The sequence below is a fragment of the Mus caroli genome, unplaced genomic scaffold (genome assembly GCF_978045245.1).
Source record: "Mus caroli unplaced genomic scaffold, Mus_caroli_1 scaffold_7, whole genome shotgun sequence".
Classification (NCBI taxonomy): domain Eukaryota; kingdom Metazoa; phylum Chordata; class Mammalia; order Rodentia; family Muridae; genus Mus; species Mus caroli.
In genome coordinates, this window is record NW_028227262.1 from 115,383,944 (window position 1) to 115,454,279 (window position 70,336).

At 44.5% G+C, this 70,336-nt stretch overlaps 1 protein-coding gene across 1 annotated transcript; it reads left to right on the top strand.

The window, feature by feature from the left end:
- The first annotated feature begins 27,804 nt into the window (after positions 1 to 27,804).
- On the top strand, positions 27,805 to 49,455 carry Slc35b4 (solute carrier family 35 member B4). Its single transcript, XM_021165617.3, has 10 exons — positions 27,805 to 28,090; positions 34,328 to 34,441; positions 37,456 to 37,558; positions 38,746 to 38,795; positions 41,497 to 41,578; positions 41,775 to 41,835; positions 43,434 to 43,543; positions 44,671 to 44,746; positions 45,729 to 45,804; positions 46,570 to 49,455. The coding sequence occupies exons 1-10, from the start codon at positions 28,014 to 28,016 to the stop codon at positions 46,814 to 46,816; spliced, it is 996 nt and encodes a 331-aa protein (XP_021021276.1). The 5' UTR covers positions 27,805 to 28,013; the 3' UTR covers positions 46,817 to 49,455.
- Positions 49,456 to 70,336: the final 20,881 nt, after the last annotated feature.

Consider the following 70,336-nt stretch of genomic DNA (forward strand, 5'->3'; position numbering starts at 1 on the left):
GTATTAAAGTAGGTTGGACCCTGTGTGCTTCAGAAAACATAAAGCAATGCCATCCTCCATTTGTACCATGCCTGGGAGTGGGCAGCAGACCAAACAAAGCCAGGCCCTGGCTCTTTACATGAAGAGTGCCCATTACCTTCGCACTAAATATTATTTCTTTCAAAGGCTTTCGCTAAATTACAGCCACTTTACAGCCCCAACACGCCCTGTTGTAGTGTGTGTATTATACTTAGCCTTAAAATGTTTTGAGGTTTCTAGGTTTGGGAATAGGTATAAAATCACAGTCTATTATTATCATAAATTTCTTTTCATCACTCTGCGATATTTCTTAGTGTTAGAAATAACTCTTAGTCTGCTGACTGTTTGCAGCCTTCAGACACAAGATGGTCCCCAAGTTCCAGCTCATCATCTTTTGCTGAGCTCTACCTATTCAGCTCTTTTAATCTCTCTCCATAAATCAAGTTGTCTTCCTCCATCACTCTTGCTGCTGTTCCCCAAACACCCAGCCCATTTGTCTGTACCTGGCTGGTAATTAGGAGCTCTGAGCTGAGCGCAGCCTTCCAGGTGGAGTCTCGGCAGAGTCATCTGTTGCTTGAGTGTTGCTGAGAAGACCCATTTCTGTTTCCTCCTGGGTCCCACATTTCACTCCAGACAGAGCCGAACTGCAGACAGCACGGCAGAGAACAACGGAGATTACTGAGGCCAACAAATGGATCTGGGAGGAAGAGACAAAGCCAAGCTGCGTGTTATTTAGATGCCAGAGGAGTTGCAGGGAAACGTGGCATACAGGGGGAAGGGATTAATCCTCTCCTCCATCTTCAGTGACAAGCCGCACACACGACTGTAATTTTATTTATCTCACGTAATGGCATAGATTATGTACCTGGATGATCGAGTATAATCTTTCTAACAAATTGGTCTAAGGGCACACATACCTAATGCACAGAGGAGACACTGTGTGTTCAGTGTTATGTGTTGGGGGCTCGGCTTCATAATGTTTCTCTCCTTATAGAAGTAACTAGAAGTCTCCTTCATGGCAAGGTAATAGAAACAATATAGAGAAATGGCTCAGCAGGTTAAGGTACTTGCAGCTAAGCTTGTTAACCTGGGTTCAATTCCCAGAAGCCACATGATAGAAGGTCTGACTTCTACAGATTGTCCTTTGACCTCAACGTGCAAGCCATGGCACTAGTGTGTGCATGCACACACACACACACACACACACACATGCCCACATGCGCACATACATGTATAATTTAAAAAACAAAACAATGAGATAATAATCAGAGCGGAGCATCTCATTTTACTGAGGTCGCAACCAGCAGCTGTGTTCTCTCTGTGTCTCTATCTCTCTTTGCTCATTTGTTTTTGACACAGTCTTGCTATGTTGCCCATGCTGGTTTCAAGCTCAGCCTTTGAATGCTGGGCTTTCAAAAACTGCTCTTTCTTACCTGCATTTCCTCCAAACCACACATGCTCCTTGTTCCTGTCCCTCTTCCTCTCTCCCTTTCCCTCTCCTTCTCTTCCTCCCCCTCCCCCTCTCCCTCTTTATTTCCACAGAAAGGGGAACTTTCCTAGCTCCACAGAGACATGGAACTAATTCTCTCTCTCTCTCTCTCTCTCTCTCTCTTTATCAGCAGTTTTATGCAGGGAGAACTCTACACCAAGCAGATAGTTTGAATGCTCCAATCAGTCTCGACTCTCTGGCAATTTTTCTAGTTCAGGGTTTACCTGTCTTGGTTATTTTTCTATTGCTGTAATGGGACACCATAACAAAGGCAACATAAAGAAGAAAGCATTTAATGGGAGCTTACCATTTCAATGGACGAGGCCATGACCATCCTGGTGGGGTCCATGGCAGCAGGCAGGCAGATGTGATGCTGGAGCAAGAGGCAGAGAGAGGTGTATTGGTCCTTGGCATGGGCATCTGAAACCTCCAAGGCCACTCCCAATACCACATCTCCTCCAACAAGCCTACACATCCTAGTCCTTCCCAAACAGTTCCACCAAGTGGGAACCAACTACTCAACTATTTAATCTTATGGGAGCCATTCTCAAACTACCACACTGCTCTTATTAAACACCCACTCCAGCCTTTTTGCACATCTTGTTGAAGATGAAATACATTCAGGAGGAAGCCCCCAAACAGTGCTTCCGAACCCAAAAGCCCTGGGCCTGTCACCTGTGACCCATGTGATTTGATGAGTTCCTTAACCACCCTTGCCTCTGTTCCCCTCATCTAAGTCTTGCTGAGGACAGGTGAGAGGGCATAAGCAAACTTCTGACTTACAGCAGGCATTTAGGCATTGCTGGTTTTCTTCCCTGCCAGGAGAATTCACTCTGACAACAGACTCTGGTAGACCTTGCAATCTCCCAGGCTCGCACACTTCCCGTAATCATCCCTACACAGAGAGTTAGCATATGGGGAAAATTCAAAGAATGCTATTAGTCTAATCCATTAGCAAGACAGCATAGAAGTTCATAACCTAGCTTTGATCTGCAATTGGGAGGAAAAAATTTCCAAATACTTATGGGATCATTTCTCCCCCTTGATGTGATATTGGAGTTTAACTCCCATTAACCATAACAGGCATAATGAGTCGGCAGCCAGGGGCAACGTACCCTCTAGTGCCTAATGAACACAAAATAAAACATTTCCTTTTATCTTCAACATCTACCAGAGTGATTTGAATAATGATATTCATATTCGTGATGCATAAGACCCCTCCATCAGCCCCGTCACTCAGGCTCCTATGGAATGCCAATAAGTACGCACAGAGATCTTTCTGTGCTGGTGTGGTCATCGGACGAGACTGCTGTGGACGAAGGTCTAGGAGCCAGGTCAGTGAGACACACAGAAGGTCATTTTACCCCACTCCTTGCTCCTCAGGCCAATGGTACTGGGTGACTTAAAGTAATAAGCTTGAAACAGGGCACAAGTCACCTCTGGCAGAGCAGGGCACTACCCCCTGGCTGGATGACAGTGGGCCTGTGGTAATAATGAAGGGCATTTGCTCAGACGAAGTTTCCGCCATGGGCCCAGCTGGGACTCACAGATATTTTGAGGTGTTAGTGAAGGAGAAGAGGGTGAGTGAGTGAAGTTCAAGCTATTTCATAACCCCAAACCAAGGATGAGAAAAATCTCAATAGGTGCAAGTAGTTTTCTCATTGCTAAGACAGAGTATCAGACAAGCAGCTCTTAAGTGTTGGGGAGATGGCTGTTGTTGTGCAATTGTGAGAACTGCAGCTCATTTCCCCAGCTTCTGTACATTTCCCCATGGCAGCTCACCTGTAATCTCTGTGCTTGAAAGCAGAAACAGGGTCCCTGGAGCAAGCCGGCCAACTAAACTAGCTTACTTGGCAAGCTCTAGGTCCAGCAAGAGAAAATGAAAAGCATTCAGTGAAGAGACAGAACAGACATCGTCCTCTAGCCTACACACACACACACACACACACACAGACACACATGCACTCCTGTAATCCCAACAATTCGTAGTGGAGACAGGGCATCCTCAACTACATTGTAAATTAGAGGCTAGCCCTGGCTACAAGGGATTCGGTCTCAAGCAAAACAAGAAAACTAAAACATCAACAAAGAGCTGAGTTTGGTTCCAAGAGTTCCAAAATCTGGCTTGATGTCTCCCAGTAAAAGTCAGAGCTGAGATTTGAACTAGGCTCTATCTGGCACCATAGCTTCTGACCTGATGCCTGATAACACATTTACTTAACCACACTGGCATTGGGCAGGGCGTTGCTTGGGCAAAGGTGATGTGACTTTTATACATATCTGTGAACAAGCAGCACTGGGGTTAGGGAGTGAGCTTAGGTAAAGAGTACAGGCTCCATTGCCACAGAAGGTTTGCTGGAGATAGGACCTTTCATAGTCCAGCTGTGCATGGCCCAAGGACCTAAGACCCTGGACCCTTGAGGTCATCAATGATTAATATGGGGCAGTGGCTCCAAGTTTCATTGTCTCATTGCAATGAAATTAAAAATGGGGATTCTCGTGGGAATATTCAAAGTGGAAGCAGGTTTTATTAAGAGTTACTATAGAAAAAAATTTTTAAAAATAGAAAAAGGAGAAAGAGTGAACAAAACTCCTGATTTAGAGTGGGACGGGGTTCTTCCAAAAGGACATACTAGTTTCCTGTGACTGTGGATTTGACAGAATTTCGGCAGAAACTGAACAAAAGCTGAGTGATCTCTATGGAGGTCAGTTAATTCTCTGGGCTATCCTGCACTAAGCTAAGGGATGGCCACATGATCTATGCATGACATCCTTGCCCATTCAGAGAAATGATCTTGTACTGTGTGTGAAGACATTGTAGCCTCCGCCTGTCCACCTCTGACTGCAGCCTTGACTGTTGGCTGGATGTTAGTCTCTTGGTGAAGGTTACTGCCTGTCTTAGTCAGGGTTTCTATTCCTGCACAAACATCATGACCAAGAAGCAAGTTGGGGAGGAAAGGGTTTATTCGGCTTACACTTCCATGCTGCTGTTCATCACCAAAGGAAGTCAGGACTGGAACTCAGACAGGTCAGGGAGCAGGAGCTGATACAGAGGCCATGGAGGGATGTTCTTTACTGGCTTGCCTCCCCTGGCTTGCTCAGCCTACTCTCTTATAGAACCCAAGACTACCAGCCCAGGGATGGTCCCACCCACAAGGGGCCTTTCCCCCTTGATCACTAATTGAGAAAATGCCTTACAGTTGGATCTCATGGAGGCATTTCCTCAACTGAAGCTCCTTTCTCGGTGATAACTCCAGCTGTGTCAAGTTGACACACAAAACCAGCCAGTACAATTGACCCCTTGTCAACTTGACACACAAACACATCACTAGTAAGCCTCAACCCTTACATTCTTATTCATCCCCAAGATCTAAATAACTTTAAAAGTCCCACAGTCTTTACATATTCTTAAAATTTCAATCTCTTTAAAATATCCATCTCTTTTAAAATCCAAAGTCTTTTTACAATTAAAAGTCTCTTAACTGTGGGCTCCACTAAAACAGTTTCTTCCTTCAAGAGGGAAAATATCAGGGCACAGTCACAATCAAAGCAAAAATCAATCTCCAACCGTCCAACGTCTGGGATCCAACTCACGATCTTCTGGGCTCCTCCAAGGGCTTGGGTCACTTCTCCAGCCATGCCCTTTGTAGCACACACGTCGTCCTCTGGGCTCCAGATGCCTGTACTCCACTGCTGCTGCTGCTGCTCTTGGTGGTCATCTCGTGGTACTGGCATCTCCAAAACACTGCATGACCCCTTCAGTCCTGGGCCTTCAATTACAACTGGGGCTGCACCTTCGCCAATGGCCTTCCATGGCCTCTCACAGTGCCGAGCCTGAGCTGCTGTGTGACCCCTTCATGCCTTCAAAACCAGTACCACCTGGGTGACCCTTACACATTACCAAGTCCCACTGCAGAAGGAGTACAACCTTGCCTATCTCTGGAACACAGCCTCTTTGTGCTTTCAGAAAACACTTCCCAGAAGATGTCACCTCAACGATGCTGGTCTCTTCTTAATCACTGCTAATTTCTTAGCTCCAGCTAACCAGCATCAATAGTCCCAGTAATGCAAAGTTTTTGCTTTAGTAGTTCTGGTATCTTGTTAATCACAGCTGATTCTTCAGCCCCAGCTAACCAGAACTACAAAATCTTCACAATAAAAACAGCAATGGCCCTGAAGAGAGTCTTTAATTTTCCCCCTGAAATTTCACAAACCAGGCCTCCATCTTCTGCACTGTTCTCAGCATTATCTTCCAAGCTCCTACACAACATCTGACAGAGCTCTTAACAACGAATGGATCTTCAAGCCCAAAGTTCCAAAGTCCTTCCACAGTCCTCCCCAAAACATGGTCAGGTTGTCACAGGAATACCCCACTCTGCTGGTACCAATTTGTCTTAGTCAGGGTTTCTATTCCTGCACAAACATCATGACCAAGAAGCAAGTTGGGGAGGAAAGGGTTTATTCGGCTTACACTTCCATGCTGCTGTTCATCACCAAAGGAAGTCAGGACTGGAACTCAGACAGGTCAGGGAGCAGGAGCTGATACAGAGGCCATGGAGGGATGTTCTTTACTGGCTTGCCTCCCCTGGCTTGCTCAGCCTACTCTCTTATAGAACCCAAGACTACCAGCCCAGGGATGGTCCCACCCACAAGGGGCCTTTCCCCCTTGATCACTAATTGAGAAAATGCCTTACAGTTGGATCTCATGGAGGCATTTCCTCAACTGAAGCTCCTTTCTCGGTGATAACTCCAGCTGTGTCAAGTTGACACACAAAACCAGCCAGTACACTGCCCTCCGGTTTTGCAGGTGTCTGAAAGGCTTGAACCACACCAAGCATTCTCCATTCTTACATTTACATGACCAGCTTGCTGCTTTCCGATGGGAGAGAGTTAAATCTAGAGAGCTCGAGGTTGGGTGTGGTTGTGTTGTATTTGTGTTGGTCTTGCTGCTGCTGCTGCTGCTTTTAGCTTCTTGCCTATGGGAGCATCCGTAATCTCTGCCCTAAAGCAGGTGCAGGCTCTGGAGAAGCCATTCTTAGTTACAGTTTAATTTGTCTCCATTAGCTGTGTTAGCAAGAGTATATGATAACAGTACCTCGAATATGTTCCTTCTAAGCTATCACTGACCCAGAGGCCTGTCCCTCTTCCTCCTACCTAACTTGGTTATCACTCCCACCTCCTGGTTTATCACCCCTGGTGGTCTTCCCCTCCTCCTGTTAACCCACACATTGCCTTTTAGCCCTGACATCTAGTTCCCTGTGCGAACAACTTGTAGCTTTCACCCTGGGCCCCTTTCCTTTCTTACCTACAGGGGTCGGATGACTGTGTTAACAGTGTCATTTCGAAGACCTCTAAGAAAAGGTGTGCAGAGGTAAGGAATCCATTTAAAAAGAATGAAACCTTGGGAGACAGGCAACGGTAGAGAGCAGTTCCCAACTCTGGGCCCAAAGGGACAAAAACAAAGGGAAAGAACAGAATGTTGCCATGATTGGTATTAGTTGAAGAGCGGCCTTCTAACAGGAACTATGCTTGGGGCATAGATGGATGGCAGCGGTTGCCAGAACTGGGGCTCAGTTCAGGGAGCAGGGAATAAAGACTCTAAGCTCTCTCTCTCTCTGCCCTCTAATGTCTAGATTCATCCCTTCTAAATACCAACCTTACCCAGAAGCCAGAAAGCTAGCGAGTCTGGTGATGTGCCAGTGCTCAAAACAGGACAGAGACGATGAGCTGTAGATCTGGGGACAGTGAGTGACCCCTGCAGTTGTCTATTAGCAAGCGAAGCATCTGCAGCCCCAGCAGCTGTGGTTTTTATTACTTGGCTCTGGGGTACTTCTAAACCTTCTACCTGCTTTGGGAGTTGGGACAAAGAACTAGAGAAGAGCCATGTTCCGGACCAACTGCCAGCAGTCCTGCATGGCCACTCTTTTCAGAAATGGTCTCTGTCGAATGTTGTTGGAAAAGTTACCTCAGACTCAGCTGCCTGGTCCCATTGCTGAGTGGGATGAGTGGCTGTGAAAGCCGGGTCACAACTGAACAACAAATACCCACAGAGCAATAACAATGTATCAGACCACAGAGTGATAACACTGTATCAGACCACAGAGTGATAACAATGTATCCTCTCCTAGTAATGGGACAATGGGTGTTTTTCATTTCATCTTGGTACTTCCGATATTATTATTTTTATTCTATGACAAAGAAAAGAAGAAAACATCTAAAAACAACTAAACAAACAAAAATAATCAATTAGAAGAAGAAAAAGGAAAAACATCAGTTCTGATAACACACTTACAGTTCAAGTCACAGCCTGTGGATCACAACCCCTTTGGTTGGTGGCAGGGGGTGTGGGGGGGTGTCATTTCACGTGTGCTGCCTAAGACCATCAGAAATACCAGATGTTTGCAAACCATAATGGTAGCAAAATTACAGTTATGAAGTAGCAGCAAAAATAATTTTGCGGTTGCATGGGATTACAACAGGAGGAACTAACTAACCTTGTGGACAGCAAGCCAGAGCATTAGAAAGAATGAGAACTTCTGGTTTCAAGGTTTGGCACTCAGGCTCTCCCATGCCTATGTTACTACAGGTCTACACAGGGTCATTCATTCATTCATTCATTCAGTTTATATTGAGTCTCTGATAAATCAGTTATTATGCTAGGCCCTGAGGGAGCCGTACAGGACTCTTACCCTGGAGTTGTCCTCAGTTTATCCAAAAGGGTACGAACTATGAGCAAGGCAGCCAGGAGAAGCTCCAAGGACACCCAGAGACACAGCATGGGAGCTTAATGGGGAGGATCCTAGAAGAAAGGAAGCCTGATGGGCACTGGAAGAGAGGTGGGCATGGAAAGAACAGCCCAGGCAGAGGGACCAGCCACCGAGGAGCAGTGTGCATGGAGGTCCAGGAGCAGGCAGTGAGCAGTGGGTCTGGAAACTGGGTAAAGGGCAGGGAAGGACACTTGGGGTTTTCTTTCCTATCAGCGCATAAGAGCTCAACGAAGGCTTTTAAACAGAGAGAAAGGGATTTCTCTGTACCCGACCTTGGCTTAACCATCAGTCTCTCTGAGCTTCTCATTCTGTGACAACTGTGACTTTTGAATAATGACTTCCCTGGTGGGTCTCTGCAAGTGCCTCCAGGTTTCCTGCACTGGCATGACTGCACTGAACTAGTTCATTCCGTTTTGGGTCCTCCTGACTGTTCTGTTAAAACTTGGCTCTTTGGGGGTGTCTCCCTTTCCCCAGGTGACGCATTCACTGACTGCTTTCCAAAAACCAAAGCGGCCCAAGTAACACCTCCCACCCTGCTTCATGAAACTGTGGGTGTTTGGGGCAAGGAAGAAACTAGGAACGAATTTAGAGAAACTGAAGGGTTTGCTAGTGAATAGATGCCAAAACGTTTCTTTGTGTGTGGGGGAAATATGTATATATTTTTTTATTTTTAACTGACAGGTCATCGTGTTTATTTATAGGGTAAAATGTGAGAGCTTCATGCGTACATTACAGAGTCAATCAAGCTAATTAGCATATCCATCAGCTCTTCAACTCACTGGCTTCCCAGGTTTTTATTTATTTTGTATTTAATGAGCTGTAACCATTGCTCATATTTATGGGGACAGTGTGATTCTTTTGTATATGTGTACATACCTAGCACATCAGAGTGGATTGTGTATCTATTATCTAAAGCCTTTATCACCTCTTTAGGATGAGACTATTATAATTTTATTCTTTTGGCAAATTTGAAATACATAATAAATTCAGAATTATTAACAGGCATTACAACAGGCCACTAAAAGTTATTATTTTTTTTAATTCTAGCTGAAACTTTGTACTCTTTGATCAACATCTTCCCTTCTCCTCCCCTTCCCCTTCTCCCCAGCCTCTGGGAGGCTTTCTAGTCTCTGCAAATTTTCATTTTTAATAAAAATCCCAACCACCACATTGATGCCTTGTGGGAGTTGGAGTCGATATTAATTCTGAGTTCTTTTCATTTGCGGTGAACTGCTTCCCTCTACCCTCCCTCAAAGAAGGAGAGAAGGGGAGGGCAAGGTGGGTTTGTGGAGTGCCTGCTGGCTTCCCTGCCTCATGAACAGATTCTACCAAGGCTTGGGGACACTGATACCTGCCCAGAGCACCCTGATGTCACCCACAGCTAGCAAACAGCTCAAGGATGGCAGTTACAAACGCTACATGTGAAAACCAAAAAACCTGATGGCACATCAGCAAAAATCTGTGGGAGGCTTTCCCATGACCGGAAAGTGGGCTTTCGCAGTCGCCGTTTCGCACCCCAAGTTACTTATTCCTGACAAGCCATCTGTCAGAGTAAGAGATCTGAAGGGCCCCGAATAAAACCTTCGGGTTATGTAATCGCCTGGCCTGGCCCTTAGGAGGTCGAGCTGAAAAGCCCCACATCCAGTTTTGTCACTGTCTGTAATAACTTATCAAAATGCCATCAGTGCAAAAAAAGAGGAGACAATATTTGCCACAAAGAACTCAGAAGACTCAGAGAGCTCTGTAGGAAAAATCAAGTCAGGGAGCAAGATGGGCTATGTGGTTCAGACTCTGCTCAGCCTCTCATACTGGGGGCGGGGGAAGAATGTTCCTTAGCTTTGTTTTATACATAAATATGTATATGTATATAATGTATTTGTATATAAAATAAAATATATAATATACATAGTATATGAGGTATATATTGTATATATAATGTAATGTTATATATACGTATATGTATATATATACACACACATATATCCTATATATACCATATATCCAATATATCTCATATGGCCCTGGCAGACTAATAAATGCGACCACAGTGCAAAATATCTGGCATGGTCCAAGCATGGGAGTGCTGTTCAGCACATGTCGGCTTAAAGAATTTTGACATATAATAAAGGAATGTGCTAGCACAGGGAGATACTGGGTGTGGTGTGCCAGGCACAGGTCTGGGCATAAGAAGTGCACCCCAAATCACTGGTATTTAGTACCAAATGGGAGAGACTATCCATAAGAACTAAATATGTTTTTAAAAGAATTAGGTTGGGCCTGGAGAAACAACTTGTTGGTTAACATCATCTGTGGCTCTAGCAGAGGTCCAGGTTCTGTTCCCAGCACCCACACAACAGCTCACAATTGCCTCCCATTTCAATCCCAGGAGATCTGCTGCCCTCTTCTGGCCTATATGAGCACTGCATGGTACACTTACATGCAGAGAAACTCATGTATATTTAAAATAAAAATGAATAAAGTTTTTTTTTTAAGACTATCAATGTCATTTTTAAGAAATCAGAGCAGGCTAACTTCAGGTGCTCAGGAAAGACCTTCCCTGAGGAAGGAACATAGTAATCACAGAATTAAAAGAAAAAAGAAGCCCAGTATTCCCAGCCAAGATGGTGCTGTCACAAAAGGAACCCAGCATAGCTTGAGAGCAATTTGTCCAAGAAAGAGTGGGAGGTGGGGACAGCCCACAAGCTGGAGTGCATTGAGGAGTCTTGCCAGATTCCTGGGTGACAATCTCAGCCCTGATGAGGCCAGGAGCCACTTGGGCCAGCAGTTAGAACTGTCATGAATGTAGCCACTGGAATCAAACAGATCTGGGTTTTCGCAAGTTTCACAACCTGCTGCCAGGTTTGGAAAGCTGCTGATCCCTGTAAGCCTCACCATCCCCATCCATAAACTCGATACTGCATGAACAATCCCTCCCGAGGGAGTGTAAGCTGTGCAGAAGGCCAGAACAAGGGCTTACACCTCTGCCAGCATTACTAAAGGCAATGGTGGCATGCTCTGGGCCATTCTTATGCCTTGCAATAAATGTGCATTAAGCTCTTATACTGTAATGTACATCCCTCTATTTCCTATGCTTGGGCTGGCCACATAGCCAGACTTTTCATGAGATTTGCAGACATCCAAAATAGCAGTAACTTTTTCACCAGACTTACAACTCAATTCAGAAGGCAGGAGCTGAAAGGGAAACAAAATATGCCTTTGAATTTCCAGCCTGCCTGTCAAGAAAGATTATCACTAAAGCTATAGACACACGCCATGGAGACCTCTGCCCCTCACTTATTTTGAAGTTCTGTCTTACGTGCTCAGGCTGCAGAGAGATAGAAAGGATGATGGCCAGAGGCCAAGACGATAAACATAATAAACACGGCAATAGCGTGAGACAAGACAAAAATAAAAGGTACAGAGAGGGTTAGAAGAACTTAATGATGGAACCTAGGAATCTATCCATTCCCTGCGTTTGCTTGGTTAGAGGTGTTTATGTGTGAGCATCTCAGTTAGGCATTATGATGGGAGCTGGGCACACACAGGGGCAGACAGAATGTCATCCTTGCCCTCCTGGAGCGAGCATTAGCTGTGCTGAGAAAACTGGTAAATTCTAGGCTGGGATTGCATACCAGACACTAGAGGGCAATGGTGGAGCATGAATGGGTCACCATCCAGCAGTGCAGGCTTCCGGGAAGAATGGGGGCCTGTGGTCTGGGGTGCTTGGTTGAATAGCTTAGTAAGGACCAGCCCACTAATAACAGATGCCCAAAACTGTCCGAGGTGAGTACGCAACGTACTCAGCTGTGCTCAGTGTACAGAATATTCGCTCAAACAGGTGAGGGTGTGGGTGTTTTCACTCAGGGTGATTTCAGTACAATGAATTTCAGTTCTAAGATAGATTTATGATCAGGAAACTCTTCCTCAGTTAGCATGAGCTCGTTGCTAGTGGCATTCAATCTTTAAAGAATCGTTTTGCTGGTATATAGTCACAGTTTTATGGTATATAATGTGTTATATTTTGTTGTGCATAAGCATTAAACTATTGCTTTGTTGTTGTTTTTTATATTTTCTAAAGATTTATTTTATTATATTGTATATATGGGTGGTTTTCCAGAAATCACAGAGCTGGGCCTTGAACCTGGGTCCTCTGCAAGAACAGTAAGAGCTCTTACTCACTGAGCCAACTCTCCAGCTCCAAGACTAATTTTTTTTTTCCTTTTTGAAATAGGCTTTCTCTACGTGGCTCAGGCTGTCTTCAGACTCAAAGAGATCCTCCTGCCTCTGCCTGCTGAGTGTTGGGGTCAAAGGTAGCTGCCACCACTCCTGTCTCGGGTAAAGTATCTACTCCCTTACACTTGGCCTTGAGAGGCTTTGAAAGTTATTGCTGGCCTGGGAAAATGGCTCTGTGGGCAGAGTGTTTACCATGCCTGTATGACGACCTGAGTTACAATGTCTAGAACCCGTGGGAAAAATCAGACAAGGTAGCACACACTCCCAGCATCCCCCTACTGAGGGATGAGAGACAGAGTGAGACTCCACCAAAGCTCAGGCCAGCTAGCCAGGCCTGCAGAGCTGGAACAAGAGATTGTGTTTCAAGCAAGGTGGAATCCAGGCACCTGGAGCTGGCCACTGACCTCCACAAGTATGCCATGGTACATGTGTGCACTCACACACATCATATACCCACACATGTATACACAAAGACACACACACATGGGGGGGGGAGGGAGAGGAAGAAGGGGAGGGAGAGAGGAGAGAGAATTAATGCTATTAACACTTGTGAGGAACACAAACATAGGTGAGGTGATTAACTTCGCTTAGCTTTATCACTAACAAATGTCTTGCTGTCTCCCTGTTGTAATAAAAAATGGGATCTATCTCTAGGTGGAGGAGTGACCTTTTCTCCAGTTAATCTAACAAGGCAGAAACGCCCCCTAGGTGGGAGGGTTCCTCTTAGGATAACATAGATTTTCTTCCCAGAATTTTTGCCACACTAGGGGCAACCCTATGAGCCCCCGTGAGGTTCCTGTGGGACTGCACCCCACTCCCATCCCCACCTCCCCCACCCCACCCCCTTCTCATCTGTCTTTTTCTTTCGGATGCTGGTCAGAGCCCACTGTGGTCTCCTCGATACTCTGGGCTTCCTTACTCTTTCTCTAAAGCTCCCCTCCGACCATGTGACTGACCTCTGTTCCCCTCTTTTCAAACAATATGGTTGATGTTGTTTTCCTTCTCTTCTCCATACTATGCCTCTGTTCCCCTCCCTCCCCCCACCTCCAGGCCACTGTGAGATTGATAGTTTACCTGCTCTGGGCGTTTCCTTTTAGACTCTAATAAATTGGGCTCAATCTTCCATTAGAGTCTTCTTAAACTCTGTTACTAATGAGTCTAAGAACCTCAAAAAGGGACCCTCGCTTTCCTGGTTTCATTTGGAGGCAAGTTGGGATTCTCCAAATTTTCTGGTGACACACCCATTTAGTTTGTTTAAGAATACAGTGCTATTCAACATATTGGCATTCATTACGGCAAGAGACTGGGGAGCCTAAGCATCCAAGAGAATAGACGTTGGACGTGGCTGAATAGAAGATGCCACGTCCATGAACAGAACACTTTCAGATGTTAAGAAGAGAAACAGGGAACCTGGTGCGGTGGCTCACATCCGTTATCCCAGCACACAGGGGACAGAGGTCAGAGGCTTGCCAGAAGAATTGCTGCAATTCAAGCCTAGTCTGGTTTACACAGCAGGTTCCAGCTAAGACTACATGGTAAGATGATGATGTCTAGAAAGCCAAAGGAGACTGCGGTGGCACCATCACCAGGCTAATATGGAACAGTTTCCAAGACAGATTAAGGAAAATTATTTGTGTTTGAAAATGTATCTCTGCCTATTAGCTAATGAGAGAAATGCACAAAACTCAGTAACAGCAGAAGTATGTAAGGAAGGTAGTGGAGTTGTTGAGTTTCAAGGGAAGGGCTTACAATTTTAACCTTGCCACGGTTTGAATATGCTTGGCCCAGGGAGTGGCACTATTTGGAGATGTGTTGGAGTAGGTGTGTTTCTGGGGCATGGGCTTTAAGATCCCCAATCCTAGCTGCCTGGAAGCCAGTCTTCTCCTAGCAGCCTTCAGATGAAGATGTAGAACTCAGGTCTGCCTACACCATGCTTGCCTGGATGCTGCCATGCTTGCACCATGATGATGATGGCTTGAACCTCTGAACCTGTAAGCCAGCCTCACTTAAATGTTGTCCTCTATAAGACTTGCCTTGGTCATGGTGTCTGCTCCCAGCAGTAAAACCCTAAGACAAACCTATTACATTTTTATGTCTTTTTGATTTGTACTGTTGAATTATGAGCAAATTTATGATTTTTTTTTAGCAAAGAAAAAATAAGAAGATTCATCAACATAAAAGGTTAACACGCTAGGGCAAGGTGTCAAGTGAAGGGTGTTCTGAGACGGCCTCCTGCTCCTTTTAGTTCTGCTGCTTAGAGACTAATCAGAGTTCAGACACCGTCAGCCTAAAGAAGAATTTGTTCTTTACTGTGCTTCTAAATGTAAAGTCAAAGAACAATTTGAACAGATATTTCTGTATGTGACCAATATTTGATTCATAAGTAAATGAACAGATGTTTAATATTCCTAATCATTAAATAAATTTCAACCAAAATCTGAATGCACCTCATATGCTGTTCAACCTTCCTGTAGTTTTTTTTACTGTTATGAATCATAAGTAAGTATCTTATATGCAAAATATAGACTATACAATCCCCAAAGGGGTCATGTTCCACAGGTTGAGAACCTCTGCCTTAGGATAACTACCCAAAGATATGGTCGTGCAGACTGTTTCAAGTCTATTTTACACAAGTTAGAGTCATCTTGGAAGAGGGAAGCTCAACTGAGAAAGTGTTCCCACCAGACTGGCCCGTGGACAAGCCTGTGTTGCTTTCTTTTGGTTGATGACTATAGTGTGGTCTCTGTCAGCTCATATGTGTCCATCCTTGACCCTGTAAGACCTGAAGAGCCTTACATCTGGGATGTCCCACTCACAGAAACACAGAGGTGGAGATCAATGAAACAAGCAAGAGGTTTATTGATCCAGCAAGCTGGGGCTGTCCTGCAATGGGGCAGAGGTGCCCCTGAATCTCCTAAGCACACACTTTTTATACAGTTTAAGGGTAGGCCTTGTTAACAACACAAGTTGGTTTAAGCCCACGGGTGGCAGAGCTGAGCTTTTCATTCCCCCCTTTAGAAATGGTAATTAGCCTCTCCCTTCCTGAGAGGCAAGTGTTTCAAGACCTTCCACAAGCAGCATTGATGACCCTGGATGAGATGATGTCTTAGTCACCAGAAGACGGAACTGAAACATTCTTGTTATTATCTGCACCTGCCTTACAGTCTGGGCTTTCTTGTAAACCTTGTTTTGCTGGGTCATTCTGGGAAGGGAGTGTTAGTCACAACCTTCTAGAGGAAGATCCCCAGCATGCTATTCTAGCAAGGTCTTTCAGTGGCCATCTTATGTTCTCTAAGGTCACACATTCCCACAGCCCCTCATTGGTGAAACCGATTGGGAAGAGTTATAAGGTGTGGCCTTGTTGGAGGAGGTGTTCAAGGCTTCAGAAACCTCCAGACATCCTCAATGCACTTCCTGTCTCTTGCTTGTAGATCAAGATGTGGGCTCTCCGCAGTCTCTGCCAGCTGAGCCTTTGTGCCACCATCATGGATTCTAACCATCTAAAACCATAAGCTCAATTAAACACTGTTTTACAGGTTGCCTTGGTTACGGTGTTTTATCACATCAATAGAAAAGTATCGAATGTAACAGGTACCAGGAAGGGGGCTGTTGCTGCAACAGACCCAACCATGCAGTTCTTTTAGAGGAATGTGGAAGATCTGGAGATTTTTGAACGTCATAGGTGGGGCTTAACAGGCTATCCTAGTAGGAGCTTGAAAGACAGGTCAAAGACAGAGAGAGATCAGTATGGACCATGGAGGCAGAACAATATTAGCAACTAGGATACAGACCATTGTGATAATTGGGTAAAAGATAAAAATAAAAATAAATAAAATCATCTGCTTTCTAGCCTTCTCTTCAGAACTTGCCTGGGGCTAAATTGAAAAAACAGTGGACTAATTTCTTTAGCAGAGATTTCAAGGCAGTCTAGTACTGACTCTGACATGGTTATCTCATCGCCACTTTTGTGCAGTTCTACAGTGAAAAATGGGGAGGGGACAGATGCAAAATAGACAGCTTGAAGAGAAAGTTAATGTGGGAGCCAAGGCCTGTGCTGAAAAGGAGGCTGAGGAGAGGCCCGACTGGATCTGGGAGAAAGGGAAGAGTGTCCTCAGGGCAAGATCCCACCTGGATAAGGTCCCAACTTGTGAAAGGAGAGCTCAAAGGGATTTTCTTTTCTTTCTTTCTTTCTTTCTTTCTTTCTTTCTTTCTTTCTTTCTTTCTTTTTTTTTTTTTTTAGGTTTTTTGAGACAGGGCTTCTCTGTGTAGCCCTGGCTGTCCAGGGCTGTTCCAACTCACTCTGTAGACCAGGCTGGCCTCCAACTCAGAAATCTGCCTGCCTCTGCCTTCCGAGTGCTGGGATTAAAGGTATGCGCCACCATGCCTGGCTCAAAGGAATTTTCAACTCCTATAAATCATTAACAAGGAAAGCTGCTGCAGATGGGACTCAGAGGGGCCAGGCTTTGTCCCAGGCAGGGAGCCACATTTGGCAGGGTCATCCACATGGCTCTAGCTTTAAAGTCATGAAGGTCACGTGAGTTAAAGAGGCTGTGGAATCTTTCTCCATGGTTAAGGATCACCAATGAGGCTAGGAGTCGAGGATGGGGGATGGGGGTGGGAGATGGGAGATGGGGGAGGGCTGTTTCTGCATAAAGGCCCTGAAAGGCCGCACTCGCACTCACAGAGTGCAGCTGTGAAAGAGAAGCCTGGATTGTGTTGGACTCCAAGATGTTAGAGATGCCAGAGCTGTGGGATACTTGCCAAGAGCGCTGCAGACAGGGAGTGGAAGCATCCCAAGAGAGAGGAGGGTGTTGCAATTAGAAAAGCTGGAAAGGCAGGGCCGGCTAAGCCCTTTGACATCAGATATGGAGCTAAAGGACTTGGAGTTTGCCCTGCTGGGTTTTGGTCTTGCTTTGGTCCAGTTATTTCCTCACTATGGCCTGATTCCTTCCCTTTGGAAGGGAATATATATCTTTCTAGTATTGTATGCTTGAAGTATATAATTTGTTTTTGATTTTTACATGGGGTTATAACTAAGAGATTTCCTTGAATCTTAAGAGATTTACAAGTTTAGACTTTTAAATTGTGTTGAAACTGTGAGAGACTATGGGGGGGGGGAGGCTTTTGAAGTGGAACTGAACACATTTTGCATGATAATAAGGCCCCAAGCCTGTGGGGGTCAGAGAGTGGAATGTGGTGGTTTAAATAAGAAGGGTCCCTAGAGGCTCTTATGTTTGAATGGCTTGGTCCCCAGTGGGAAGGATGAGAAGGTCTGGTCTTCTTGGAGGAAGGGTGTCATCAGGAGTGAGCACTGACATTAAATACTCATGCTGTTCTCAGGGCAACGTGCCTGCAACTCTCTGCTGTGTAATCCAGCCATGATCGGCGCTCCACCCTCTAGACCCTTAAGCTAAATAAATTCTTCTTTCTATGGGTTGCCTCGGTCACCACGCCTCAGCCCTGCAATAGCAAAGCAGCTAAGACACTGATTGGTGTAGGAGGGCCCAACCCACTGTGACTGACGCTACTCTTGGGTCTTGAGAGTGCTATGGGCCTGGGGTGCTTCAGAGATTCACCAACCATGAATGCATTTTAGAAAAAAGAAGAGCTTTATTTAGAGACTGTTACCAGGCCTACACCCTAAATTCAGGATTCCCAAGATGTTGCCCCAAATTCTTCACAAGAAGAAGAATATGACCTTGGATAAAAGTATTAATCACCTTCAAGATATAATCAGCTCTGAAGGCCCCATCCTCTCTCCCCATCATTACACCGGGGACCACACTCCCAGCAACTGACCCTTTGGGAATCCATCCAAAACAGCAATGGATGAATGGATAAAATACATGAAGTGGGGGTCGGGGTGGGGCTGCAGAGATGGCTCAATAGTTAAGAGTACTGGGTGCTCTTCCAGAAGTCTTGAGTTCAATTCCCAGCGACCACATGGTGGCTCACAACTATCTGTAGTGGGATCTGAAGACAGCGGCAGTGTGCTCATATAAATAAAAATAAATAAATAAATCTTAAAAAAAAACCACACACACACAGAGAAAGAAAATACATAAAATGGAATATTATTCAGCCTTAAAAGGGATGGGGATTCTGGTTCATCCTACAACATGAACAAACCTCAAGAGGACATCATAATGAGTGAAATAAGCCAGACACAGAAATGTGAACAGGGTGCAATCCATTTGCGCGAGACACTTACAGTAACCAACGTCACAGAGGAGAAAGTAAAACAGAGCTTGCCAGGCTGCAGTAAGGCAAACTCCAGCCTGGGACCTGGTTTCATTTCCTCTTAAGACAAGGTCTCAGTGTGTAGTTCTGGCTGGCCTGGAGCCCACTATGGTGCCCAGACTGGCCTTGAACTCACAAACCCATCTGCCTCTGTCTTCTGAGTTCTGGGAGATAAGGCATACACCGCCACACCTGACAAGAAGCCACCCTTCTTGGCCAAGTCTCTGTTCCTTGTCTGTAGTAATTTGAAAAGAAAACTCCACAGTTGAATAATGCCTTTGAAGAAATGAAAGTGAAGAGTCACCAGGACATCAGGGCATTGCTTGAATATGGCTTATGGAACACGTAACGAGATGATTTCAACTTTATAAAATAAAACCTGAGTGATATTTATAGCGTGCCTCTCCTGTGCACAGCTCAAGGACCCCAAGATTTATGTTAGGTAGAGATGAGAAAAGCATCCTCATGTGATAGATATGGAAAACATGTTCTAAAAAAAAAATTGAAATGACAGATCTCCGTAGGGTTGTCAACTTGAGGCTTATCAAGCCGCATCCCTTAGGACTCATATTACTTAATTCTTTGTCAACAACTTGGTTAAGTGGATTTTATAAATGATTCAAAATATATCTGAGTGGCTGGAACGAGAAGTGAAAACGTTCTTTTTTTTTTTTTTTTTTTTTTAACAGCCTTGACAGTTCTCCCTGGTGACATCACCAAGGCAAAGATGCTGAGCACTCCCACAGTGCTGGGTCTTTTCCTTACAAGGTGGGGACGGGAGGTGGAGCTCAAGCCCATTGAGTCTTCTTGCTTCTCAGAAATCACAATTCATTCAGAGATGTTAGAAAGTTGAACTCAAGAGAAAGAGAAGGAAAAAAAGAAAAGGAAAGAATGAAGCACACACCAGTGTCCATCCATCACTAGGGGAGCAAATAAATACGTTTTGCTATGTTATACAAAAACATGTTATACAGCAATTAGGAATCATACTATGAACTGGGCACTTTAAAACCTATAATATAGCCGGGCGTGGTGGCACATGCCTTTAATCCCAGCACTTGGGAGGCAGAGGCAGGTGGATTTCTGAATTTGAGGCCAGCCTGGTCTACAGAGTGAGTTCCAGGACAGCCAGGGCTATACAGAGAAATCCTGTCTCGAAAAGCCAAAAAAACCAACCAAACAAAACAAAAACAAAAAACCCAAAAACAAACAAACAAACAAAAAACCTATAATATATGTAATTTGGTGTATAAATATACATATATAGTTTAAATTTTAAAAAATCTCCTCTTCTGGGCTAGCAATGCTCCTTCTAAGAGCCATAGACCATCTAACAAAAACCTCAAGAGCTGGCCTGAGACTGCTTTGGAGTTGTTGGTCATGGCTGTCCAAGAGACTCTTAAAACATTATAGGCTGTTGCTATGCTCTTGGTTGCTTCCCAGAGGTGGACAAAGTCTTTATTGCTGAAGACCCCATTCACCTGACACAGGGCCAAGAAGTCCCTGAGCTGAAACTTACCTGAAAGTCTCCTCTATTCAAGCTTCCAAAGGGGGGAAACAACAACAGTCCTACCCAGCTATAACGCCTGTGAACCACAGAAGCAACCGGCATGGCACCATAACCTTAAGGGTTGTAGCAGCTTGCATACCTTAGCCATAACCAACAGATCTCTAAGCGGACCTAATTCCCTCTCAACAAGAAGGAAATCATGTCTGGTACTGGGAACCTAGTACCAAGGATTACCGAAGTCACAGATCTTCAAAATGGACCTACAACAGCCACTTTATTAAGCCAGCATGATCCCTAACTACACTCTACATTTTTGTCCTTATAACCACAGATAAGTGTAGCCTTCATCACTCTTCATCAAGGACACTTCCCTTTGCAATAGACAGTGACCACTACAGAAAACCACAACCAATCAAAGCGCAGAGCTGTGGAGTGCAGTCCCAGTGGATTCCTCTACAAAACACTCCCATACTTTAAGGCTCAGGGAACATTGTGGGAAAGGGAGGGCAGACAGATGGCAGGAACCAGGGGAACAGGAAATTTGCTATGCGATAGTGTCTCCTAGGAATGTCAGAGACCACACCCCCCAAATCTCACCAACATGACTTCCTAAACAAGAGCTGAACAAGGATGACACCATGCGAACCCAAATGGATTGGGGGAAGCTCACAAAGCCTCCGTCCTACCCAGAGAACTACAGGCAGCCAAGGAATGCTGCGAGGGGAAGAACTTGCCTTTCTCAGGAAGAGCACACCAACTGGTTATTCAGTACTACAGTGTGGGCCTGAAAACATATATACAAGTAACTTTACATAGACTTAGCAGGCTATACTCGCATATTTAGGAATATAAACACACACGTGTGTATGTAACAACAATTAACAAACAAACAAAAAAAGGGTCCATGAATTTGAAAGGCAGCAAGGAGGGGCATGTGGGAGGGTTTGAAAGGGAGGAAAGGGAAGGGAGAAGTGATGCAGTCATGTTATAATCACCCCAAATCATTTAACACGATAAGCAACGCACGCACACACACACACACACACACACACACACACACACACAATTTAAAGGGAGGAATTGTTTATTTGGGCTCCCAGTTTCCGGGTTTCCAATCTGTGGTTAGGTGACATTAATTTGGGCCTAAGGTGAGGCTGAATATCACAGCTGCAGAGTATGTGGGGGAGGAGTTTGTTTACCTCAGAACAGATAGGAAGCAGAGAGAGAGAGAGAGAGAGAGAGAGAGAGAGAGAGAGAGAGAGAGAGAGAGAGAGAGAGAGAGAGAGAGAAGAGAGAGAGAAGAGAAGAGAGAGGAGAGAGAGAAGAGAGAGAGGAGAGAGGACAGCTTCTTTCAAGACTGAAGCAAGCTCTTCAAACAGACATTCTCATTCTTTTTCAAGAACTGAGAAATGGGGCCCAGCAAGGGTGGTCAGACGACAGCAAGACCTAAACCGGGCAGGGACACACCAAATGCTGGAGTTCCACGTCTGGCATCTAGAGCTCACGATGGAATCATCTGGGCTTCCCTAGCCTTGGGTAGCCTGCTTCTCCATCTCTGCCACTGGTAGTGTGTATTGCTTCTCTCGTTGGTCAGCTCCATTCCAGGGCTGAAGCTTCTCTTGGTAGATATCCTACTGTCCTAGCACCTTCAACATCCTGAGAGCTCCACTTTGATTTGTTCTTCATCTTGCCAGCATCCTGCAATGATCTTTGGAATTTGGAATTTTCATAAATTGGAGGCTTCAGTGGGTGGGGCCCTACCCTCAAGGCATATTTCTCGTCCCAGTGGAGAATACTAGGCTTCTTGTTTGGTTAATTCCTTTATTAGTCATACCTATGTCTCCCATCTTGTCGCACACATGCGTGCACACATACTCACACACACACACACATGCACACGCACATGCACAAGGTAGGTGACATGTCAGTCTATCCCTTTTTAATTTAGCCACACTCCAAGTACAAGAATAAGGGCAGAATGCCACCAGATTCCTTGACAGAATGGATTTTAGCCCAGTTCCTGATAGTATTTTTGTTCCTTTCTGAATCCCTCTACTCCCTCCTTCTTTCCACCGGAAAGCCCCGCCTGACTACAGGAGATGGCCACTTCTGGCTCATATTCCCCACTGCCAGGAGTCTCAACTAGGGTCACCCCCATAGGCTCTCAGGAGGCTCCCCTGTCCCAGTTTCTTGCTTGTTCCAGAGATGCCCCCACCCCCGACACTGAATTTCATTCTCTCCCAGCTTTGCCTCACACACACACACACACACCTGATCCCCATCTCCATGAATTGTAGTGCACTGTGAGTCTTCAGTAGTCTCTTAGAATGCTTGTTCTAAGGGAAAGCAGCTGTCGCCTGAGAAACTCACTTACTGTGGGGCCATCATGATGTGGGAAAGAATAGATAAGAGACTCTGTGGAGACAGTTGTATCATCTAGCCAAGACAGCACGATTCAGGTCACAGCCAATATCTGGCTGCAGCTGTGTGAGACACCACAAAGAGAGCAGCCCAGCTGGATGCTGAGCAGGCATGCAAGATCAACACAGAGTAGTGCTGAGAGAGAGAAAAATGGATCCTTACTTGATTGGTTGTTGACTTTTGTTTTTACTTCCAAGCATTGGTGTCATTCATAGCTTGTTATTGAGTAACTAGAATAGAAATCCTGGAATAGCAGCCGACATGAAGATTTGGGGATTTGTTTTGGGGTTGCAGTCTGGAGACAGCATGGAGTGGGGCTTAAAGAAGGTAGAGGCTGAAGAAAGGAGCATGTTAGAGAGCTTTACAGGAGAAGTAGATGCCGGTGGGAGGCTAGACTCTAGAGATACTGTGAGGTGGAGCCTATGGGGTTAAACAGACAGAAGGACAGACAGACAGACAGACAGACAGACAGACAAAGGTGTGGTAGTGGGAAGGGAAGGAAGACTGAAAACCTTTCAGGGTTTTCCCAAAAGAGAAGGGGTGATAGGTACTGCCCTTCACAGAAAAGCCAGTGAGGCGGTAGATCATGTATGCACTGAAGTTGAGGGACTCGAGAAAAAAGTTAGGGGAAAGCTCAACTTGGAGTTGAAGCATGAGGGAGATGGTGGTGATAACCCCAGATACCCACCCATAGTCATATATGAAATGACAGAAGGCTTGATCACCAATGGTCCATGTTAAGGACACTAAGAGGAAGTGGCAGGTATGGAATTTTGAAAGAAATACTCAGTAGTCAGAGGAACTTTCTATTTTCACAAAGGAAAATCGAAAGAGCAGAATCTTGTAGAGGAATTTTAATCCAGCAGCACAGCTGCTCTGGCAAAGGGTCACATCCAAAGACGGCCTAGATCTGTGTGATCTGGACGGAAGGCAGATGTGCTCTGGATATCAGTATGATCTGGCTTTGCTATAGGCAAGCCCTTAGTACACACCTTTAATCCCTAACAATGAAGGTAAGGTTAGTTGGTAGAAGGAAGCAGCCATATGTTAAAGTGGCATCGAATTGAGTGGCATAGTGACAAATCAGAAAAAGACTTGACAGAATGAATCAGAGATAGGATACGCCCAACCCTCAGGAGAGCAGACAGGAAGAGGCTACTTTACAGCAGCACTGTGAGAGAAGGTGTGTGTGTGTGTGTGTGTGTGTGTGTGTGTGTCAGTTTTAGAGGGACAGTTTTACAAACACGAGTGGCAGGGGAAACAAGCTAGACACAGAGAATGAGAAGGATCCAGAAGATTAGAACAGATTGCCAGAGTTAGTATGAGGCCAGGAAGAGCAGTTCAGTCAGAAGACAAGAGAAACCAGATTGAACCAGTCACCTTGGAAGATTAGAATGTAGGGAGACTAGAAGTTTCCAGGCATAGGCCCAGGGATAGTCAGAAGAGAGAAAGAAATGTTCCGGGCTCAGCCCAGTCCATGTATCTGCATAGATTAGGTACAGCTCTCCTCTCATCCCTTCATCTGAGGAGCTAAAAGTGAAATTTATAGAAATAAATGGCCTTAGAAACAGGAGCAAGATGAAGTTAGAAGCAACTGAGAGACCAAGTCAGATGAGCTGGTGATGGAAATGCTTGATAAAGTCATTAGGGCTCTCTAGAGACTACTTTCCTTAATCGGGCTTTGATCTGAGGCATTTAAGAAGCTAATTGAAGGGTTTACAAAGCAGACTAAGAGACAGTGGCTAAACACTATAACTGGTCAAACTTCTGAAAGTCTGTGGAGTTCTCAGCCAAGAATGGGACATTTATAGCACACACACCCCCACCTACAAAGCTCAGGGAACATTATGGAAGAAGTGACAGAAAGATTGGGGAGGTCTGAGGAGAAACAGTGTCCTCTATACTTGACAGAATTATTGCTCTCCGGAACTCAAAGCAGCTGTGGTTCCCTGCAAAAACTGCACAGGATGAAGCCAGTCAACAGTCCAGCATTAGTGGACGAGGGGCACAAGAGCCTTCACCTCTAGCTGAGGCGCTACCATCTGTTGATGGCTGCTGGGAGAGGGGAAGTCAGTTTTTCTTGGGTGTGTTGTCCCTGGTATGTTGATCGTGCCTAATGGGTGGCCCCTGACCATTCATATGTAGACTGCATCAATGTGTTTCATATAAGAGTATACAAAGTTGGAAGGGGATCAAGTGTGCTGAGTGACATGCTCTGGACAAGGGACAGAGGTACATAATTTACACAGCAAAGCAGACCTGGCCTCCATGTTTTCCCAGCATCCCCCAGTCCCTACCGAGCACATCCCATCCCCAACCCTGGACTTTCCAGCCCAGGGGCTGGGCTGTCCTTCCCTAGGAGGTTTTTCTATTCATTATCCATTGGTCTCAGCTTTCCCCGCTCCCTTTTTCCTTCTCTCTACCAGCATGCTTTCTCTCTTTCTCTTCCCCTTCCCCTCCCTTCCCATGGCGACTTCCCTAGCCTCCTACTTTGGGGCCCAGTGTACTTGGCCTCCCGAGAGCAGTTTCCCAATAAGCCTGTATTTATATATATTTTAATTGGGCTTGAATTTGCTCATTTCTCTGGCAGAAAAATAATCTTTTAAGGTGCAGGATACATGAAGAGTTAAGGAAGGAGGGAGGGGTAAGTATGATTGAATAATTGTATGCATGTATGAAATTCTAAAAATATATTAAAGGCATTTTAAAGTAGACTAGGAATATTCATTACTACTTGAAGACATTTCAAGTCATTGTCATTAAAATGAGGAAAAAGAAAAATAAACTTTCCTTCCTTCTTTCTTTCTTTTGCTTTGGTGGGGCTTTTTGCTGGTTGGTTGGTTGGTTGGTTGGCTGGTTGGTTAGCTGGTTCGGTCTGGTTGGGTCTTTAGTATGTTTGCAGGCTAAGGAGAAGAAGGAATTCACAGACAGTTTTGTTGGCCTGACTTCTCTGAACCAGTGAGGGCAGGAATAGAGCAGTTTCTAGAGTAAGTTAATGAACAGTCTTCTACTCACTAGAGTGTGGTCCACAGACCAGGGGACCTGGCACTAACTCAAAGCTTGTTAGAAATGTTTAACCTGTGTTTAGTTTGTAGAAGAACCCAGAGTCAGCATTTGAACAAGAGCCCAGGTCATCAATATGTCAATATCTTAAATCAATATAGTAAATATATTCTTACTAAAAACTGTGATAGGTTAAGACAGAAATACGGAGGAAGATCCAGAGCATATGCAGACACTCAGGCTCTCTCTTTGTTCATTTACTTAAGCCTGTTTTGATTTTTATCTGAGACTCAGGAAGAGACGAACGCCCTTCAAGTACTTCCAAGTTTGGTGTGTGCATGGGAGCAGTAGATGAGAAGTGAAGCTTTGTGTGCCGTGAAATAATCTCCAGTCCAATCAGAGCTAAGGCTCGGCTTTTCTCTAGGCAGAAGCATCTACAGATGTCACCACTTAGACATCAAACTTAGGTGTCTTCCTTATTTGGTTGGCAGTGGCTCTGATATTTTTGGACTTAGTTTCGTGGTTCAGCAAATTGTTAAAAGTCTCTCATGTGGCTCTATCATGTAGCCAGGCTTGAGAACTGAGTTAAGTCAAAGTGATGCTTCCCAGCCTTGGAGTTTCAATGACAGATGATCCTGGGTCCCATTCCCTATGGATCAGGCTGAGGTGACACTTTAAAGATGACCTGCTGATGTCACTGACTCCAGCCCTCTAAGTACTTCCCCTCCCTCAACAGCTCTCAGCTTCAGCTGCAGCAATCACCTGGGGAAACTCTGACAATGCCAACGTTCAAGCACTCCATTCAAAACTGGCCATACCTGGGTGGGAGAGATGCTTTTGTGGTTGAGAGCACTGGCTGCTCTGGCAGAGAACCCGGGTTCAACTTGGAGCACTCAGGGAGTGGCTTACAACCTCTGAAACTCCAGCTCTAGATCATACGCCTTTGTCTGGCCTCTGAGTGCACCAGGAAGACACTTGCTGCACACATACACATGCAGGCAAAACAAACCTACTCACGCCAGCATTTAAGTGGTGAAAGGAAGCACTTGCCTTTTACCCTTCAGCTGAAGTCTCGTGGCATCGGTTACTGAGCCTCTTGGTGTTCACTCTGATTCAACAGCAATAGCGAGAAAGACTGCATGGTGACTGCCAACTATGTACATAGGCCAGTGCCTTTGTGTTCTGTGTTTGTACACCTAGCAAGACCAGTTTTTGATAGATGTGATGAATTAACAGCCCTATTTCTTCCTATTATGTAAGACTAGTGCTACTGCTCAGAACTGTGCCCCTTCATATGTGTGATTGCATCAGCAGTGACACCACATGATGGGAAGCAATTTAGGGGATAAACATAAACACTCCGAAGTTTTCCTCAAGATTCACAACAAACTTGCCAGTGATTTCCCCAACTTGTGACCCAGAGATCTCATCAGAATCCTGGCGACTGCATGCTCTAAATGATGCTGAGCACAATTTTTATTTGTGGTCCTGAACTTTGAATTTTCAATAAGCTCTAGTGCATTCTGAAATTGGAAATGTCTGTCTTCCAAAGGAGAATGGAAACAAGAACTATGGCAAAAAGAAGGCCTTTTATCAGTTAAATTCAATATTTAATGAGCACCTTAAGCTGGCTAAATGCCAGCACAAGACAATGCCTCTACAAAAATCACGACATAAAACAATACATTTACTATATTAGTCTATTCTACAACAACTATTAGTAAGACAGGCCTATCTTTCCCTGTGATGAGAGTGGAGTACTAAGCCAATGCTCTAAACAGGAAGTTCAAGCCAAGGCTCAATCTCAAAACTTTTAGGTTCGCTGTTGTCCTAGAAGTCGGTTTAGATGTTACAGGAATTTCTACATTCTCTCAGTTGCAGGTGAGTTGTTACAGATACTAGAATACTCTAATGAGTAGTCAGTTACAGGGAGCACACAAGCTATTTCGTTGAATACCATTCCAACCTTTATGGTACTGAACACAAATAGCATTGGGACTTCATTTCCCAGAAGGCAGTGCGACACTGACTCACGCGAGCCTTCGGGGAAACGTGCCTGTTTTTTCACGCCTGCCGTAAAGGCGCGCGGTCTGCTGGGACATGTAGTTTGGTCAGCCCTAAGACGCCCCCTCAAATGAATGGGACCGGGTATGACTGAGAACTACAGCTCCTGGTCCGGCCGCGTCGGTGGCAGCTGCGGAGGAAGAGTTGATTAAGACGGCCCTCAGGGAGGGAACCGCTGGCGGTGGTGATGTTGCGCGCGGATTTTCTAGGGTAGCGAACTGAAAGGGTGCTTTTTCTGCGCGCTGGCTCCCCGTGCCCCGCACCGGCCATGCGCCCGGTCTTCGCGGTGGGCCTGGTGTTCGCAGGCTGCTGCAGTAATGTGATCTTCCTAGAGCTGCTGGCCCGGTGAGTGACCCTCTCGGGGCCGCGCCCGGGTTCTCGAAGCTGGTCCGGGGTTGCTCGCCCTGGCCGCCTCCCTACTCCGCTGCACCGGATACCCACGCAGTCAGCTACTCTGCAGCCCTGGCACTCCTCCATTCATTAGCATCCAGGTGACAGGAACATCCTGGGTGCTGCTGTCGGCATCTCCAAGCCACACTTTGGGGAGTTTGAAGCCTGGAGACTTTCTCACGTGACCGATCCTAGGTCTCTAAGGAGCACCCTCTCCAGCTACTACTCATCCAACTCTAGCACCTTTCGCTGACCAGTGAATGAATGACACGTGTCTGTCTGGAGCGAAACTTTTCTCACAGAAAGTTTTGTGTGTGTGTGTGTTGACATGTTTTGCAAAGCATTTGTTTTTATTGGTCGTAGAGATAGATGGTTGTGAGCACTTGGCTTAGACTCATATGTGAGTGATGTGGTGCAGATAACGACTGAGCTGTCTGTCACCATGGTCCCTGAGCATTTCGCACATCACAGTCTTTCGTTGAGAAGAGTGCGCTTTGAAGTGTAGATTGGGAACAGGATTGGCTTTGTGGTGTGGTGTCTTGCAAATAATGTTGGGTAACAATGTGCAAAGTTCAGTAGGCAGAAGTTAGAAAAGTGACAGGAGATGAACTGGAAAACGATTAGGACTAAACAGCTCGAGTTAGTTATTTCAGGTTTGGAGCCTCGGTCTCCTTTTTCAGACAGTTCAATACTATCTCAGTTCAGAGTCACTAGCTACAGGTTTCTGAGTCTATCCATATACTGCTTAGGGCAACTCTGTGACCAAGAGTTACATTGTTTTGTTGAAAGTGAAACAGATGCAAAGTTGGGCGTCTTTTCACTATTTGGAAGTGGCAGAGCAAAAATGGGCTGGAAGGTATCTGTCTAAGCTCCTAGCCCAGTAACATTTCCAGATGCCTTTCATTTTATAACTTGAGTTTTGAACATGGTGTGATGTCTGTTGGAAATGTATCCTATTTGATACTGTTGGTTTGAGTCTTTCAGAAGTACGCAGTTGATTTATGGTGAAGTCTGTATGTGTTATAGTTTGCTTTTAGAGAGCTTACCGTTTTGTTATGCAGAGTGTTGATGAAAATCGATTGTCTTGGGAGTGGGCAGGAACATGAAAATGAAAAAGAAAGTTTCTGGATACACTTCAAAGGGGGAAAACTTTGGAATTCGATATATTTAATATATTTTTAAATAAGAAAGTGATATATATTCAGGCTAGCTATAGAAACAAAGTCAGATAATTGCATTGAATACGCCACTAAATTATGTGAAACCTGTGTGTTCTAGCTTGTGAGCTCTTGGCTAAAACACTTTTCTCAACCATCAGAGGGGTGGGTGATAACGGCTTCATCCCCATGGATTTTGAAGGTGAATGAGAAATGCCTGCCTCACGTTGGTGACTTCCCTAGCCTTCTCCCTTACAATTTGTCTCAGTACAGGCATACATTGTTTTTGTGAGGGTCCAGAAAAATCCCGTGTGTATCCAGGAATGGATTCATTTCTCTTTATAAAGTCTTTTCATTCTCTATAGGAACTTTTATTTAGAATTTTATTACGATCAATTTGTAAATGAATCCAAATTCCTTATTTAACTTTACATATATATAAATCTGCATTTTTGCATACAACTGAGGGTTTTCCTTAAGATTAAGGAAGTGGGCTTATTAATGCAATGTATAGTACATTAGACTGATAACAACGTATGCCTGATTTGCTTAAGTAAACTCTTTACACGGTTGAGCCGTGAAATCTGACCCGATTAGTCCAGATAATCTTTAAAGTTCCTTCTAGATATGATCTTGAAATTTGTGGCTTTAATCTTGAGAAATCACCGTAGAAACCTCATAGAAAAGCAGGAGCTGTGCTTTTTAAATGGCTTCCTTGGAACACTCAGGTGTTAACTCTAAATACAAAGGCTGAAAAGACTTGTTGAAAGAAGGGAGTGTTGAGCCATTTTCCCCAGCTGAAAAACAGATTCCGTTTCTTCTTGCTGACCTTTGTAGACCTAGAATTGGTGCCAGTGATAAAGTGCAAACCTTGTGCACTGCACAAGCAGCTACACAGTAGTAAGTGAGGTCTTGATTCCCTTCTTAAGGAGCTTATGTTCAACCTTGAAAGCATGATACATATGTGTATATGCTATACAGACACACACACACACAACACACACAGACACACACACACACATACACATAGAAAGCTAATGAAGCAGGTAAGGTATTGTGTGTCTTAACATCAGGATAACAATCTGAAAGATTTTATTTTTTCCTTTAAGACATGATGGAGAATTCAATAAGAAAGTTTTATGTCCAGGAAAGAAAGGAGGTGAAAACGTCTGCCCAAGTCATTCCTTTCAAAGTTGCTGGGTTGTTTTTGTTTTTGTTTTTTTAAATTGAAATTTGAATTTTTGCCAAAGAAAGTCCTAAGTAAGAGAAGGTGTCTGCAATTAATGGTTATAAGTCTTAAATAAAGCTTAAGAGAAGGAATGATTCTGGGAAAGCATTTCGTTTTTATTTATTAGAACTTTATTTATTCGCTTTAAAGCGATTTATTCCAGCTAACAGAACCCTTTTCCTTGAGCTGTGCCAGCAGTGTGTCCCTAAGATGCTCTCCGAGTTAGCTTAAAGGAGTGTTGAATGTCGGATCGTAGGAAGGCATCACACACCTCCTATGCAAAGACAAAAAGTAGACTAGAGTTATCAGAGGACCCCATGGGAGGGAGAACAGGATTGTGATTCCTGGTGAGACTTCTTCTGGGGCACCCTACAATTAGATGGTGGTAATGGTTGCCCATCTAAGGCCTGGTAACAGTAGCACTGATACACCAACCCTAGTCATTTGCCATGCTGTCTGACCTAACACAGTGCATGTGACCTCCATGTCCTTAGCCATGAAATGTGGATAAGTAAAGGAAAATAGATCATATGAAGCATACAACTGTAAACCGCTTACGCTTTTTAAATCTTTTACACAAATGCTAACATGCCAGAGCACATTTGGTTAAAGTGGTGCTGACTCCCACCCCCTCGCCCCCATTGACTTGCTTGAGTGAAGACCAGACTCTGTCCCAAGTAGCTCCTACACAGTTAGAAGTCTTCAAGATGGTGACAGCTGTCCTTTCTGTGCCCCCCCCTTTCCTGTGTGTGTGTGTGTGCGTGTGCTCACGCACACATACGCACACATAGATGAAATGGACATGGTCCACCTTCTGAACATGCTGTGATGGCACTGTGTTCTTCCTGCTTTCATGCTTGGCTCCCAAGTGCTTGTTTTCTTTTTCTCCAGGGCAGGGGCCCAGGTCGTGCCCGCTGGGAGCTCTTTCTCGCCGTGCAGAGTAGCTTCCCAGTAACTACTCTGTAAGAGCTTTGACCCAAGCTTTTAGTAGAAAATGGAAGGGAAAGCCAGAGAAGTGTTGATACTCCAGTGTGATGCTTGACACTTGATGCATATTTTCTTACTGAGTTCTCATGGCAACATTATATAGTTTTCATTTTATAAAGGGGGGAAGAAAGGTGTTGCGTGTGATTGTTTAAAAGGGTACCTATTGGGCTGAGGCTGAGGCTTACGGTTAAAGTGCTCATTGTACAAGAGTGAGGTCCAGAGTGCCGATCCCCACAACTCACATGCAGTGCCTGTAATTCCAGCCTGGAAAGGCAGAGACAGGCAATCCCAGAGCAGGCTGGCTATCTCTGTGAGTTCTGGCCTTGATTGAGAGGGCCTGCCTCAGCTAATGAGGACCATGAACCAGCAAGGCTGATTCTGGACATCAACATTAGCACCTCAGGCTTACACATGTACATGTTCACAAGTGCACTCCCACACATGCAGACACCCATATGCACACATAGTACACACACACACACACACACACACACACGAGAAAAGGGAGGCAGAGACAAGACAGCCATCACTATTTTGAAGACCTCTTTGTGTGCAGGAGCCTAGGCTGGTCATCTTCCTTGTTCTAGTTGCCTTTCTGGTACGTGGCAGAGACTGTGTTAAGTGCTTTCCTGGGACCTGTTCATCTGTGTAACAGTAAACCAGAGAGAGAAGCACTCATACTGTTCCCATTTTAAAGAAAATGGCATTTAGAAGTTTACTAACGTCCACACCACGCAGTAAGTGACAAAGGTGCTCTTGCATGTCAGCAGGAAACAACGTGGAGCACCATCGTTTTCACCTCTGTGCCGCCAACGAACACACAGAACACACAGAACACACACGCTCTTGCATGCACAAGTACAGGCACACCCTTTTCCCGTGAGGATCCAGTGGGGGAACCCTTGAAAGTCTAGATTCCCAGGTCCCCACCCCAGGACAGTGAAATCAGGTCTGGGAGGGTGAACCTCTCTGGGAACAGGCTTCACATGGCTTCTTCCTCCACACTGAGTAAGTAGTCGGCAGAGCCGCTGAACTGTATCCCTAGCCCCTGTCCTTTTTATCCTTATAATTTTGAGAAGAACACCGCTTCACTCCCCCCGCAATGCTAGGCTTACAGGCTTGCACTGCCCTGCTCAGCCTGACCCGTGGGTTCCCGGAGATCAGCCTGGACCATCTAGAGTTAAATGTCTGCTCTCTTGTTTGTATTAACCAATGGTTTTAATTAGCTTCTTGCTTGAATGAGATGAATGTCTTACACAATCATTTATGGATTCCTACAAAGTTTAGCCGTGTCTCTTGAACCAAGTAATTCTGAAAGGCAAATTGTTGAACTGTGTCTAAAGCAGTTAGGTTTCAAGAGACCTTAATCGGCAGCAGAGCTTTACGTACAGCTACCTGTTTCAGATGGCAAGCCTAGCTCTGGTAGATGATGTATTCCTTGCCTGCTACTGTGCATGAGGGGTGTGGTTAAGGGTTTGCACTGGGGATATAGCTCAGCGGTAGAGTGCTTGTCTAGTGTGCTGACTAGTTTTATGTTAACTTGATACAAGCTAGAGTTATTGGAAAAGAGGGAGCCTCGATTGAGAAAATGCTCTCATAAGATTGGACTGTAGACAAATCTGTAGGGCATTTTCTTAATTCTTAATTAGTGATTAATGGGCCCTGTGCATTGTGGATAGTGCTATTTCTTGGCTGGTGGTCATGGGCTCTATAAGGAAGCAGGCTGAGTTAGTCACGGGGCCAAGCCAGTAAGCAGTATCCATCCATGGCTTCTGCATCAGTTCTTGCCTCCAGGTTCCTGCTCTGTTTGAGTTCCTCCCTGGCTTCCTTTAATAGCAAACAGTACTGTGGATGTGTAAGCCCAACAGACCTTCTCTTTCCAAGTTGCTTTGGTCATGGTGTTTCATTACGACAATAATAGCCCTAACTAGGACACCTTGCATGTTCAAGGCCCCAGTGCTAGTTTTTATATCTTGTCATTAGTATTCAGTATTCATAGCACCAGTAGAGAATGGAGTTGACTTTGATAGCACTGTATTAACGTATAACTGCTTTAATGAGCCTCGTTCAGTGGTGTCAGGTGGGTGTCTTTGGTTAAGATGAAGACAGACTCTAAAGCTGGTTAATACTAGTCTTAGGGGGAATTTGGATACTCACCTGGGACATCTTTAGTGATAGAACAGAACTGGGGGAGGGGCAGTTCAAAAAAAAAAAAAAAAAAAAACGGATCCTGTGACTGATTTTCAGAGCGTCTCGGGAGGGATGTCAGAAATAACTTTCTGACATGTGTTCATACTGTGGAATGTGTTCCTAATAGTCACCATGGAAGACTCCCGGCTCTCCCATAGAGCACTGAAAAGGATCTGTTGAATTCCTGGGTTATCTCTTGACTGTCTAATGTATTGACTCACCACGATAAGGGTTGTAGGGGAGCTACCATGTGCTGCAGCAGTATTTCTCAGCCATTTTTAGTTTATTGTCTCAGCCCCAGGACCCATTTTTTGATAGTTTTTCTTAATCACCCTTACATAGATACACAATTATGTTGATTTATGTATAGACACAGGTATCTGTGTCCTATTTAAATAGCAAGCTTCTTTCCCATCCCGAGAACTATTTTTCATTCATTGGGGATAGTCTAAAGCCACATCCCTATCACCACCTGGCCAGTGTGATCCACGGGATGTGAGAGCCAAGATGAGGAAGTGGGCTGCCAAAACCTATCCACTCTATTATTTTGGTGCTGTAAATATAACAGGTTGTAGTGCCCTTTAACTGAGTCTGGGCCTCATTTTTTTCTCGTTGTTATTCACTATGCAGGGCACATCCAGGATGCGGGAACATCGTCACGTTTGTGCAGTTCTTATTTATTGCTGTGGAAGGCTTCCTTTTTGAAGCTAACTTGGGAAGGAAGCCACCAGCTATCCCAATAAGGTATGGCACATTCAGTCTGGTGGAGTCCTTTTGAAACCTAAAAAGCAGTACCCGCACAAGTATGAGCTGCTTGTTTCTCAAGTTTGGGTAACAATGGAGACACGAGTCTCATGAATTACACTGTTACATTCTAGAACCCTACTTTTAGAATAAAATTCCTGCCCACCACATTTAAATAGCTGTGATGGAGATAAGCTGTGATGGAGATGTGTGTAATACAGGGTCAGAAGGACTAGGGTGACCACAGTAGTTATTGATGTATTCGTCCTTTGTGTTGATAGAATAATTGACTATGCTAAGAATGGTACTGTCATGCACCTTGGGAATAATTGGCTTTTGGAAATAAAGAAGCAATAAGTCTACAGCATGGCAAGTCACTAAATGTCACTGAACTGTTTGCTCACGAATGGGTAATCTTATATTGTGTGAATTTCACTTCAATTAAAAGAAAATGATTGACAAGCTAAGAAAAAAATGTTAATGCCAGACCTCCGTCTGTCAGTCCAGGTGTCTCCACAGGCCAAATGCGATTGTTCTTGTGTTGGACAACTTGATAGAGGTGTGTCTCCTCCTAGTAGCAAGTGTTCAGGAGAGTGGTGTCACTCAGTTTCCTTGGGAGTGACAGTCCCTGGTGAATGTCTCCAAGTACTCAAGCCCATCCTTGTTCTTTTGCTGCCTTCCTTGGTAGCTTGCTGAGTTTTACTAACATTTACCTTAAGTTTCTGTTACTGTAATACAAAGTATCTTACTTTCCTTTGGGTTTAGTGTCCGAATAAACTATCTGTCCCTGCAGGCCAGCATTTACATCACAGTGGGAATCTGATCACATTTTTTTTTTTTTAGCTGCTTTGGGTCTTGTGATTCCCCCCACCTGCTTTCTTGGAGCAGGGTATTTGGTGGTAACATGATGTATATAATAGCACCCCTGCTGGCTAAACTGTCTCCTCCTACCAGTGCTCCCATTTCAGCCTCTACCTCTTCCTCTCACTATGTAACCGTGGCTGACCTCGAGCTCACATCGTAGACCAGGCTAGCCTCAAACTCACAGAGATCCACCTGCTCCTGTCTATTGAATGGTGAGATTAAGGGTGTGCACCAGCATGTCCAGCCGGCCTCTACCATGTCATTATTGCACCCTGTCCCTCTTGCTACCATTAAGTCCCCCATGGTCTCATGTACATTAGCATATCCCCTTCCGTGATTATTTTATTTTGCTTAGGTCTTTCATCTCCACAGTTTGTAAGCTGTGTTATGTAAGTATCCACGTGGAAGAATTTAATTATACTGAAAGACCTTGATAAATGCTGTTTCCCAGTGGCGTCTCCTCATGAGGACATTTGGCAAGAAGCCTTGTAAACTGACTAACAGATGTGACTTAGAGGTTGTGAGGAGGCTGACACTAGTGGTCTCGCATGCCTGTTGCTTTCTTCTCTATGTGAGTTGTCAAGACTGGTAACCCAGCCTGGGCCATGCTTACCCACTGGGCTGCCTGCCCAGCTCCGTATCTAACCAGAAACAAAAGAGAAAGCAAACGTGAGGCTCAGGATTGTTTTATTCTTCAGATGTGCAGATACAAAACTTCAGAAATCTGCCCAAGGGTGAATATTTTATGAACAGTACAGAACCATTGTTTATTTTTACTCTTGATTGTCTAGGCATTTATTTAAAGTTTTAAAAATATTTTTGAATGAATCATAGAATTGCTGATATTTAGTCCCTTGACCTACAAGAACATGACAAGGTGATAAAACCACATGGAAAGATATCTTGACTACATCCTAGGTGGAGATGAAAACACAAATATAAAACGCTTTAATCTGTTTGCTTGCCCTTACTTACCCATAGCATCCATTTACTTATTATATGTGTCCCTTTCCCTTCTGAGTCACCACTGTAGAGTCTCTTTAGCTAGTCTCAGCCTTGAGGTGGAGCTGAGCAGGGCCTTGAACCCCTGACCCTCCCATTTCCCCACTGTATGTGGCACTGGCGACGCAAACCCGGGCCTTATCCATACTAAGCAAGTTATTCTTGCCAAAGGAGCTTCATCTCTAACCCCTAGGATATTTTTTGTTTAATTTTTAATTTTTATCTTAATTTTAAGATAAAATTCTGAAATGACAAAGACTCTGGCCAGGCAGTGTGACACACGCCTTTAATCCCTGCATTTAGGAGGCAGAGGCAGGCAGATCTCTGGTAGTTAAAAGCCACTGTGGGGGCTGGCGAGATGGCTCAGTGGTTAAGAGCGCCAACTACTCTTCTGAAGGTCCCAAGTTCAAATCCCAGCAACCACATGGTGGCTCACAACCATCCGTAACGAAATCTGATGCCCTCTTTTGGAGTATCTGAGGACAGCTACAGTGTACTTACATAAAATAAATAAATAAATCTTAAAAAAAAAAAAGCCACCGTGGTTTATAGAGCCAACCAGAGCTATACAGAGAGACCTTGCCTTTCAAAAATAAAATAAAATAAAATAAAATAAAATAAAATACTCTGATTTTAAGTATACATTCTATTCAAATCAAGGGGTAGCCTCCTGGCTCAGTCTGCAGAATAATTGTCTCGGTAGCTAGGCTGAACATAATCTTGACTTAGCAAATCTTTGGGGCCTTTTTTTTTTTTCAAAATTGAGAAAAAATAATATTATATTCATATCTGTATAGGATAGATTTAAGGTAGTCATTCTCTAGAGGCCTATGAAATATATCTACAAAGAAATTAAATATTAAAAAGGATTACCTGTTCACTTAAACTCTCTAGCTATTAGTTAGGCAACATTGTAAAACCTAGTTCTAAGTTATTTGAAAAATATGCAAGTGTGCCCTTAAGCATAGTCAATAACTCAGACTGTCCCCATGCTAGTCTGACTTTGTCAAGTATTTGTATATGTACTTACATATTTGGCTTTATGTGATAATGCACTCCAAGTGTCTTGTAAAGCGAATACATGTATTTCCTTCTATATCAGAGTTTCTTGTAAAAGTGGATTTGCGCGATGTTCTCTGTCATTGCAGGTACTATGCCATCATGGTAACCATGTTCTTCACTGTCAGCGTGGTGAACAACTATGCCCTGAATCTGAACATTGCCATGCCGCTGCATATGATATTCAGATCAGTAAGTGCTGCCTGCCCACAGTGTGTGAAGGGTGAATGGCTTTCATCTGCAACGTAGGCAGACAGAGACCTGGGGAAGTGGAAAGCGAATGGCTTAATATATCTTTAATAATATTTTTAATAAAATTAAAAATTCTGTGGGAATTTTACTTTCTCTTTCCTTCCCCTGTCTGCTTTTGAGCTCATATTTAACCATCAAGTTTTTGATTTCCCTCACCCTCTGCCTTGCAGTGTTTTGCTTTGTAGTTCAGGCTGGCTTGGAACTCTCCATCTTCCTGCCTCAGTGTCCTCTGTGCTGGGATTACAGACTTGTCCCACCACACCTGGCGGGAAAGTTGTTGATGGAGTGTCTTCTCAGTACTTCATGTATGATGAGCTGTCTCTCTAGCTCGTGTATAAATAAGAGCCGAGTGTTCCCCGAAGAGCAGGGAATACGGCAAGGGACATGTAGGTGGAGTTGCAACAGTCTACAAAATGGGTGCTGACTGGAATATCATTATCTTGTTGCCTGAGAGTTTTATGGGATTAACTATCCTGTTCCTACAGGGACTTGCATTAAATAATTACAGTGACTGAGATGGCCTGAGCTTCAAAAAATTGCCACATGCCATTTGGTTGATTGACACCTTTCTACAGGAGAGGGAGATCCCCACATGCCTTTTTTTTTTATTAAGAATGGAGGTGGGGAAAACTCACTAGAAGTTTTATACAGTAGATACTTGGAAAATATGACAGAAGTAGGTCTCAGATATCACCTAGCCCTATTAGTCATAGCTTGTGTTATGACTTTAGTGCGAACTGACCAATTTTTACACTTATTTATTCATTTTATGTATGAGTGCTCTAGCTGCACGTACACCCGCATGCCAGAAGAGGACATTAGATCCCAGTATAGATGGCTGTGAGCCACCATGTAGTTGCTGGGAATTGAACTCAGGACCTATGGAAGAGCAGCCAGTGCTCCTAACTGCTGAGCCATCTCTCCAGTCCCAAGAATTGGTCATTTTTTTTCATATTGTGTCTTGCAATGATTTTATTATTTCACAGGACAGATTTTCTTGTTTTATTTTTGTCTTAGTGACTGTTCATCCTTCACCCCATGTTTTCCTTTGTCAGTTTTCCTGCCCATCATGAATCATGATGGTTTTTTCCCTAGTGCACTAAAACCTCCATCCTTGTCTTTTACAGGGCTCTCTGATTGCCAACATGATTCTAGGAATTATCATTTTGAAGAAAAGGTAACAGCACACCTTCATGTCCTGCATGTGGGAGTGACATTCCAGGCCACCTCTGTTCATGTCCTGCATGTCGAAGTGACATTCCAGGCCACCTCTGTGCACTGCTCACCTTCCCTCTTCCCACGCTGGTGATAGGACTCTTCTTGGCCATCAGCCTTTTCCTGTTTTCTTTCTCTAAGAATCATGGCTAATCATGACTTTCCAAAGGCAACTGACCAGGTCTGAGACTCTCGCTGTGGCTTCTTGTAGAGCCAAACAGCTCTTATTATCACTGGATCTTCAGTGCTCTGCCAACTAAAATTAGTCAACACAGAACTTCCCCGTGCAGTATGGTCACCGTTAGCCACATGCGACTCCACATGTGAACCTAAAATTAAGCGAAATAAAAGGCAGGATTTCCCTACTTTGGCTTGTTGCACTTTAGACACCGAGCATCCGTGCATGGCAAGTGGTACCCATTTTGGAGAGTGTGGATATGGAGCATCTCCAGGGTGTGCATGGTAGGTCTGAGGGGCAGCTGTTCTAGACAGTGCTTTGCAGTCCATTTTGTTTTTATTCTTGGCATTCCTGGGGCTAGATCCCAGGGCCTCACAGTGCTGTAAACACTCTGACCATTAACCTGCACATTCACCACACATAAGATGCTCATCAGTGTAATGAACTAGCAGATAACTTTATATGCTAAGAGAATTCCCAGTAAAGTCCCAGATAGACATGAAGAAGGAGCGGAAAGTTGGGGTTATTCAACTGTGGCCAGTGGTGTGGTAGGACTCGGGTGGGAAATGGCAGACCAGCCTAGGATGGGTTATCAAAGCACCCACCTCCCCCTCGAGCCTCAGCCCTCTCTGCAGGGACATTAGGGAGAGACAGTAGAGAGTCTACAAGATTTCTCACAGCAAGGTCACCTTCGCTGTTAAAACCACAGTTGTGCAAGTGATAACATGTTTTCAGTTGTCCAGTTCCTAGTGTCTTGGTATTAGGGCTCTCTAGGGTAGGGAAGAATCCGCCCATTCAGAGACAGAACCTAAAGGGGTTTTGTTTTGTTTTTGAGATTGTTTTTGAGACAGTCTCATTATGTAACCCTGACTGACCTGGCACTTAGGTTTGTCAACCAGCTGGCCTTGAACCCACAGAGATCCACCTGCCTCTGCCCCTCAAGTGCTGGAATTAAAGATGTGCATCACCACATCTTTAGTAGGATGCTTGTCTAGAACCTACAGTTTTTATGTTACGAGGGCTATATCAAAACAAGGACAGCTGTTCTATCTTGATAGGCTTCTTCTTGTGTCCTGTATCTCCAGAGGTCTTGGAGTCCCCAGGTACGTTCTCTTGCATGTGAGTTCTTTGCAGTCCTCTTTGCTTTAAGCATACGTAGTAAACAGCCATGGTTTTTTGTTTGTTTGTTTGTTTAAGATGAAGACTGTGTGTGTGTGTGTGTGTGTGTGTGTGTGTGTGTGTGTGTATAAAGCATTATAGTCTCCTGATACAATCTTACACCGTCAGGGTTTCTTCTCAGCATCTGTTTCCCCTAAGAGTTTATTCGGACTCTGTTATCTTGAGTCTGAGCCTTTGACCATTCGCAGAGCAGGAATTTCTCTATCATCTCTCTCTTCTCATTCTCCTCTTCCCTCTCCTCCTCTCCCTCCCTGGTGATTAAACCCAGGGCTTTGTCCACGCCAGGAAAATGTCCTTTCACCAAACTCTGTCCCAGGCTTATTTTCTTACTTTCATATACATAAGATTTTATATTTTTTCATATATATTTCTTATATAAGGTTCTATTAACTTATATTATGTATATGTAATTAACTGTGTACATTATAATTTCATACACACATACACATATGTATGTATACAACTGTATATCTATAGCTATATATATGTTTATATGTAAAGTGTGTTCATCCCCGTGCCCTCTGGTCCATCTCCTGCTCCTGCTCAGCCCTGCCTCTTCCCAGCCAGCCCCCTTCCTCTCCCTTGCCTCACTTCTCTGTGGACTCCCCCATCCCTCCCTCAGCCTCATAGCCAGTTGGCCCATGATGAGGCATTGTAATCCAAAGGTACAATGTACTGGAGTAGAAAAGAAACGGTGATTCATTCTGTGAGTTTAATTTCTTTTTATCCTTCCTGGGGTCTTTCCCTTGATTACCGAGACTCTGAGGGGATCATAATGATGCAGTTTTAGTTAATGCGAAATGTCACCAATTATGTTGCCCTCTACGAATCTGTTATTCCTCCATTTATCCAGCATTGCCTACATTGTACAGAACCATTTAAGCTATTGAGATGGTTTTTAATGAAATACCTTTCCTGGAGAATGGACATTATTCCCCAAGTTTTGACTCTTGTATCTGATAATCTCTTGTTCCTCTTGAATAGTGTGTGTATAAAGACTCAATTCTGGGCTTTTAGGCCTGGAAAGGCACAGACACTGGTGAAGCCTGGGTGGGTTGAATTATTGGTTTTTGCAGAGCAGAATGCAGTGTCATGTGACATCGGGTGTGTGTCTGTTTTCTGGTTTTGTTTTCTTTTTCATTTTCTGATAAAACAGTCTGCTGGTCAACAAACTGTTAAAGACAACTACTGGAGAGTATCCCCCAGTGGTACTAAAGAGCTTTGTACTTGAATCGCATACTTCCCGGTGGTAGATCCCATTAGACGTTGTTTCCTTTCCTAAGGTGTCTTGTCCTTATTTTTTCAGATACAGTATGTTCAAGTACACCTCCATTGCCCTGGTGTCTGCAGGGATATTTATTTGCACTTTCATGTCAGCAAAGCAGGTGGTAAGAATCAGCTTTAAATCATTTCTGTTCACTGCTTGTCATTGGGCCGATTATTAGGCACCTATGAGTAATGAAAGGGATTAGAGAGCGTATGTAACACAAGGACGCAGCTCAGAGAACGGGAGGAGGTGGAGAGCAGAAACACTCGTCGTTGCAGTTCTGGTCCCTGTGCACGGTGTGTTTTCTTATTTCCTAGACTGTGCAGTCCGGCTTGAGTGACAAGGATGGGTTCCAGGCCTTTGCATGGTGGTTACTAGGTAAGTACAGTATTTACGAAAAGCTAATGACCTCTGCGCTTATGTTTGCTGAGTCTTCTCCTGTGGGACATGTTTCTTGGCAAGAAGTTTAGGCTAAACTAATTATGCCAAGGAGGAGAGTGGCACCTGGGACCAATATGTCTCTGAACCTTAGTATTCAAAAAATGAAGAGGCGAGTGTTGACTCTTTAGGCATGGTTGTCACTGGCCCAAGAGAGAAAAGTCTGCCATTCTCCTCCGGACTACTGTGGAGGGAGTCTTCTGATTCTTCAGGGCCGGTCCGTGTCTGGAAGGACCTGTAAAAGAAGGGCGTGTTAGAACTCTTGACTCTAAATTTCCCAAGGATGCATTTCTAACTCTGGGGCTTATTTCTTCCTAAGTTAACTGCTCCATATGGCAGTGTTCCCAAGTCAACTCTCATGAGAAGTTTTAAAAATACAAGTATCTCTGTGTGGAGTTAATTAGACAACCCCTCCAGGGCCTCATCCTCACATGGATTTGGAGGGGACACTCCAGTGTGTGTGGTAGGAGCAGGAGCAGGCTGACACTGATTGGGTGGAAGAAGGTAACAGGAGATCACGCCCTCCTTACCTGGGATTTGGACACTCATTAACCCTTTAGTTGCTGTTCTTCAAAGCAAAGATCTCTGTACTGTTAGGAAAGTACTTACTCAATGGGAAAATTCTCAAAGCATACAAATATGCAATTCCTGGGGAAAATTAATGTCCAGTAATCTTATACTCTCTTCATATAGTGATCGCACACGCATGCGCGCATGCACACACGCACACACACACACACACACACGATGACTGTTAAGTTTTGACTTATGGTTTTGACAAGATGGTAAATGGCACTGTGTGAAACTAGAGTAACACAGCCATTTTCATACAAGCTGCTAGCAGAGTGAATCGATTGCCTTTCTCTAGAAATATTGTGTATTGAGTTTTTTAAAGGTCTTAAAGGTTTGTTTGTTTTTTTTTTAAATGTTTGACTCAGCAGTTCCATTTATGAAAGTTTATCCTAAGGAAGCAAGTAGCATTTCAAGTTTTTATGTATATTGATTTCAATAAATAACCGGAAACCTAACTGGTCTCATATCAAGACATTTAAATGTGGTACAAGCACATGATAGGGTGATATACAGAACCTAAATTACATTGAAAACACAGTTAATCAAGGACATAAAGGGAAGGCCCGGAAAGCAACGTGGAAAGATGTGTGGACAATCTCATCCTGTGTCAGTGTGCAGAAGTGAGTGTGGACAGTCTCAGTGATTCAGTGTACAGAAGTGAGTGTGGACAGTCTCATCCTGTGTCAGTGTGCACAAGTGAGTGTGGACAGTCTCATCATGTGTCAGTGTGCAGAAGTGAGTGTGGACAGTCTCATCCTGTTTCAGTGTGCACAAGTGAGTGTAAGGATGGGGACATGGGAAATCAGAGGAGTCAGTGCAAGCACTGTGGTTTTAAAGTTTGCATATCTTATATATAAGTCTATGATAGTTACAGAACTATTTGTATACAGTGTATATAAATTACACTGTCACCTGGAGAAAACAGGTGGGAAGGCTTGTAGTAACCTGGTCCATGGTTTTTTTAGGTATTGCGGCACTGACCTTCGCTCTGCTGATGTCGGCAAGAATGGGCATCTTCCAAGAGACTCTGTACAGACAGTTTGGGAAGCACTCCAAGGAGGCGTTATTTTATAATGTAAGCAACTCCTTAAACTCTGGGAAGGGGAACTTTCCCATGCGTGGTATGATGTGCTGAATGAAATGCTATGTGATGGACAGACTGTGTTTGTATTCGAAACCGGCCTTTAGACAGAACAGTGAAGTATTTTAGGCAGGCGGCTAGTGTGTATTTTGAGTGGCAGGTATTTATATGAGATGATCATGGTCAACCACATAGAACATTTAAAGGACAAGGAACCAAGGCCCACAAAGTTCCTGTAGGTACAGTTGTTCAACCAATATAGAAAGCTGGAATGGGAGCATAAGACACAAAGCAACAGGTCAGGGCTGTGGGTATCAGTGGGGCAGTTGGGGGGTGAGGGCTCAGGGCCTGAGTTTCCCAAAGGGGCTTTAGTCATGTGATGGTTTAGGCCACCACGTGTACCTGAACTTCTTCATCATAAAGGGTCACCTGGCAGGCGCTCCTGTAGCTATCCTCCTCCCCTTCTTTACTGCTGTTGGAATATGACCAGGGAAGTAACTGCCCTCCAAGGCCTGGGGACAGTTCCTCCCATGCTCAGTTAATCCCAACAGGCAGGTGGACACATTCACTTGGCACTAGAGTTTGTGGCTGTGGATTTTTAAAGGTAAATATTCTGCCTGCTTTGTATCTTTCCTTGAGAGCAATGGCAAGCACAGTGACAGCTCAGCAAGAGTCGCTGTGACTTGATTTGACCTTGTGTGGTGTGAGGAGGATGGAGGTTGGCAGGCACTTACGTCCTCTTCCTCTTCAGCCTCTTCTCACCATTTGTTTGTTTCTTGTCCGTAGATTGTCTTCAAATCTCTTTCATACTAGTTTCTAAATCTTTTAAGATCTGTGTGGGCCTTGTAATTTCCAAATATAGTATGTAGCAAATCCTTTTGGGCACAATGTCTGTGTGCTGAGGTCCCCATTTCCCTTGTAGAGGGCAGGACCCTACCCCTGTGCTTTCTCCATGGTGACCATCAGACTCCATAAGATGTCACTCGATGGCACAGAGGCACTACACACCTCACCTTAGGGGGCGCTCGTGCTCCCTGGCCTGCTTGAGCCATTGTAGAGCTACCCTAACTGTGCAGCAGTGGGTTTGCAGTTACCTCTGTGTGATCCGTTTCTTCCCACAGCACGCCCTTCCACTTCCCGGGTTCATCTTCTTGGCCTCTGATATTTATGACCACTTTGTTCTGTTCAACAAGTCTGGTAAGTCTGGGGTCATGTGGCGGTATTCCCCGGCAGTTTCTGAGGCAAAGGCTCACTTTGACATTTGGCTCAAACACGGCTTATCTCATGTTCATCTGAGCCGTTGCTCCTTCGGGCGTTTAGACAGGGTTTAGTAGTCGCAGCAGCGAGAGGAGAGAGAGCTTCACGCGCTCTCTCCTAACCCCCACGAGGAGGACGGATATCCTTTGGCATTGTGTGTCTTGAGAATGCAAACAAGCAGTCTGGGTACGAAGCTGGGGTGGAGCCCTGGGAGGTGGGGTGGCAGCCTGGCTGTCTCTGTCTCTTCTGTGAAAGGCAGAGCTGCTCACAGGTCCCACTCGCCTTTGGCGCCAAGCACGCCGGAGCAAAATGATGACAGGGCTTGTCTCCTAGCTACAGATTAAATAAACAAGATAAAGTAATTACAAACAACATTTTAAAAAAAGAAATGTGAAACCACTGTGAAGTGTCTGTATGAAGGTAGGCTGTTGCTTTTTAGGGTGACTGTGTAGTAAGTTGATGATGGATGGTCACTCCCCTGGAAAGACCTCACACATACAACCTGATCGTCTAAAAGTACTTCTGTTGATAGGTAGACAATAAGAAAAGCCTTGTTTAAATCAAGGCTGTATGTTGCACACAGCACAGGTAGGAAATGCATTGAATACCACATTGGGCCTGATCTGCCTGTGCTAGTGCTGTGTCTGTCGTCTTTCGACCTAAAAATGTGTTATGAAAGTAGTAGTAAAAGAGACCACGAGGCTCCGAATGACAAGACCTCACTTGTCATTATTAATGTCCTCGTTTGTGGAGATCCTGGGGATCCCCATGGAGCCCCACTCCTGTGAGACCAGGTAGTGAAGAGACGTGCATGCCAGCTGCTTTCAAGGGAAACGATGCTGCAGTTCCTGTTCCTGTTTTTGCCTGTATAACCTTGGTCTGCCCATGCCGCCATGATTATGTGGTCTCTTCGCCTCTGCAGAACTCTATCAAGTTCCAGTCATCGGTGTGACGATGCCCGTCATGTGGTTCTACCTCCTCATGAATGTCGTGACTCAGTATCCTTTAGTCCTCTTTTATGTCTGTCCCCATGTTGCTTTGGCAGAGGATTGTTTATTCTAACAATGTGGGGATATGAATTTGGGTTCTGCCTTGATTTATATGGTAAGCTGGAGACAGATAAACCCATTCGTGAAGCCCCTTTGTAGAGGGAAAGAGAGTAACGGTGCAGAAGGTCAGATAGGTCTCACTGAGGAAATAGGACTCCGTGGATTGTTTACAGCTGGTTATGTTATGAAATAGTCTGAGATTCCTGCTTGAGTTTCTGGTATCCTAGAATATATTATAGGTCGACTATTATATAGCGACTATTATAAGTCGCTGCAAGGTTCTGAAACAAACTTCAAATTGAGACTAATTTAAAAGTAAATTATGTTAGTAGAAGGACCTTACTACTGTAAGAGTCGTGGCATCTTTAAAATATTGAAACAGATGGAGGTTGAGTGCCTCCTTCTGAAACCACGTAGATTTGCCATACAGAGTTGCAGGAGAGATTGGAGGGCCTGAGGACAAGACAGAGTAAGGTGAGTAGGGTCCCCTTCCCGAGAGTGGCACTCCGGCATTCACTTCGATGACCTTCATTATAAACTGTAAGGACAATCCGTAGTAATGGGCTTAGGGATGGCAGGGCCAGAGTCCTTCGGGAAGTCCTGCTAAGGAGAAGTCCACACAGCGTTCTTCCTGTTTTCTCAGCATGTCAAGTTGAAGCCAGGACTCGAACCTACACCCTAGTTTACAGAGAATAGCCTTAACCACTCCTCCAGATATGTGTGCATCAGGGGTGTGTTCATCCTTACAACAGAATGTACCTCCCTCACCGTCACACTGGTTGTGACTCTGCGAAAGTTTGTGAGCCTCATCTTTTCTATCTTGTACTTCCAGAACCAGTTCACTATGTGGCACTGGCTGGGCACCTCGTTTGTCTTCATTGGGACCTTAATGTACACAGAGGTGTGGAAAAACCTCGGGACCACAAAAAGTGAGCTGCAAAAGGATGACAAGAAGGACTGAGGTCTGCCGCCTGGGACAGACAGACAGACGGTATTATGTGAGAGCGGCCTCTGCTGCAGGTCTGGCCACCATTTCACTTTAGCTGATGCCAAATTACCAGAGTATTGAAGCAGAAAGGCTCCAGAGCTTCCTCCAAAAGGATGGGACTCATCTGCTCTCACGAGTCTGCATTTGTAGATTCCACATAGGCATCCCTGAGATAGAATAAACAAAACAAGCAAGGCTACCAGGCAGACTGTCGGGCGGCCTCTGCATTTGCTTTTCTATTTCTTTGCCAGAACATCAGAACCGTATTTGTTGAATTCCAAGTCTCAGAGCTTCTAGTTTTCTACCTGTGTCGCACTTGTTGCTACTGATGCCTCTTTGCTATGTACCTCTTTCCTCCCATCACCCCTCCACACTTAAGCACTTTGCAGCACTGCCAACATTCTGGGCACAATCAGGCACTGAGTGATCCAGTGGACATGCGAAAAATTAGACCCCAGGAGTGATGAGACCGGACTCCCTCCAGCGTGTTGGTGTTGGGAGAGAAGCAGTTGTCCCCATGAGCAGAGCCCTTGAGATCCGTGAGCTGGATGCCGGTGATGCTGGAGTAGACGGCTGGATCCCACCACACACATTTCACGTTATTTGATTAGTCAGTGCAGAGATCACACACTTCTTTCACCTGTTGCTTTCTGTAGTTAGAGCAGTCCTGCAGCGCTCATTGCACATTAGAAAGGAAGAAAACTTGGAAGTGGATCGAGAAGAGGGAGACCTTTCCTTCCATCTCCCACATGAAGTCCCTTCGCCTGTTTACGGAGATGGAGAAGGAAGTGTGGCCCAATACAGCTCACTCTTTCAGCACCCTGAGAGACGGTTGCCCCTGTGAACCCAGCCACACACTTCCGTGAGACTCCTGTGGGTTTCAAATATGTGTCTGTGAGAGGCGTTAAGACCTGGTAGCCAGAAGATACTTCTGAGAATGATCACGTGTCAAGTCATCGATGATGATTGATTGATACACAGGTGTGAGTGTGGTCAAACCCCAGCTGCCGCAGGGTGAAGTCTTCTTGTCCGGTAGATATGGGACTGCTTTTGGTGGCTGTGCATGAGAGGTGGCATGACACAGCATGTTTACATACAGAAACAGACCTGTCTCTTTTCTGCTGATCACTCTGAAGGTCTGATTTTCCTCTCTTGGATCCCCTTGAGGAAGAGTAACCCTGTCACACAGCATGTGGCGCTTGTGTGCCCTCAGCTGGATTGTATGTGATTGAAGAACAAGAACATCCATGTTGCTTTCTTTCCTCGTCCCCACTTAGGGCCAGACCCTCATTACCCTCACCTAGCCATCTGTTCCTCTGCAAACAGCTACACGTACTGTTTCTCTCGCACAGACGACAGCCTTCCATTCTTCTGCTATCTGCTGACTGTGCTCAGACTGAGGTGTGGCTCTCCATCTCCTCGGCTCACTGTAGTTCTTTGTTGCACCCTCCAAAGATGCTCTTTGATGGGTCTGAACAGCAGCAGCAAAGAGAACTGTCCCGATCCTCTGGGTCCCCTGGGAAGGCAGTTAAGACTCCTTTGCCTTTCTGTTACATTAAAAGCAGATACTGTTTCTCCACTTAAGTCCCCAGGTTTGCAGACTGATTGTCATTCTGGCCATTGACAGCTTCCCAGTGCTGGTAATGGTCTGTTCTCAAAGACCTGAATTAGATGTGAACCCATTCACAGTCCCAGAAGCTACTTTGAAATATGTGGGGTTGCCTGGACCAATGTTGCTATAAATACCAACTGTTAAAAGCCTCCTTAAAAAGACAGTAATAAAAAGTACTTTTTTCTTCCAGTTTAACAGAAGAATCTGTCCCTCGGGGTTCTTGAGGCTCCATTCTGATTACTCCTAACAGGCTATAACCTTCAGTTACCTAGAGCTTCCCTTTTTATGTTGGGAGAAGTACCACACAGCTTGTAGTTCCCTGAGACTGGCTGATACAATCTAACTGGACCGGTTAGGGCTTCAGAATGTGTATCCCTTTGTGGGTTTTGTTGAAGGAGATGTAAGAACAGATAAGAGTGTGAGCTCTGCTCGCTCAAGCTAGCAAGTGCCCCAGCTGCTTCCTGCCCTGCAGTAGACAGAAGAAAATGTAACCGACACTAGGTAGAGTTTTGTAAAATTGCCCTTCTAAAGGTTCTGTTTTCCTTCTCATTGTGTATGCTTGTTGCACAGGGCCCTGTGGTTGGACACTTCCCTGCAGTTGAGTACTTCCCCCACGCTCTCCTCTCCCCGAGCTGTCCACCCTTTAGGCCCTGCTGTTCCCCTGAACAGTTTTGCGTTCTACCTTCAGATCACATACACACCGTGGTTTCATGTCTCTCTACAGGAGAGCTACAAATAAGGAGCACACATATGCTGTTTGTCCTCCCTACACCAGCTAACCCCTTACTAGGACCATCTCTGGATATATCCATAAAATCACTCTTTATAAAAGTCATTTCTCTTTGCCTTTTATTTATTTATTTTATTTATTTATTTATTTATTTATTTATTTTTGCATGTGAACTGTAAAGGTTTTAAAAGGGCAAATAAGTCATTTTACCAAGGGCCAGGTTCCCTGGAATGTAGAGAACTGCCTATTAAACACCTTTGTTCATCTTCAGAGACAGAGTATATCGTTTGTCTCAAAATAGAGATTAAGACATGTAAAACTCTAGAGTAAAAGCCAAATAGCAAAGGCCTCTAGCCGGGAAATGTAGTGTGTCTGCAGCCACACGACAGCATGACTCGTGTATGAGGTGACAGGACGCTTGGGTTATACTTACTGTCTCACAATCTGCTGTTGTCCACGCCGTCTTTATCACTTTCATTAGAAATGTGTTTTCAGTTCTTAAACTTTTTTCTCGCAGTGCCAGGGATCAGTGCTAGGGCCCCATAGATAGTGTGGATTCTCTTGTTTTCTTCTCACCCAATACACTAGGTAGACTTACAGTTGATTTTATGAGGCTTGTTCTGCGTTTCCTTTCTCCTTCTTCCTGCCCAGCTGACCAAAGTCCAGCACTCAGTTCTCTGCCAGGGTGGTTGGTGCTGCCTGTGGCTGCCCTCTTCTGTTCTGGGAGGAACACATGTTAGTTCTGAGGGTTCTCAGCCTGTAGTCATTTCCCGTGCCCACTTTCCTCCATGCTGGGGTCCGCTTTTGGGTTTTGTGCCTTTGTTCTTCCTGACCCCTGGGTTCCTGACTGCACCTGTATCCCCTTGGGCAGTTGAGCGGCACCTGCCGTACCTGCTCAGGCCTCTGCTCCCTGGGGCTCCTGGTAATTTTCAGGAGTTTTCTAGGGTATTTATATCCATCTAGAATGCCTTGTCTAGTGTTTCTGTAAGCATCGCTAGTAAGAGTCTAGTGTATGGGAAGCACTTGGCAGAGAGCTTGCATGGAAGCTTTATCTGAACCGACTGCATATTCTTGTCCAGCTCAGCCCAGGAGCAGAGAACCACTGCTACATGGCCCTTCTGGTTGGGCTCTTTTTAGCCTAAAGACGGGGAAGGGGAATGGAGTCAATATCTGAGCAGATAGCATACTTAGAGGAAAAAGCATGTGTTAAAGATCTGAGACCCCGATCTTCTCTTTGGCTAGCGACAGATAGAATTAGGAGGAACTCCTGCTACATAAACAGAGTGCTTTGGGCTCAGTGGCTTTCTGCTGAAAGCTGTTGACTGCATCTTGTCTGTGGCAGTTGAAGCTGACATTGAGAGAGTATAGAGAAAATGTGCTCATTACTACCAGTGAAGTGTTTAGAAATAAGTATTTATAGTATTTAAGCACTGGAATATGTTTGCTATGACCAGAGCTGGGATTGGAGGCTGGCCCTTCTCAATTTTATTGTATATATATTTTTTTTTTCTAGAAGTTTCCTCACTGTAGACATTCCAGGAATGGAAGAGGCCGGGAGCATGCATAATTCATTTCTGAACTGCCAGCTCCTGGCAAAGTGTCTGACGTGTGTTACATGAGAAAGTGAATGCTTGCCAAGGCCTCTTCCTCCCTCTCCATAATGGTTCCTAACAGCCAAGGAAGGGAACAGCCCAGTGGCTCCAAAGAAGAAAAGGAGTGGGGAGCAGTTACTGGGAGAGGTTCAGAGAATGCTACCCAGCTTTTTGCTCTCTTGATGCGTGGTGGTAGGGAAGAAGGCAGACTTGTGTGCATGTTACCATGTACAGTTGATGTTCAGAAGAAACTCACCAGATTGTTAGAGTCCTAAGGGTTTTTGAAGTGGCTGCTTGGTGACCAGCACCCTGCAGTCAGTAGTACTGCTCTCCGGAGAGCTGTGTATCTTGGTCTTCTCTGTACCACCATGAGGCAAGCAGCAAAAGAGCCAGAGGCAGAAAAGGCCTGGTCTGCATCCAGACACCGCCCATATTTGAGGGGGGGACGTGTAATGATGCCTTTGACAGACGAGTTATTTTACATCTTTTCTGGTGGAAGGTAGACTCCTCAGGCAAAGTGGGAGGCAGTGGTTATCCCCCAGCAACACAAGAAAGCCTTTGTGCTTTGCTCGCAACTGCGAGCATCTCCGAGCTGTTTGCTTTCTTTCCAGAGAATGGCCTCAGCTTCCCAAGAAGGATGATTTGAAAAGTAGCAAATTATGGTGGTGAGGATTTTATTCATCCAGACTCTGAACGCTTCATTGAGTAGTACATTTTAAGAACAAAGATCAGAGCTGGAGGGAGCACAGAGCAGCCGTGTGTGTAGAACAGCCCAAAGACATTAGTGAGCATTCAGACTTTGAGCTGTGTAAATATCAGGCCTCATTCCCAGCCGTAGGAGCTATTTGAGCAGTTAAGAAGGGAAGGGAGGCTCTTTGAATAAAACGTTTTGCCAAACTGAATGTGCCCTTTTTACTGTCATTTCTTATAAAGAGCCATTTTTCACCTCTGGAAAAAACTCATAAGACATCTGGGTTTTATCTTTAATTTGCAATAGTTGTTTCTTAATAAAAGTGATAAATCCCTGCAGGTGTGTCTAATCACCATTGCCTTCAGGGCTCGTGTGTGGTTTCAAGAGCTCTCTTGTTTTTACCTTGTACATGGTGGCGGTGGGATGCTTCGCCGCGGACCATTGTCAGCAGCCTGTCTTCCTGATGCTTCGCAGCTGGATCAGTAAGAGGCCCCTCCCCAGGCTACTGCCTGCTTCTGCTTCACAAAAGTAAAGTAGATTGGTCTGCCATTGGAGTTCTAGAAGGTTGGGGCAGTGTCTGCAGCGAATCTCTCCAGTATATTGACTTTTATACTAGTCAGTGTGATCAGCCCCTTTTCTCTACAGACTACACTACTTTTACATAAATCCTAGCACAGAAGTCGCACATGCTCCAAGCAGTGTGCCATTCAGTCTGCAGCCACCCACACATGCAAACATAAAACCTCCCCCTTTTAACAGTTTTATAGACTTTTTTCAGGCTGAGCTGGGTGTTTTAAGTAGACCCACAGTTTTGAGCTGGAATGGCCTCTGAAAGCCCCATATGCTGAAGCCCCAAAGGGGTTAATGCGTGTTGAACTCCAGAATGTTCTGAACTGCCAGCCTGAGAAGAGAGACTTCTTAAGACGGTAAATTATGGTTTAGTTCAACTTGTGAGCAACCTGCATGTTTCCATGAGCAGGGCGCTCTTTTACACAGTGCCCTGTACTTCTGATACCAGCAGCAGAACAGTTGTGCACACCATTCTCTAGATGCCACTCGTCGAGAAGAGCAACCAGCACTTAGGGAGATGTCACGAGGATCCATTTCCTTTGACCCCTTTCTTACATGAAACAGTCAAGCACTATCAAAGACTGGTGCATACCACTTGGTTTTCTGTTGTCAAAAAGTCTGTTTCCCAGGAGAAACAAACACGTGGGCATGTGGGTTTGTCAACAGCCAAAGCTTTTAGGGATGTTCTTTATCTGCAAATTAATATAGTCATCTCATCATTAAAATGAAGTTATTTTAACGCCTGATTGTTTCTTAATCAGCACTTTAAGGATCTAGCATATGGCTCTGTTACTACACATGACTCGGCAGCCCAAATACGTCCTGAATCCAAGTAAATCTTATGATGATAACCACTAGAATTTATGACAATGAGTGAAGTTGATTGCATGAACAACACATCCGTGTGGGTTTCCCCGAGTCTCTTAACATTTGATTCATGTAATTAAATAATACTATTCTCAATGGAAACCAACTGTGAGGGAAATTCGTTTTGTTTTACTAACTAGGAAACTGAGGCGTGGAAGAACTACCTAGCGTAAGTACATAGCTCAGTTGCTCATATGTTGTTGGAGCTGAGTTTTGAGCTGTTAGACCCCGGAGTCTGAGCTCTAAGGATTGTCCTGTGCTATCTCCCAAGGCAAGACTTCGATCCCGATCTACTCACTGGCTTTGGTCTCCATATGCTAAATGCCACCAATGAGCCTCGACTCTGTGTTCTTAGCATGTTAGTTGTTAAGGCCTAGATGGAATGTTAAGGCCTAGGTAACTGTTACCTGGCTAGCCTACCATTTTGTGCTGTTACTAATATTATAAGGAAACGTTCTCACGTTGTTTCTGCTAGTTACTAGGAAATGTCCTCATGCCCATGTTGATTACATATTCTGTTATACTCTGTGTCCTTGGAAACTGATTGTAATAGAAGGCAGTAGACCTGCTTTGAATAGTTACGTACAGTAAGCTTAGATCCCAACGTAAGAGAGACACCTTCACTAAGATAGGAAGCTATTTGGAATAAGACTTCCATTTTGAGTAGAGGGTCCAGTAAAATTTAATTTCCCAAGACCAACCTGGGAACTGATATCCTGGTTGGCAAGTTAAGACATGAATGTTAGACAAGTCCCATCCCGGTTGACAAGACATGAGTGTGTTAGACAAAGCAAGTCCCCTGCCACAGTTGAACACCCCAACCAATGGGAACAGGATAAGTGTACAACAAAGACTTGTTCCTAAGGAAATCCCCTATCCCTACATCCCGATTGGTGGAATAACTTGGCACAGACGTTTGTGTATTTCAGGCTTAAAAGCCCTGTAGGAGCTTGACTCAGTGTCATGGTTCAACTCCCAAGTCCGGAACATGGCCCTGATCAATTGGTCTTGGGGTGTGGCATTCAATAAACCATCCCTATTTGGCTGAGATTGGTATTTATGTGGTCTATACAGTGATTCCCAGACCTCAACATTAGTTTTGTTTCGATTCATATTCTATTCTCTCAGAGCTTGAATTCTGTTCTCCAGAACAAACAAGAAAATAACACCTCAAAAATCTGGTTACAAGACATCCTGGTTCCTCGGTGTTTACACCAGGGTTTACCCATTTTTCCTAGTGCTCAAGTCTGTAACATTAGCCAACGCCGTCAGATGCGGAGCAGAACATAAGCCACAGCTTTTACAATGATTTGCTTAAGTCTCTGTCGTTTACGGAATGTTTAATGCGTGCGTTAACTGTTCTTTTCATTCCTCTAAGTTCTGTTCCAGAAGGCATTTTAATTAGGTTATCTCATCTACCTGGCTGAATGCCATCTCTGAACTATACTTTGATAACAAATCTTCAGCCATTCCACAAGGATCATTGCAAGAGTTTTCAGTTTCCATGATTCAGAATCTTTGCACTGATGAAGTTAAATCCATTACCCACTAGGTTGCTTCATACCCTCCATTTAAACAGGAGTTACTGTTAGATTATTGCTCACTCCTGGCTCTAGAACACATTCGCCTCTGCAGATGCAATTGCAGATGCAATTCTGTCAGGAAATGAAAACTGTCACCCCTTCTATAAAAAAAATGCATCAGGCTTATGTTTTGAGCTGCATGGAACAGGAACCCCAATTTAGTCCCCTAACCTAGTTTATTCTTTACAGGGATAGGGTACTGGCTGCTTTTGTGTGTCAACCTGGCATGTACTAGAATCATAAGAGGTTGGACCCTCAGTTGAGGAAATGCCTCCATGAGATCCAGCTATAAGGCATTTTCTCAGTTAGTGATCAATGGGGGAGGGCCTAGACCACTATGGGTGGTGTATCCCCGGCCAAGTGGTCCTCGGTTCTATAAGAAAGCAGGCTGAACAAGTCAGGAAGCAAGCCAAAAAGCAGCATTCATCTATAGCCTCTGCATCAGCTCCTGCCTCTCGGATCCTGCCCTGTTTGAGTTCCTGTCCTGACTTCCCATGGTGATGAACAATGTGGAAGTGTTAGATGAATAAACCTTTTCCTCCCCAACTTGTTTTTTGGTCATGATGTTTCACCACAGCAATAGAAACCCTCACCGAGACAGATGGGCGGGTTGGGGCTGGTACAATCACTCCAGGAAGTTGTTGAAGAAAATGACAGAACTTGCTATACAAATGGCACATCTGCAGAAGGCGTACTCACTGCAAAAGCCAGAGGGCAGTTGAACAGCTTCTGCTGACAGAGCGCTTACTGCACACTCCTTTGATGTTTTTATTGCCACCCTGCTCCTCGGGTGTCACATGGGTCTTGATCTTGTAGAGTGACCCAACCCTTCAGTCTTGAAGAATCTGGCCTAGCTCCTCTTGTAGCAGAGTCTCCATTAGCTTTTGGTTCTAGGCATGGAAGTATTATGAAGTTTCCTGAAGAATATCTCCAGTTTCAAATATCCCTATCCTCGTGATGCGACAGGGAGCCAGCTTTCCTTTAACTGCTGCCTCGATTTCCGCAGCAACCATCATAATCCTTTCCCCTTCACTGCTTCTGTGACTTAAGAAAGCAGATGCAACTAACAGGAGGCTCAGTTCCCTTCTCAAACGAGCCTTTATTGCATTCTTTGGCTCACCTCAGGACCGTTGTTTGTCTGGGAGTGAAAGCTTTGAGTTGAGCAGCCCTTCCTAGTTGTAGATAAAGGAAACAGTGTTGCCTGTGCGTTCTTGGGAGCGACAGTGAGTTTGCTTTGGCTTCTACCTTGTTTCCACCTGTGGGTGAAACGGTCCAGTCTTACAGGCTGCAGTTCAAACATACACCATACCCTGTAGAACAGACCCTTTTCATTGGTTTCACGACCGACCGGCTTACATTGAAAAGGATCCAGGCGACCAGGACGTATCAGGGTACCTGGATCCTTTCCCCTTAGCCGACATATGGAGTTTCAGTTGTCCATTAGTAGTTTAATATGACTTGAGTGGCATAAGGGGATTTAGCTTACCTCCATCTGCCTGTGATGTCTTCCTTAGACAGTAACACATGCAAATGCCACACGCGTACATTTTTTGTGTTTTTGCTGCAAGTTTTAAAAGCTAATTTTTCTTTCTTTTTTGAAGAGTCCCCAGCCTCCCCGCCTCCGCCCCCCCCCAAATGTGTTAAATCTAGGAAAAGATGTTATCAAAAGGAGAAAAACAGGTGGGAAAGAAAGAGATGAAAACACCCTGACAGTTCACTTGTGTTTTTGCAGCTGTGAGAGCCGTCGTTGGAATTGTTACCTCCCTTACCAAGATAATTAATTCTCTTTTAAAAAATAGAAGGCACATCTCCTTCCTTCAATCAGTGTCAACAGCCAATTACACTCTTTCATCACCCGAAGTGTGAGAACACAAATGTTATCAAGGAAGAAAACAGTTGGACTGACAAGATTAGCGATTCACTTCTTCCTAATCTTGTAATCACACAGTATGCAGCAGTTTATAATATTACATGCCCAAATTTGCTAGTAAATCATTCCATAAAGGCCCTGTGTGAACCCCCCACCGCTTCGCCTGCACTTGGTGCAGGAGAGCCTGTCTCCCCGTAGAAGACACGAGATAAATGAAGACTACCTCCTCCTCGTAGAGTTTTCCCTCATCCATTACCCTCTGCAGAGGGATGTTAATTATGGAAAGAGAGTCATATTCAGTAGAACATATAACTGCAAATGGCTTTTAGGGATAACAGAAAAATTAAACCTTCTGGTGGCAGAAGGTTTGTCACCATCGATAAGATAACACTTTGCTGTCAACTGCTGGAAAACAAAAGGCTCCTCATCTTTATGAGGGTCAGACATTTGTTACAGCATTTGGCATTTGTCACTAAAGTCTTTGGGGAGCCCAACTATGTCACTGGTACTCAAAAATCACACTCGTCACCCTAGGTGTGAGTGTGATGGGCATGAGTGTTAGATTATGACAGAGATGACACTTGTATTTGACAGGGGGAAACTGATTGAGGAAACCAGTCCCCATTCTGCCAGGGTGGTGACACTGTCACACTCCATCTTTGTCAGGGCTCTTCATGTCCTATAGGCAGGAATGGGGGAGGGGTGTTAATAATGTTCTGTTCAATCTGGAGCTGGGCTATCCCAAAAGCTGTTGCCTGTTCATGGGATATGTTGTTCTAGCTGGGCTGCCTTGTCTAGCTTCAGTGGGAGAGGATGCGCCTAGCCTTGCAGACTTGATGTGCCAAGGTGGGGGTGGGGGGATACCCAGGGGGTGGGGGGCATACCCAGGGGAGGCCCTACCTGCTAAGAGGAAAAGGGGAAGGAAATGGGGGGAAGGAGTGTGGGAGGGGGTGACTGGGAAGGGTAGTGAGTGGAATGTAAAGTGAATAAGTATAAATAAATAAATGAAAGAAAAAGAAATTAATGTTATGTTCAGAAGATGAATGAAGAGTTCTGAATTTCTACCCATTCTTAGATATTGGGATACTATGAAGCCTGGTGACCCTGTAGCTCCAGAGGCTACTCTTGGACACATGGCCTTGGCTTTTTCCCTGGGTGTGTTACTCCTAGAATTCCCCAGTGTCCAAACATGTTGACCTTAAGAGCACAAAGGACATGAAATGGGGCAGTTAAAAATCCAAAGACATTGCTTTCAATGAAGAACAGAATGGGACAGATTCATGCTCCATGAAACATTATAGGCTAGACATTGTTGTTCCCCTGCTACGGGGTGGAAGAAGGAATGGGGGCTTGGTTCAGAACTTTCCAGTGATCCACCCAACATTAAAGTCCCACTTTTCAAGGGGCATTGCTGCCTCCATGGAGGAGATGGTGCAGCTGTACCCTCTGTGAGACATGGTCACACCAGACACCCTGGCCTTTGATGCTGCATCCATGCCCATTCCTTGACTTGACATGTGCAGACTTTCTTCTCCCAGGGTGACCACAGAATTGGGTGGTCAGCCAATTTTAGGTCTCTGAGAGCAGAACAATCACACTATGATTTCCAACCCTGCTGCTGAGGTACCCAGAAAGCACTCACAGCTTCCTAAAGCATTATCGTTTCTCCTAGGGGATCTCTAGGAAGCTGTCAAGAGAAAGACATAGACATTGCCTCAAGGACATTTTCCCCTGTGTATGCACATCTCAGGAAGGCTTGATGACTGAGTTCCATAGTGTGGTGGTTGAATAAGTGTGGTCTCCATAGAATCATGAGTTTGAATGTTTGGTCTGTGGGAAGTGGCACTATTAGGAAGTGTGACCTTATTGGAGGAAGTGTGTCACTGTTGAGGTGTTCTGGTCTCCACAGTCTCTGATGGGACACGAACAACACAGACACCAAGTCGGGTTCACGCAGCAACTTTACCTCGGGCTTTTTCTTTTACAGCTCCCTTCCCCAGCAGCTTCTTCTTAGGGCATGGGCTAAGCTACTCATATTCTACTTCTGGCTTCTACCTAGGGCAAGGGCTAAACTCCTCACTACTCTACTTCTGGCTTCTACCTAAGGCCAGGGCTAAAAACTACTCTCCTCGCTACTCGAGACTCCTCTCTCTCTAGCTCCACCTCATCCAATCAGAATTCACACACACACACACACACACACACACACACACACACACACACACACGCTCCAGGCATGAGCTTAGGTCATTCACAGATTGGCTGGCAGATCTGGATCATGAGGAACTGTCCAGCCTGGCAGGCAGCCCACGCGTGCAGCCTCACTGCGCATGCTCAGGCAAGGCAGTAAACAAGTGGGTTTCACAGGGCCTGCAGCCGCACCTGCTTCCCACATTGGGGCAGGCTTTGTAGTCTCCTATGCTCAAGCTATGCCCAGTGTGGCACAGTCTCCTTCTGCTGCCTTCAGATCAAGATGTGGACTCATTTCTTTCTCCAGCACCATGTCTCCTGCCATGATGATAATGGACTAAGCCTCTGAAAACTGTAATTTAATCCAGCCTCGATTAAATGTTTTCCTTCCTAAGAGTTACCATGAGTGTGGTGTCTCTTTACAGCAATAAAGACCTAACTAAAACACACAAGTGACAACTGGAGTCACCAACAGAAAAAGATCATAATATTTCCAAACAAAAATGTCCCCAAGTCCTCAGAGCATTCTTAAGTAGCCTAAATGTAGCCATGGTTGATAAATTATGGAAGACAGCAACAAAGTGCTTGACAATCTCCCACCAAGAGTGGATGAAAATGTGTCTGTTGCAAAGTTGCAAAATAAACAGAACTCCACATACCCCTGTGGATAGTACATGCTGAGGCCAAAAATACACTTGACTGTGACAGGACATGAGCATTCCGAGTGCTGGTAGAAAATATGTGCCTCTGTCACTTCTGGTGCCCAGAATGGCCCCACGGATGATGCCAACCTTCTGTTTTACAAACAGGAAGACATGATGATAAATACAAATTCAGAATACATGATCAAGTTACCCGTTACTAACAAGGAGCTATGAGGACTAAGAACTGTTCCTATGTTTTAAAGCTCTGTAAGACAGCATGCATGTGTAACTCCAGATGGGGGAGTACAGTGGCCGGGGGAGTGGTGGTGTCTAGCTGAAAGGGAATAGTTCACATTCCAAAAGAGCTGTTTATTTATTTTTCCGGCAAGTTATTTAAGGAAAAAAAAAAAAACATTAGGAACAAGGACGATTGGGAGGACGAAGGAACCTCGGAGGATCCCTGTGTGACGAGGTGGGTTTCCTTGCTATTCCGAAGTCCTGTGAGAAGTGCAGCCAGGGAGGGAGGGGGAGGACAGGCACAGAGGGAGGACAACATAAGTCATACACAATCCCCATCGAACCTTAACATCCAGCGTTTACCAGAACTCTTGAGCCAACAAAGAAGTAATGGTTCATTTTAAAGAAGTACAAAAAAAGACATGAACAGTATTTCACAAGAGAGATGCCACAGAATAAAAAACATAGTGGTTAAAAAAAAAAGTGAAAGAAGGACCTTCTGTCTCATTAATAATGGGGTGTATCCAAAATTCCGGGTGATAAGCTATTTTATATGTGTCATATTGGCTGAAAAGCAAGATATACTATGTTGGGGCTATCTTTTTTACATTGTGTGAAGGTATGTCTTTGTATTTTCAATCATTAATTCTTACCAGCAGAGAGCTAAAGGCTGGTGGGATATTAGAATTGTCATTTCTGTGATCCATCGTGGCCTTATATTTGTAAATACTTGTCCTTCCATACCTGCTCAGATACCCGAAGGTCAGACAGCCATCTATATCTAGAAGCAATCTAGAATTGTATCAGAGATTGTCTTGCTGCTGACTGGTTGAAATAAAGAGCTGGTGGCCAATAGCTGAAGCAGGAAATAGAGGGCGGGAACTTCTGGGCAGAGAGAATGAAGCCAGGGAAGAAAGCAGTAGCAGGAGATTCAGAGAGTGGACACAGAGGGAACACTGCCCGCAGTAGAGCAGAGAAAGGTATAGAGCTAGTTACATGGTGGGCCATAGGCTAGTTAGTTGGGTTGAGTTTAGAGTAATTGGGGGATTGCCCAAGCAAAAGGCCTAAGATTAAATTATATAGAAGTCTCATGTCATTTTTTAATAGTGCCGGTTGGTCTGAGAAAGTTCCACTATAATGCTAAATACGGACAAGGATTGTATCCACAAAATCCATTTGTAACTTTCTGAGTTGGAAAATAATCTGGCACTTTAAGACAGAAAACTTTATTTGACCATTATTTTTCACTCCTAACCATAATGATAGAGAACTTGAGCACTGTAAGACTGTTTATAATTGAGCTGCTTATTTTTATTTTACTTAATCTATTTAGTGTGTGTGTGTGTGTGTGTGTGTGTGTGTGTGTGTGTGTGTGTACGTGTGTGTACAGGTGCCTCTGGAGGCCAGAACAGGGTGTCAGATACCCTGGCGCTGGAGTTACAGGTAGCCGTGCGCCATCTCACATAGGTGCTAGGAAGTGAACTCCAGTCCTCTGCTGGAATAGTTCATGCTCCTAACTGCTGAGCCACCTCCCATCTCAAAGCTGCTAGTTTTGAAAAAAACCAAAAACCAAAAAACAAAAACGAAACAAAACTGGAAAGACCACAATTACATTAACAAGAAACATGTAAAACAAAACAAAAAACCCCAGAGAAGTAATAAGCGAACTACAATCTCAGCTGTCAATGAAATGGACACATCCAAAATCTTAACATTGAGTGTGAAAAACGTAATCTTGGAAGAATGGTTGCATTTTCCTAAAGCTTGAAACTTAGCAGTTGGGGCTGCCTCCGAGTTCCCCAGCTTTCATGTTAATGAGGAGTAACACAGTTTGCAAGGCCAATAATGAAGGTAAGTGGAGATGAATGAGACAGGGGACCGTGGAAGGTGGGATGGTGGTGGCATCTCTAGATGAGTTATAGATAAACTGACCAGAGAAGATCTGGGCAGGGCAGTGTGAGCCAAGCCTGAAATGGGAGGGGGCCCTCCGGTCATCTGGGCAAGGTCTGTCCTTAGAGAGTCACTCGAGTGTAGACTTGATGCCATACTCAATTTACCAGCACTTTACAATGAAGCAAGTCACCTTATTCACCCAAGCTTAGCTTTCCCTTCCTGTTATTCTCTTCCCTCATTTCTAAACCACGTTTTGTATTGACAGTCTTCAAGGATCTTTCCCTACACAAAGCAAGTATAGTTATTCTTGAGTGGTTTGTTGGTTTTGCCTGCAAGTATGTACGTGCACCACATGCCTTCATGGTTCCCTGTAGAGATCAGAAAAGTGGATTGGATTCCCTGCAACCAGAGTTAAGGATAGACTTGAACTATCACATGGATGCTGGGAGCTGGACCTGAGTTCTCTGCAAGAGGAAGAGCTCTTACCACCAAGCCATCTATCCAGTCCCGTTTGGTGTTTTGTTTTGTTTTTAAGACGGGGGTTTCATGTATCCTGCTGGTCTCCAGCTTACTATCCACCTGGCTCTGTTCCCCCAGTGCTGAGATTCCAGGTGTGGCCCACCACCCATGGTTTATGTGGTACTGGGGATCGAATCCAGGGCTGTGTGCATGCCACTCTATCAAGTTACATCCCCAGCCTATATTACTCTTCAGGTAATTTAGTGGCCTGAGTAAAGTATTTTGTAAACCTCACAGTTAGAGCAAGAATTTTGGTATGATTTATAAGTACTGCAATTTCAGAGAAAATAGATTAGATAGCTGTACCTAAGTTCAATGACCCAGTAAATATAAAATTTACATATTCTGTGGCAGTTGAGAATATTTTTGGTTTGATAATCCGTAGGAAGTACTGTGCCTTTTAGGAGTTGGGGCATTAGACACATACATTAGGATAATAGAGTTTTCAAGAAAACCTTATAAACCAGGGTGAAAATTAGATTTGGGGCTTTAGTGGCTGGGATTCTAATTTAATATTCACCTCATCAAATGGCTAAACTAATCTCTCATGCCAACAACAGCCTGGGTTAAAAAAATATGAAGCTGTTTGCATGTTAATAAATAAGAAAAAATATAAAACATGCCAACCTCTCCCCTTCCCGAGTGTAAGCTGCATGTGACCCTAATGGAACCTCTTGGATTTGATGGCGGCATTCTAATTAGTGCATCACACCTATCTCAGGTTTCATCGTTGCCATTTAACGAGGCTGCTGCATGCGGGGTGGAAGCAGTGCTCCCCCAGGCGCTGTCTGATGCCACGCTGATTACTCTTACGGAGTAGATGTTCTTCCGGTGACCATCTCATCACCTTCCTATACAGCTCCCTGTGCTAGCCGCATGGCTGGAGATGGGGCCATTTTCATTAATCACAAACTTCCGCAAAGAGTTTTCAGCTATGAGCACTTTAAAAAGAAGGGAGGGGGGCATCAAAAAGGTAAGGCACTTGTGTGCATTCACAGGTATGCAGTGTCCCAGCTGTCCTGTCACAGGGAGTCTGGGCGTGTGGTGTCTCACGGGCCTGGCATGGCTTAGACTTGCTCTCGAAAGTCCCTAGGAGCTCTCACCTCTGGGCTCTGCCTGGGCTCTGTGCTGAGACCATCTGACCACAGTCTTCTCTGAATTGCTGCTGCTCTCTGCCTCAGCTAAGGCCTGGACTTCAAGCCTTCCCATTTTTGGTCTGTTTTGTTAGGGAGATAATGTTATGTACATGGAAACAGATAACATGTTTGTTAGGTACAGATGTGTGGGTTTTCTGAGGTTTTCCTTGCTTTATTTTTTTTAATTTAATTTGGGGGGGGGGGTTCAAGACAGGGTTTCTCTGTGTAACCCTGGCTGTCCTGGAACCTGGAACTCACTTTGTAGACCAGGCTGGCCTCGAACTCAGAAATCTGCCTGCCTCTGCCTCCCGAGTGCTGGGATTAAAGGCGTGCACCATCACACCTGGCTCTTTGCTTTATTTTTATTCTTTCTTTTTCCTGTTCATTCATTCATTTATAACTGTAAACTGCTCAAGGGCTGTTTTTTTTTTCCTTTTAAGATTTATGCTTACATGTCTTAATGCATGCTTTTAAAAAAAACTTATTTTTAATTTAAAAATACTAATGGAAGCCTTGTTAAAAATTTCACTGAGATAACAGGCTCATCTGGGACAGACCCCAAAGAACGGAGGGTGCAGGGTCACTCAACCCACAGCGTGGCTAACTGGGTCTTTCCCATCCTCAGCACTCCAGCCACTCTGAGGATGGTAGTATTTCCACGTCTCCCTAGTAAGTTGATTATTTCAAAGCTTTCAGACATCCCTTCCCAAATACAATTATAATAATAGCCAATGGCAATTTATTGCCTGGCAAGTGCTTATTCTGAACATTTCTAGAAGGAATGTGGTGTAAGTTTCTCTTGAAGACAGACATAGTTTCTTCTAAGACTGAGAGTGGCTAGTCTTCCCTCCTGTGTGTCTGAGTTCTATGCACAAGACCCAGGGGTCTTGGAGCTAGAGACATGGTTCTGTAAATAAGGTGCCATGCATAAGGACCTGGGCTCAGATGCCCCTCCTCTAGAATCCCAGAACCTAGGGAAGTCCAGTGAGCTTCAGGTTCAGTTAGAGACTGTCTGGAAACCAAGGTGGATGATCAAGGGAGACCTCAATGCCTCAATTCACAACATGTTGTGAATGCCAACAAATTCATCTATGCCAATGAATTTAAGGCCATCCTGAATATCATGACATCTCAGTAGGGTACCCTCATAGAAGGGACAACTGGCCATGTTCTCTCAGCAGTCCTACATAACTGGTGGGGAAAAAAAATGTGTATTTATAAGTGACCATGCGCAAGATTTTGGTAGGCGGCCGTGACTTTGACTCTGCTCCTGGTAGAGGAATGGAGTTCCAACTACATGCAATTTCTTCTCTTTTCATCATTATGGGAACCCTAGAAAGAAGGCTAAGGAAAGAGCTAGCCCTAGTAAGGTCTCTTACTTCTGCTGACAACCTTCTCTCCTGAGAGCCAACCCTGGATGTGTATACCATATTCATCTTAGCTCAGCCATCCCTGGAGCTTCATGGGGCAGCTACAGCCCACACAGGTCTCCAGGACAGTGTCGGGATCCACCTGCCCACACAGATCTCGGCTGCCTCTGAGGGACAGCTGGTTCCTTGGGATATTTAGCCACACCATATTTTATCAAACCTAGGATCTTATAATATATACCATCATTTTGTATCCTACCAAGAAAGAAAAACAGTGCCGTCAGTTCCACCATGGAATGCCATCCATTTAAGAACGTGCCCCAATTTTTACAGATATTAAAATGTGACAAATGTGTCTCTTAGAATCAGCAGGGAAATATTTTTGCCTTTCCATTTCATACCACTTGATTATTAGTTCTGTTTCAAGACCCAGCGACAGAGGACATGGAGCTGGAAGCCTGCTTGCTATTCTAACCCGATTCATTATATCCCCCATCCCACCCTCAGACTTTCCCCAACCCCTGGTTCTATCAATGAAATATCCATCAATCCTCATGACTCAGCCTAACAACGGAAGAAGCAAAGAGCCTGTCTAACTAAATCAAACTTGGCTGGGCCAGGATTTGAACTGAGAAATTCCGACACAGTTTTGCACAGCATATCATTGGAATGCACCATTGCATACTCGGACACGGCCTCTTCACTAAGGGCTTTAGTGGAGGTAAAGGAGAATCATGATGTCTGTATTATATAATCTATACTTGAGAGGACATGGTAAGACACGGCATTGTCTGTTCAGAACATATGGAATGCCCAAGCTAAATACGGTGCACACATTCATTTGGTGCCTGCTGTAGGAGAGCATGGGGGCAGGGGAGGGGCAGGGCGGGGGAGGGGAGGGATGCCTCAAGTTATTCTCAAGGACGGCGCTGCTGTTCCTACAAACACTTTCTAACTTTATCTTAGGTCACCTGAAGCTGTCCGTGAGACTGTTCTTCCTTCTTTGCTAATACTTCTTTTGTTTACACTGAAGTGTAACACTGTAAGTGCTATAGACCTTTCTGGGGGATGGCGATAAGGACATATAGGCATCTAAGCTACATGGCAGTGTGGGACTGCCTGCCCATCCTATCCATGAGTTACTGACTTTCCACTGAGCACAGAGGCATAGGAGCAAGTAAGCATATCCCGGGAATAAAAAAAAAAATGTGCTTAAAACTGTCACTTGCCTGTCATGGCGGACAGAGAATTTGAGTGGACTTCTCTAGACATACTCTGAAATGCCTCTTCTCTTGGCTCTAGTTGTAGACAATGGAGGCTGAGGTGATCACTCAAGTGCTTACCAACAGAGGAGGAGGAGCCCCGACAGGATCCCTAGCAGGCTCATGCCTGTGGTCACACCCCTGGGAGATGGATTAGAAGGGTCCCTGGGGCATGCTGACCAGCTAATACAGCTGAATTGGTGAGCTCTAGGTTCAGCGAGACCCTGTCTCAAAAAGTATGGTGGACACCAGGCATGCCTCCCCGTACTAGGGAGGCAGAGGCAGGTGAACTCTGTGCTTGAGGATAGCCTGATCTACAAAGTGAGTTCCAAGACAGCCAGAGCTATGTAGAGAGTCTCAGAAATAAATGAACAAATAAATAAATAATAAATAAGATGATGGAGATCAACCTAAGAGGACACCTGACATCAACTTCTGACTTCCACATACATTCTCGAACACACACACAGACATACACACACACACCACCACCACCACCACCACTAGTACCACCAGGTACACAGATACATAAAAATAAAAACAGTTTTAAAAGAATTCGACAATGATAGAAAAGCAAAACAATTAGTATTGTAATAAACATTGAAACTACTGAAAAATTCAAAAGGAATAAAACAATACAAATCTTTAATATAAAGCAATATTAATATAAAATAGCTCTTAAAGAGTTTACTTGGGAAAAAATAGTGAGTCTATAAGCCTTTTTTTTTCCTGGTACCATGTATCAAACCGTAAGGACTGAGCTGGCCCGAGCCAGGCTGACTCCACGATAGGCTGTAAACTAACAGTTCAGGAGTCCCGGCCTGAGTTTCTACTTCTCAGAATTAGGCAAGTCAGTTTCTGAAACAACTGCAGGCTTAAGCCAAGGGTTCAAGAGGTACCCCTCCCCAGCTTGTGAAAGGACAGTAAACCAAGCTTGTGGCCAAGAGGACAAGAGCTACCCCTACTTGGCATGACCATAGCATCATTCGGACCCCAGCGATAGACCCACCAATAAAGATACAGATCATCCACCCCTCCCTAATGTTCTTCTTTTTGGCTTTAAAACTAAATCTGCAAATTCAGTTGGGGTCCTTTATCCCGATGGAATTGGGTCCCTTTATGAAGAAATAAACACTTTATTTTTACATACTATTTGAATCTGGAGTACCATTTGTCAACAATTCACGTACCCTAACAAAACCCAGGGCCTTTACATGATAAGCAAGGATGCTGCCACTGAACTATGTCCCCAGCTTTTGCTTATTTTGAAACAGGATCTCTTTGTGTGATACTGACTGGTCTTGAAGTTGTTTTGTAGCCTAGGCCAGCCTTGATCCCACAATCATTCTTCATTGGCTTCCCAAGTGATACAGGCATACACCGCCATACCATACAGATCCTACCAGTCTTAATTAAATGCATAATTTTAGAACTGTGAAGAAGAAATAAAGACATCTTAATTTACATGACAAATAACAGGGTTGGGAAAATTTACCTTCTAAATTACTGTAATTGAAAAGAGCAACGTGTACAGGGAAAGGCATAAACTAATCACTGGAGTGGAAAAAAAATTAAACAAACAAACCACCATCAAAACAAAACTTCAGCCTCGGCAATCTCTGACCCATCTGAAAATATACAGCAATATAATAGAAACGGGATGGGATTTGTATTAAAATTTATAAAAAAGAAGCAGCCTTGTTCCATAATTGAAGTAAAAGACAGGCTTGGGTTTGGTTAAAAAAAGGAAAACCAGGCAGACCAAAATTAAATTGCAATCAAAGACTTAGATTAAAAGGAGAGGTGAAAGGGGCAGAGAAGAGAGAGCAGGGGTGGAAGTGTTACCAAGGGAAGTTCAAAGCCAGACCATCCCAGAGAACAAGGAACAAAAGGGCCCTTTGATAGCAAAACCAGATGAAATCTCTGAACTCACAACAATAGCGCTGAGCATTTACGGGCTGATTAACATAACATCAAAATTGATAAAAACAAAACCTATTTTACACATAAGAAAAAAGAGACCGAACCGTAATTTATAATGTAGCACTAAATACTGTGATCATGTATCTGAGAGCAAACTGATAAAAAGTAAAGGATGTATCTGGCCATTGAGATAGTGCAATTAACAAAACTTAGAGAGAAGCAACATTTTACATACTAGATTTTTTTTTCAGTTCCACTGATAGCTTTTCAAATATTTAAGGAAATAGCACACAAAATTGATAAAGATGAGTTTGAGGCCAGCCTGGTCAACAAAGTGAGTTCCAGGACAGCCAGGGCTATACAGAGGAGCCCTGTCTCAAAAAGCAAAACAAAACAAAACAAAACGCTATCTCTAAAATAGCTCATTTATTCATAATAAAAATTTTTTTTTCTGAAAGTAAATGTAGGGACCCAAAGAGTGAAACTCAGATGAACTTTCTAGTGTCCGACTTTTCAGCATGGTAGCCCTCCATCTCATACAGCTACTTGCATTAATGACGTGACGCTCCTCAGCTTGCCACATCTAAGCACTCAATAGCCTTTAAGCCAATGGCCATCACACGAACAACACAGATGCCTCTACACATCTCACCACAGAAAGCTTTCCTGGACACTGAGTATTGCTTTCAGAAATCAGAATGCATGGACACACCAAGGCAAACACCACATAAGAAAACAGACATCAAAGTCCACTTAAAGTAGACACAGCCTGATACAATGGACTGGTATGTTGGACGGTGTAACAAATGAGGACTACATAATTATTATTTGATATATTTGTTCATGAAGAGCATAGGAGGAAACTAGTATTTCAGACTAGAAAAAACAAGAGTGTGATCAGTAGTAAAAAGTAAAAACTAATAAATATATAAAAATAGTAAACCTAGGTGCTGGAGAGATGGCCCCATGGTTAGAGCACTGACTGCTCTCCCAGAGATCCTGGGTTAAATTCTTAACGCCACATGGTGGCCCACAAGCATCTCTAACTCCAGTTCCAGAGGATCTAAACTCTTCTGGTTTCTGCAGGTTGTGCATGCACATGGAGCATAGACACGAATGCAGACACATATTCAAACACATTGGGGAAAAAAGCCTATTCAGTAAGACAAATGTATTTTCAAACACCAAAGTCAGTAATGATAAAATAATTATGCTAATGATATACTTGATGCTAATGAAGGTGTGGTGAGAAGACCACTCATAAACTACTGAAGGCAAAACATATCTTAAAATTCTGACAAAATCGTTCTAGAAAGCTCCTTCTAGATTCCAGTGAACTGACTCCCAAACTTGGCTGCATACTGGACTCGCTCTAGAGACTTAACCAGTGAGATACCCTAGCCTCCATCCCCAGACACCTTTATTTAATTGGCTTGAGATAGCGTCTGGGCATTAGTATTTTTCATGTTAACAGAAAATCTGATACACAGACCAAGCTGAGCACCACAATGGAGGAGGGACAGCTTCAGGAAGAGGGACAGCCCATTGGAGTGCAGGGCATGGAAGGTGAGGGCGTTCATAGTCTGGATTACCAACTACAGCTCTACCAGGCAGCAGAATCACTGGCCACCAATTCATCCAACTTGGCGGGACCTAGTCAAGGAAAGGTGACTACTCGAGTGTCAAAGCAGAGGACAGCTGAGACTGACCCCAGACCTGGGAGCATTTGGCTTATGATGTACTTTTAGGAAGACAACTAAAGTTACCTTAAAAAAAAAGAGAGAGCTGATACAGTTGACCTAGAATGGCTGAAATGATGAGGCTATAGGAACAGACTCTGGCAAACAGGATCTTCTCAAGACTGAGTTCTTGCAGGATCCAGATGACACCTCGTTAGGTTTTGAACAGCTGTGGCTTCCTGGATGCTGGATTTGATTCAAGATGAAAAGCTAGAGAGGGAGAAACCTCAGGTGGACTGCAATTGCTCAAAATGGACCGGGGATAAGGTATAAGGTAAGTTTCCTTCACTTAGGGTTTAAGCTGTGGCATGAGGTCATCCTCCTTACCACATGCTATGATCAGACATGCTGGAAACCTATTCCCCAGTGCAGAAGTGCTAGGAGGTAGAGCCAAATGAGCCGTGATGAGATGGAGAAATCCCACCTTCATGAATAGATTGATGCTGTCAGACAGGAATTACTTGCCCTTTGGCCTGGTTGAAAATGGTTGTAATATCATCTAAAGTCATCAAGTTTTGCAATAGCAAGAAGTCCATGCTAACCAAAACAGTGCTGATCAGGGATGCACCTTGAGAAGCCATAGCAAGCAGCTGGAATTATTGTGCCGTTCTCTCTAGGAACCTGTGAACAGTCTTTCTGCTCAAGGCAGGCAGGGAAGTAAGGGAAGAGTCCAGCAGTTGCCAAGTTGCCAATTAGGAAGTGAAACTGCGCTTTCCCCCAAGCAATATCGTTGATTACGGGAAGATGAACATCAGAAGGAGTGCTTATAATGTGAACTTATGGATCTTATCATTAGCACTGGCAGTGATTTTTTTTTTTAAATGATGACTAACAACTTTCCAGCATCCCAGGAAGAGGAGGTAGGTCCCCTCATGTATCTCAATACCTTGCTGGATGGTATTAGGAAGAGGAGCTCAATACCGCTTCCCATTTGGCAGCTCCTAGCCCTGTGGAGAAAGGGCAATGGTGAAAGGCTGGCTTTCTACAAGACTTCTCAGGGTTCTGATCTCATCCATAGGCTAGTAATTTGATGGGCTATCAAAAAATGATAGACAGTAAGCAGGA

What these genes read in the sequence shown, in the direction of transcription:
- Slc35b4 (XM_021165617.3), top strand. Translation starts at nt 28,014, where the DNA reads ATGCGCCCGGTCTTCGCGGTGGGCCTGGTGTTCGCAGGCTGCTGCAGT. An exon ending in CCACCAGCTATCCCAATAAG is followed by an intron (nt 34,442 to 37,455) that starts GTATGGCACATT and finishes CTGTCATTGCAG; the next exon opens with GTACTATGCCATCATGGTAA. An exon ending in TGTTCTGTTCAACAAGTCTG is followed by an intron (nt 44,747 to 45,728) that starts GTAAGTCTGGGG and finishes TCGCCTCTGCAG; the next exon opens with AACTCTATCAAGTTCCAGTC.